This window comes from Oryza glaberrima, chromosome 5 (genome assembly GCF_000147395.1).
Source record: "Oryza glaberrima chromosome 5, OglaRS2, whole genome shotgun sequence".
Lineage (NCBI taxonomy): Eukaryota > Viridiplantae > Streptophyta > Magnoliopsida > Poales > Poaceae > Oryza > Oryza glaberrima.
The window spans coordinates 11,617,740-11,688,939 of record NC_068330.1 but is presented as its reverse complement, the minus strand read 5'-3'; the positions used below and the strand labels follow the sequence as shown (position 1 = coordinate 11,688,939).

The following is a 71,200-nucleotide window of genomic DNA, read 5'->3' as shown; positions in this document are numbered from 1 at the left end:
AAGCCGGAACGGCAACTAGGCCTCAGTGTACCCCACTAAGATCTTTTCACCACTGCGTGTCTGCGTTGACACCCTCGGCGTCTCTGCCTGCGTCTACCCAAAGATAAGAATGGTATTGAAAAAAAAAGATTCAAATACAAAGTTGTCAAAGCAAAAATATGTGTTTCAGGGGTTTAACGTAAACTTTTGGTAAGAAAAGAGGGTTCAATCTAAAATTCATGCTTGGAGAAAAAAAATAGTTGCTCCTCTGCTTTACCTCTTACAAAATGCACAAGTTTTAGTGCAGCTACATGCAGCTTGATAGCGCGCTCCAACATATGTAGGGCCGACACGTTACAAACCTACATGGCTACATGTTATTTATGGGTTATCGTTTATCAGTGGGATTATATGGGTTTTGAACTTTTGATGCCATGTGAAATAAGCTACAAAATATAGTCATTTTAAAAATATTTTAAACTTAGTGCCCTGCTCGTTCGGTCAAAACTGTAGAACTTTAACTTCAATTACAATAAATTTATAAAATTTAATAGGGTTACGATAGTAAAAGTAAGCATTAACAAATTATTGGTAGTCAAAATATGAAAGTTCAAACTTATTGAAAAGAGGAATAAGAGAGCTGAGATGTGGAAGCAATGGGTATTTTTAACCTCTCACATCATTTTTCTCTCCTATCTAACTAGAAATAAATATTTTAATGTGTGCAATGTAAAGTAGCAAATTTTCACAAACTTTAAAACTGTTTTCTGAAAAAAAAGTTAACTTTTATCGTGTTCAGGACTAAAACCATAATATCTTGTAGTAAAATTTGCGTTTCTTTTCAACTTATCTAGACACTAGCTAGAGCTAGCTGTACAGTTGCTTGGCTTCCTATAAATACCGTGTGAGCACACATCAACACGTCGATCCAAGAAGAAATCACGAGAGACAACAGAGAGAGCTAGTCTCTGTGTGCTCGTGTTACCCTCACTCACGACGGGAACTATGGCGATTGGCAAGAAGCACAAGGAGGCTGCTGCACTGTCGTCATCATCATCGCCTCTTCTCCCTGCAGATCGGAAGGCTTTGCTCTTGCTGCTGCTGCTGCTCATCGTCTTGCTAGCTCGCCCTGCTGCATCCTCCGGTGAGTTAACCAATCGATCCATGGGAGGAATTAATCCTGCTCATTTTGGCACCCGACTTTATGGATTTCGCCTGACAGAAAAGGAAAACAAATTTGCTGTTTTGCAGATGGAGTGCGCTATGATTACAGAGCTTACACTGAGGTACGCAACGCATCGTCTAGATCTCTTCCTCTCTACCTCATCTCGTATGCTGATCGATTTACCAGCCTCGTCGTTTCGCCTATACTTATACTTACACATTTGTAAAAAAAAGAATTATGTGTAAAATTTTTATAAACGAACTTCACGATTAAAAATCAAATGTTATATGACGAAAATTTATTTTAGCTTATAAGTATAAGCATAAACAAAACTATGGGGCTGTATGCGTCTGAGCTCTGAACCGCCGCCTTCTTCTTCAGTGCAAATCGCATCCTGAACCTGCACTGTACAACGGTGGCATCCTGCGCTGGGCGAACAAAGTGACGGACTTCAGAACAGAGGACGATGGCAACTATTCGCCGGCATTTGTGCTGTATAATATGTCCGCGGCAACAGTATACAGCTTCTCCTGTGAGTATATATATCACACTTCATTTTTTGTTCGTCACTTCTGTTTTTGTTCCTCTGTCTTCTAATTTGTGCTCGTGTTTTCAAAACTAGTGAAACTGATTTTCTTCTCTCTCTTTTTTTTCAAAGAATGAGTATTTGACTAGTTGATCTGAAAATTTTACATGGAGCTGGTGCAACTTTGCAGTATTTGACTAGTTTTTTTTTTATCTGATTTTCTTGCTTATCTTGTACTCCCTCTAGTAGGAAGTATTTGATGTTTAGAAAAAAAGATATGATCAAACCCTTTAAATTTGACTAGTAGTTTCTAAAATGCTTAGTTAAAAAACTATACATTTATTTACCTTGAAAAATACTATCACAAATTTATTAGATTTATTTATAATTTTATTTCAGTACAACAATTGATAGTCTTAAACATTAAATATTAATTACCAAATGGATTATCTTGAAAACAAATTCTAGAGATAACGAATTGAATTGAATGAGTACGTAGTAATTTTATGTTGAAGTGAATGACGGCAAAGGGTATCTTGGCGAACAATTGCCTGAACCATATTATAGGAGATTGTGAAGCATAAACTCTGTATGAAAGAGGTATCAACACCCTAAAATAAAATGATAAAAAAAAGGCAAAATTGGTTATATAGCATCGAAAGTTCACGTTTTTGGTTTTATAGCACCGAAAAATACCGGTTCACTTTAATAGCACCCAAAGTTTACCCTGTTTCCATTTTTAGCACTTCCGTCAATTTTTCCGTCCGTCTTGATCGTTATTGACCTAGCTACGCACACAATATGACGTTTCTACCCCTCATTGACATACATTCTACTTGTACTTGTGAGGGGTAGAAACGTCATATCGTGTGTGTGGCTGGATCACGACGGACGGAAAACGATCGAGAATTGATGGAAGTGCTAAAAATGGGAACATGGTGAACTTTGGGTGCTATTAAAGTGAATCGGTATCTTTCGGTGCTATAAAATCAAAAACGTGAACTTTCGATGTTATATAACCAATTTTTCCAAAAAATAACTATGGGACTCAAAAAAGAAGATATTTGTCAAACTTCAAGCATTAGTAACTCGACAAAAACTTGTTCTAATAATTTTGAGGGTTGTTGGCTTTTTGATATGGCTAGTGTTGTGCATGCATGCAACACTTATGTTATAATATGGAGAGAATTATTATATACCATCGAGTTTACTATGACTTGCCATTAATGTTTTTCTCTCTCTATAATATGCTACTAACTTTGTCAACTTTTTCTACGGTGTGATTGAATGGATATTTTTCAAAAAAAGTCTAAAATACCCTTCAAGTCCTAAGAGGTTATAACTGATTGATCCACTAGAAGTTTCGAAAAAATATAAAAGTTTTTGTGTTGTCTTTTATATAATATAGAAGTTTTTGTGTATATTTTGTGATTTCCTTTTTTTTTTTTGGAAAACTACTTTTATATAGCATATGAAAGCGGACTCACATACACAAAAGGTATCCGGATAAAAAATATTTTATATCATATGAAAGATAATTTACATAAAAGAACATCAATAAAAAGAGTATTCTATTAGCATATAAAATATATTTATATTCTCAAAACAGTTAATACATGTAAATTCAAAATCTTGAAATATACATACACTTCTATATTTTGGAAGGAGGCTACATGAAAAATTATATTTTTTCGAAACTTGTAGTGGGGTCAATCAATTTGTTAACCCCTTGTGTAACTGGAATTGTATTTTAGGTATTTTTAAAAGTACTCCATCCTAATGATATATTGTAGAAAAAAATAGTAAAGTTAGTGGCATATTAAAGAGAGCCAAAGTCAATGGTAAGTCATTTAACTATAGTAAATTCATTTACATAGAATAGATTCTCTATGTAATATGACACGAATGAGGACAAGTTCACTGAATATTCACATGTGCATGCTCCAAAATATTTTTGGTGCCTTAGGCATTCATTTGCGCACACAATGCTCTTTATGTCTGATGCACCCATCATGTAATGTAATATTTTTTTTGATCGAAAATATTTATTACTAATTGTTACGTTCCGTCCCCCACCAACACAAAACATAATAGTATATAGCTAGCAGCGGGCTATAAAAAGTCCAGCTCAGCAAAAATTAATCTCTTACAATCTCTATTCTCTCTCATTGAGGCCATTGGGAAGCGTGTAATTAGTGGAAAAATCTTGCAGCTGAAGCATGCATGGATGACCGATTGGTCGTGCTGTTTTTTTAATGGCTAGCCTGGCGATAGATTAAGGGCCGGCTACTCTCTTTCTGATGTTTTCTCACTCTTCCATGTAGGATTTACTTTTAGATGAACAGTTCTACCGTCTACTGACTGTACCCTATTATACCTGCTCTAAGCATGGTATGTTTCGAGCCGTTATCCTTTTCTTTTTGTTTGTTTGTACTAGCTCTCTCAGAGACCGCCATTTAATTCTAAAGTATAAAAGCTAGTAATTGCTAATTTAACTGTAGAAAAGGCTAAAATTTCTCCGGCCACTCGTTCGATCATATTGTACGCGTAAAAGAAAAAAAAAGATAAAGCATGCATGCTTGCATTGTTATCGAACTATGCATTAGCCTGCAGGCTAGCCTAAATGGAATCCCCTAATACATGTCAGAGACGACGAGTTCCATGATAAATATTTGACCTCTCTAAATTTCTTTTGAAAACGTAAAAAATATATAAAAATGAAGAAAACAAATACATACACGTTCACATCTAGGGGGATGTATCCGGCGAAAACCATCAAATAAGTAAAAACCCGTGAAAACCATATCTAAAAGTTTTGTAAATTTATGAAAAAATTACTAGAGATAGGTATATGCATGAAATATATTCATACCAAATCTCGAGTCCAAAATCAACTCCATTTGGAAGAAAAAAAAAAGCTATGTATTTTATGCATATACCTATCTCTAGTATTTTTTTTCATAAATTTACAAAAATTTTAGATATGGTTTTCACGGGTTTTTACTTATTTGATGGTTTTCACCGGATATTTCCCCCACATCTAGATAGGTTAAATATAAAGGAGCAAGCTAGAACTTAATGGGATTCTGTAGTAGCGTATATAGCTATGATATATAACATCCTATGGACAAATTCTTCGACTAAAACTACACTCTTTTAAAATGGAGGAGTAGGTTCCAGTTGATTAGCTTTGGCAAAATATAACTGATCCTAAGTGGGCTGATTGTTTTTAATGGCTCAGGAAAAAGTGTCAAGTCACTTGGTGACATATGCAAACAGCCATGGATTGTAATCCAACCGATGTGCGCAAATATTAGGAAATGACCAAATATCAAATAATTAGAAGGGGTAAGACTTCGAATCTAAGTCGTTTAGCCAACCACCTTGTGGAGCTATTCGGAAATTCCCTAGGCGTTTATCAAAAAAGACGCAAAATATTGGGAAGGACCTAATATCAAATAATTAGAATTGATGATGTTTCGAATCCAGGTCATCTAGTACACCACCTAGCTTGTGGAGCTAACCATAAGACCCCTAGGCGTACGCCACAATTCTAGCAAAACCGAAAAATAATTTAAAAATATTGAGAGAATATTTACTTTTTTTTACCACCCCATCCACCCTGCCCTCCAATCAAACAACTCATATAATCGGACGGCCATCTCCCATCCAGTCACATCCACCCAATCAAACACACCCTAACATTTGGAACCAAAAGCACTATGGCTGCAGTAGGGGTCCCTGACCCAATGTATCCCAGCCAGAAATGAGCAAAAAGAAACCACGTGAGCGTGAGCAGGCCCCCACCATAGAAGAGAACAAGCCAAGAAGAGCTACAAGACACACGGAGGAAACTAGGGAGAATGATGATGAGATGGGCACGCCGCACGCATATAGCCGGATCTCGCCGGCATCGCATCGTCCTCTCTCAAGTCTCAACCCTGGCCGCGCATGCGCATATGCATATGTTGGGCGCGGGGCGGCCAAAGATTCGTGCAGATTGCCCGCGTACAAACGAAAGAAAACGGGGAGTCCCAAACATCGTATCGTGCATATATATGCTGCCATATTGAACCAGCGATGCGAATTTTCCTGCCCTGTTTTCTACTGTTTGGCACGCACATTTTCATGCATGCTTCCCTGCTTTTTTGGCATGGTACTGATTTTATGACTTTACTATTTGGTACTGGTCTGTTGAGCATTTTCTTGAAAGTTTTCTTCAAGCAATCGTTATTTTTTAGGTGAATTGAAAATTATTGGACTAGCAAATATTCAAGTGAAATAGATAATTGTTTCCCTTTTCATTTAATTTGATTTTGTTATTGGTATTCAGATTTCTGATGGACCTGCAATTCTACTGGCTTAATTTTGTCATTTCCTGGGAGTAAAATTAACCTTGTGGAATTGCTTGCTTGATTTTCTCTAGGCTGGGTGAAAATCGATCGGCCAACAACTGCTCATGTGAAAGCCAAGATATTGACGCTAGCAAACGCTGCATCTCAATGCCTTGGCACGGCTCTGGTGCGAAACGACTGTTGGTCCTTCCTCAAGGGTGGTTTCACCCTCAACTCCGCTTCAGAAACCTCCGTCCTCTATTTCCAGGTGATATACTTAATTTAATTCCTCACGGTTAAGTCACAGAGAGCACAGTAATATATTGGCATACAAATTTAGCTGAACCTAGTTTAGATCTTGACTTGGTGAATTAATTAATCATCATGCAGTTTGCAATTTATTCTCTGCAGACTGCAAGCCCAAATGCTTCAACGATCTCGATCAGAAGTGCCTCTTTGCAACCATTTTCACCTGAACAATGGAATCAGCACAGGGAGGACCGTATTCAGCTGGTAATAAAATGTACTTATACTGTTTCGTCGACTCTTAGGCTGTGTAACTCTTTTGGGTATAGAGACCGGTTTAATCCATTATAAAAAAACTGTCACACGATGGATAATTTTAAAAAAATCCAACTTAATCGTGAGGAAGTGTGGAGCAACTGATGATGCCAGCATGTAATTCTTTTTCACGAACAGAACCGGAAGCGCTTTGTCAATGTCCACGTGGCGGACAGCAACGGGAGTCGCGTGGTTGGTGCCAAGGTCGCGGTGCATCAGATCACCAGGGATTTCCCATTCGGCTCTGCCATCAGCAGGACAATCCTTGGGAACAAACTTTATCAGGTTATTGTTTTCATGATTCTTTCCTTAATTTTTTTCTGAGATATATGACGAACTTTAGCATTGATTTATGAAATGAAACCGTGTGTTAAGCAACAAAACAAATAGTGGACAGTAGGTTCGTAGCGGATTGCAGGTGTCTATGTAGCGAACCACGGATAACTGAAGCTAAGTTCCAATAACGAAATTTAATAATCACACATAAATTTGAGTATGTGTATCATTAATAATGATTTTATAATACATTAACAAAGAAACTGAGAAACAAATTAGTGATATTTCGATACATAATATAGATTAAAGAGTTTATAATGTGTTGATTCGTAATTCGTGGAGCAAGCGTCGGAGTTGGCACCATCGACGCCTTTAGTTGTTATATCATACAGTGACTGCTACCACGGATCGCTAACTCAGCTCATATAGTGGCTGCTAGGTTACAGCTCGCTATATCCAATCGGTAGTGATAGAGAGTCTCTACCACAAAAGCGGCCGCTACATTAAATGTTATTTAGTTGTTTTGGTGTTAAGATATATAATATATGACAATTTAGTAATAATAATGCACTTAATTAATGAATTTGTAGGAATGGTTCAACAAGAGGTTCAATGCGGCGGTGTTCGAGAACGAGCTCAAGTGGTATGCAACGGAGCCATACCCGGGGAAGGAGGACTATACGGTGGCGGACCAGCTGTTGCAGTTTGTGCAGGCCAACGACGCAGTGGCGCGCGGGCATAATATCTTCTGGGAGGACCCAAAGTACACGCCAGCATGGGTGAAGAATCTGACGGGGTCACAGCTACGTGCTGCCGTCTCTGGCCGCATCGAGAGCCTCCTCTCCCGGTACAAGGGCGACTTTGTGCATTGGGACGTCAGCAACGAGATGCTGCACTTCGACTTCTACGAGAACCGCCTTGGCGGCAACGCCACCGTCGACTTCTTCGACACAGCCAAGCGCGCCGACCCGCTAGCCACGCTCTTCCTCAACGACTTCAACGTCGTCGAGGTCTGCGATGACCTCAGCTCCAGTGCCGACTCCTACGTCTCCCGCCTCCGCCAACTCGCCGACGGCGGCGTCACCTTCGAAGGCATCGGCCTTGAGGGACACTTCGGCAAGCCCAACATCCCCTACGTCCGCGCCGTGCTCGATAAGCTCGGCACCCTGCGTCTCCCCATTTGGCTTACCGAGATCGACATCAGTAGCTCCTTCGACCCCAAAACGCAGGTACGTAGTTACATACTCACAAATATATATCTAGTAGATGTAAAACTCGAGTGACAGACCATAAGAAATACTTTCTCCATCTCAAAACGTAGCTATCTAGTACCGGATTTAACACTACCTAAAACTACTAATCTGGACATGTGTAGATAGTGTCAAATCCAATACTAGGTAGCTACATGAGAAGGAGGTAGTATATAACCTATATATCTCATTGTTAATGTACTATACGATGATATGATGTTGCAGGCTGCATACTTGGAAGAGGTGCTCCGAGAAGGGTTTGCCCATCCATCCGTGGATGGCATAATGCTGTGGACGGCAATGGACACCAACGCTAGCTGCTACCAGATGTGCCTGACCAACCAGAACTTCACCAACCTTCCTGCGGGAGATGTGGTGGACAAGCTGCTGGGGGAGTGGCAAACCAAGGAGACCCTGGGAACCACCAATGACCGCGGCTCCTTCAACTTTTCTGCCTTCTTGGGAGAATACAAGCTCTCGGTCACCTATCTCAACCTCACTGCCGAGGGAACCTTCTCGCTGGCCCATAGCGATGACACCAAGCATATCAACATCCGTCTATCACCATCACGTTGAAATTGAATTGATTCTTGTGTTATATAGAAGGATGTGATGATGAAAACTTGGTAGTGTACCTTAATTAGAGGGAGACTCCATACGTTTGTGTTGATACAATGGATTCACAATGTGTGTTCGTACAAGGCATATATATGTTGTATCTATATCAGGATTGAGGATTTCTATCATATCTTTCAAGTATGGTTTTGTTTGTGTTTTCTATACAGTACATTTTGCCTATATTGTTAGGCTACATCGATCATTAGGATATTAGTAACAACTAGCCCACAACATGTGCACATTTGGGTATATAAGGTATATAAGCTAGCGATTGTAAACACTAGAACATAGGGCGTAGCATGGCACCGCGCCCACAGCTAAACAACTATAGTGAACTGGAGACATTGAAAAATACAACTTCTAGAAAAAAAAACTCATTTGTGGAAAAGAGTTTACACAATGGGAGACCATAGAAATGAGATATTGCGCAATGGGATGCCATAGGAAAAGCACTACATCTAATAATCGGAAAATTTACACAATGGAATGCCATAGGGATGAGATATTGCGCCAAAAAAAAAAACAAGTGTCCTGCGCTCTTCTCTGCCCACACAATTCTTCACCGTTTTCCATGCGCCGCCTGTTCTGTTGCTTCCTTCGACACCTGCCCTGTTGTTTCCTCATCGCCGGTGAGTGTCCTACTGCTCCTCCTCTAGCCTGGGGTCGTAGTGAGGGAGGACGGAGAGCACCATAGTCGTCACGCCGGGGGAGGATGGGGAGTATCATCGCCATCTTGAAACCCCAAGATCCTAGCCACTGGAAATGGAGTTCATAAACACTAACAGAAAATTAAGGATATGAAAATTACCATACTTTGGTTCATGTACCAAACAGATCACGTGCTTCACAAAAAAAATTGGTCCTTATATGCTATAATTGCTGATAGCATATTAGTGTGCCTAACAAATTTGAAAACCTTGGATGGAATGTGGCACTATAAAATATGTAATATAGCAGCTCCAACTTCCAAGAGAAAAACAGTCTTTACAACATTTTGTTAGAGAAAATATTGTATGCAATCAGATAAAAGCATGCCAATATAAGAACTCCTAGAGGTCTCTGAGGAAAAGAGAACCAAATCAAAGGTATCAAAATTTGAAAATCTTACTCATATAAAACATTCCAAACATGTTGTTTTAGCGGTTCAACTCAAACTAAGATTCTAGCAATCAAAACATAGGATAAATTGCCATGCAAAATCTAATATCAAGAGCTCCATGAAAAGCTTGCAAAAAAAGAAAACAATAGTGTAATGTCCCTAAGGACATATAGAGGTTTACCTTGTTCCTTGCATACCAAATCCATTAGTCTAGCATGAACATGTAGAGAAGAAAACCTATATCCAGTCTCATTTAGGTGGCTTGTTATATGCCATTTAGGTGGCTTGTTATATAAATGGCATAGAACCACATATGGTAGTTATTTCTTTATGTTATTTTACCTATGCATTGTAAACCGAAAGTAAAAAAGCACATAATGCTTCTAAAAAATTAAACACACAACAAATTTTCAAGCACTAATAATAGTTCTGATTATTTTTCCCTATGGATCTCAGTTAGTTCAAACTTTAACTAATTAAGCGTGGTGTAAGCTAGATAACCAACATGCTTCTTACGGCTTGAGAGTTCCATCACACAAAAAAGACATAAGGGTTAGTTTTTTTTTGTTAGGGCTTGACAAATCCAAAGCAAAAGAGCAATTTCAGCGACAAACTGATACGCTCACAACTCCGATTGGCTTGATCATCCGGTGAGTTAGATAACTACGATATTGGAGAGAATAATTAGTTCAAAAGAGCAAATATATATCTACAAATATTACCCATTTGTTTCTATTTTAGGTGGGTATGGATTAATTTTCTTTGGTTTGCGATGGGCAGTCTGTGTTTGATGCGCGTCCAAGGTTTAGCGGTATGTGTGACCAAAGCGGCCATGGGGCAAAGTGTACCGATTGAAGCAATGCTTGATCAATGCTGAGATTGCAAAAATCGTCGAAGTGCACACGAAACATAGGGTGAAAACAATAGCCCTTTTAGCAAATCACACTAAACGAAAATAATGCCAAAGTAATACCAAATCAAACAAAGCACCTGGCAATGACTAAGACTAAGCTTTAGTGATAGGAGAAAGGCGAATGTTCAAGAAACGAAGAAGCCTCCAAACACATCAAAGAGCATAAAACATAGCAAAATGTCAAAGAGCTATTGGGAGCTTACATGGGCAACGTAGTTAAGTGTTGATGGTCGTGAAGTACCGATTTTGGCCGTCAACTATCATATGCTAGTATTAAATAATGTAATTCCACTTGTCTTGATGAATCAGTGTACATGCAGAGATTACACAATAAGGTGAAAAAGAAATGAGCTGGCATGCAAAGAAACACACCTCCGACGAATCACGTGTGAGTAAACGGATCGATAGGCCCACAAGTCAGTCTAAACTAACCTAAAGTGGGGCCACACCATCCTCAATTGCCATAGGGGCCCACCTAGCACCCTTTGGTGAAAGGCGGTGGAGAGGTGGGGCCCAGGGATTGTCCGAACACTTGGATCGACCGAACCACTATGGTCACCCGTCATCTCCACCTTCCAAGTGGCAACATCTCAACCCTCCCTAATGATGGTTAGAAGTGCACCGACCTCAGTAACCGCCATACAACCTTCATTGGGAGGTTATAAAAGGAGAATAGCTTCTCACTTCACAACACACACACTTCAAGGAGCAATTCTTTCATTCCATAAATTGTTTTCTCTCTAGTAGTAGTGGAGTTAGGCTTAGAACAATTTTAGGTCCTATAGTCTTCTCGGAGATTCTGATATGTCTTTAGTACTATACTCTTCTTGTAACACTATAGTTGCAATAAAGGAGTTATCTTTACTTATTAGTGTTCATAGTTCATATACTAGTTTACTAGTTGTGTGTTCAATGAGTAGATTGTACTTTATTTATATGCTTCACTTGATTAAGCTAGTCAATTTATTCTACGGTAATGGACCAATGATCTTAACGGATTGCACTAGTTCTAACTTGTCCATCCGAAGGGTGGGAATCCCAGGGGAATTGGTGACATTATTTATTGACATAAGTATGGTGCTTAGCTTAGTTAAATACCATTGGATGCGGGTAAGCCCCATGGAAAGTGAGGTAGGTGGCAAGTGGTGACAGCCATGTCGGTCCTTTGAATTCCTTCACATCCGGGTATGAAGTAAGAGTTCGTAATTAAAATACCATAGCCACGCTGGCAAACCAACAGGGAGTGGTCTATGTAAGCATGTATGTGTTAAGTGTAAACTAAACATTAGTAATATAGAAGTATATATGAACCTAAGCTTTCTATAGTTCTTCTTGCCTAGTATATATCTATTAGAGACGAATCTCCTGTGTGTCACACTACTCCATTATCATTTATCAATTAGCCCATATTTAGACTATGGTAAAATAATTATAGCTTGAATAAAAATGTATGAACTCTATCTTTACACTATCGTCGTCTCTGTGAAAATATAAATGCAATAACCTTGGAATACTCCTGGGTGAAATGCTATAGTGGTATCCGTGTGCTTGCGGATTTTTCTTTGACTATAAGAAATACCAGCATTAAGCAAATGCCATAAAGAATCAGACATCATGTACTGAAGAATGATCACAAGTATATTACATTGTCATTAGAAGGGCAGCTAGCCCGGTGAAACTAGAGTCCATGTCTCTAGATGAACTAGAATCTGAAATTATAATACAGCTCCTAGAGTGACTAGGAGTACTAAAGCTAGTATAGAAGTCACGTCCATTGAGCTATCTTCATGTCACTAATGTCAAAGAAGCAAAAAGGATGGTAAAATGAATGCTAATTATTAGCGCTCAGCTATCACCACTTAGTGATCAAACATTTTGAAGTTGCACCGGAATACAACTATGTCTTCCTAGCGCAAGCAATAGTCGTGGTCGAAGTACTCCAGGCTTCGACCAGGGTTCCTCCACAACTGCTCCACCATGGACCGAACATAATAGTTTTGCCTGTTGAGGTAGCTTGAGTAGGGCCTACAAAGTCGGTGTAATGATGTTCTAGGAACAACATCTTATAGTTAATAGGCTCCCTTACTACCATGTTAACTTTGAAATTCCTAAAGCTTTCAATGCCATTAAGAAATGGTCAATCGCAAATTATTTTTTCTAGCTTGTGAAGTATTGCTAAATAAATGATACAACTTATGAATGTTTCATTATTGAATTATCAAACAAACAATAATGTTTTTATTATTGTCCATACAAAGGTAGATGGAAACACAAGGTAAACCACTGGAATCACGCACAAATTATTTTTTATTAATCTTGAGTAAAGTATAAGGTAAACTATACAACATCATTGGATAAACATAGCTAAGATGCATCCTCCTTTGATTTGTTGTTTATTTAGTAATTCTTGATATTGTTGCTTGATTTGGAGAAATTACCATCATGAATATCGTTGCCATTGTTGTATTCCTCTTCCATATTCTAAATAAATGGAGGAAATTATTTCTCATGAAGAAATAGGTCCTCATCCTTCTGGCTTCCCTCCAAAGACTCATTGGACATGTCCTCTTCAGCAACATCTTGATAGATGTTTTTCTCCTCTTGATGTAGCTTCTTGACATTGATATTAGTAGGAGGGCTAAAACTCTGAACATGTCCCGTAGGCATGGGAACAACATAGTTATCTTCTAGGGAAGGACATGCATTCTGGGATGAGAATGGGTGTGTAGTTTCCCCTTGCTGGACAACAATAGCAGCATCACTACTACTACCACCACCAATACTAGTAGCTCCATCAAAGTTGTTTATGCTCATCTTGTTGGTGCATACCATCACTTCATTAACTAGGGATTTTTCTCTTTTCATGTTGAGAAGAGATTCTCCTTGCATCATGAAAGCGAATGGAGACAGCGTGTGTTGAGTTCCCATTTGACCTATAGGAGGATATATAGGAACATGGGGTGGATACCCAGCTAAACGTGAGGCCTGCATTTCTTGGGTAGAATGGTAGAGTGAGGTCATTTGGTCTAGCTTAATATGCTTCCTAGCAGAAGTATCTATGTCAGGAGCAGTACTTCCTAATGCTTTGTGGCTACGAAGTACATTACCAAGAAAGTGATAGGATTCAGTGGTGGTGATTGCCTCAGCAATGTCTGTGCCTAATATGATGTCACGATTGTGAGAGTTGGCACATACCCATGCACGGAGGGTGAGCTCCTGCACGAAGAGCTCACAAAGTTTTGTCACAAAAGTTGGTGTATCAGCAGATAGCATCATAGCATCATCCTTTGGTCGAATGACATTCTTCACGCAGTCAATTGGTAGTATATGCTCATGGTTGCCTGCAGATGCCTCGATTTGTTCTTGGCTCCTCCTCCAGAATTCCTCCATGGCACGCCGTTGTTGTGCAAGCAATTGCAACCTTGAAAATGTATTGTCCTCCTCATTGTGCTCCACCTCCTCCTTTGTTGGAATCGCCATTCCTTTACTCCTACATTTTTAAGTAATGCATGAACAATAACTCAATTAAGTACTTGCTTGAAACAACAACTTATTTCATCTTCCCAGAAAAAATATGTAAATTGAATAGAAACTACATTGCTTCTCGTTGGAAGTATAGCCACTGACACAATTTACACTAACACTCAAGAATTAGTAGCAGTACATAATAATGATATAATAAACAACCTTTCTTATATCAAGATGTTGAAGCAGGTGACCAATTTATGGTGTGGTCGATGAGAGAATGGGAACCAAGCAAAGTAGTTTATATAGGAGTACAAAGTAGTAAAGGATATTGTGGATGCCAACTGGAGACACGATGATTCATGAAAAAGCATCGAGGTTAGGTGTCTCTAATTGTTCTCTTGTGGGTTTGATGCGGGGTTCTGTTAGCCTTTCTTGCTTCTTTCCTTTTGCACCACTGCATGTCCATACACTTGTGAATTGATGTACAAGCGATCCACTAATTTTATGCATCATTCCATACTTGGTGGTCTAAGCCTCCACGCCATCCTTGGATGATTCTTCTAGCTCAATGCTTATCAATGTACAGGTACATGCTAAGCGATGGATTTTGCCGCATGCTAGAAAGAGCCTTCTGGAAGGCTTGAGAAATTGATATTCAGCTGTAAGTAAGCATGGGAGGGGATTGTTTGTGTTGTTTTGTGTAACAACATAACTAATAAAGTTGTTTGCTGCAATCCAAACGTGGTATGTCGTATGTTGAGCCCTTTTCCTACTTTACATGTGTTATGGTGCATATTGTTTTTCACTAAATCATTGTTTTTATGGGCCGAAGTGCTGAGAATAAAGCCCATCTAAATGAGGCTTAAATTATCTTACCTTGTATTGTAATCCTGCATTACTATACAATTACCTCCCACCATGTAGCATTAAATATTCTCTTTCATACTAGCTTTCCACGTTGTCATCAATGCATGACTATCTGATTAAATTTTAAGCGAAGCACGACTGTGGAATACACATTTCCTGATTTTGGTCACCCTAGATCAATCCATCATCCATCTAATGGCTCAAATCAAATTAGGCATTAATATTGTGTGTTGTTCAACTGGCAATGTTGGTCAGTAACATATGCCGATTCAAGGGGTGAATCAGTAGTGATATTGGTTTCCAAAAAAAAAACAATTATACTACAAATTTTTATCTCAAAACCAATTTACTAGAGATGCACTTGATAGTGCAGTGGCAAGGGATGTATGGTTTCAACTTGAGGTCCCGTGTTCAATCCCCAACATGCTTATAATTTCTTCTTAAAAAATTTTTGGATGGACGTCTCTCCCTCAAAATCTCATTTTTTATCTAAAAAAACCAATTCACTACATTTTACATGGAAAAAACAAATACATATCGATTGAAATTAACAAGAACTAGATAAAGGCACGTGTGTTGTAACGGATGTTTTAAGAGATAAAAGCAAAATTGTAGACCATGTTTGGTCACCTTAGATCAATCCATCATCCATCTAATAGTTCAAATCAAATTAGTCATTAATAATCACCCATGTTTGGAAGCCTTGCTTCATCATACAAGCAAATCCGATTATGATTTATTATAATACATTGTCCAGCGAAATTTGCAGGTCAATACATAATATACAGCTTAAAGACTGCAGATGCTTCCGAATAATCACATCCGTTGTTTACTATTTTCGTAATCATGGTCTATCCTGTTTCCGTTGTCAAGACTATGTCCAAACTAAATACTCTAGGTGCTTCCAAATAATCATAATTTTGATATATGCCAGTTCCCTTTCAGTCTAACAAAACTTTTGTGTACCCTATCATACAATCAAATTAATATTCACATATTGTCTTACTTTAGAATCCTTTTACTTCCAATACAAACTATTCTTCTAATTTTTTTCTACAATGTTCCGTAGCAACGCCGCAGGGTACCTTCTAGTTTAGTAAAATAGCACGGACACATTGTAGTACCAAGATCTTCCCATTTATTTTGTATAGTCTAGGTATAAACTGTTCTTACCATTTTTTTTCTTAATGCAGGGATTGAGTGAGAATTGGGGGAGGGGGGAAAGGGTCCATATGTTGTTACCGTTTTCCCTCAAAAAATAGTTTTGTCACCATTGGATGCAAGAACATAGGAACAATTGTATTAAGACATTCCATGGGAATTTGAGGGATCTCAACTTGGAGGGTATGTTATAAAACATGCTCTCAGAGGCTGGACTACCAATCATGGCAGAAGATATTTCATCTGATAATGATGCACCGACTATTGCTTACATACCAAGCCCTCCAAATGTAATTCCATCAAAAGAAAAACAAATGAAGACAATTATGTAATTAACAATATAAATGGAAATGACAATATTGTAAATATTATTGTATGGCTGACACTTTTGCACTAATTAATGCATCACATATATGTGTATTGTATCCTTATTACATATTTGTTAGCTGCTAGATGTTATTATTATATTAAAAGAATATTAAATAGAATATTGTCTAAAAGTAGAGTTAATAAGTTCTTACAAAACATTCGTAGTTTGACGGGCACTTCCATGTAATGGTTTATCTATTTGTATTTCTCCTACATATATAATCAGACAATTAATTAATATTTGACCATCAATATGAGCCGGATGATAAGAATATTATGTTTGCATCCACTCCTGAGTTTGGTTGACAGTTGCTCCGACTCTGTTCACCACTTGGCATAGCGAGCGTTGTGGACGAATGCGTCATTGTCTGAAGTGGTGCTGCGCATTTGGCAAAACAGAACCCAATTATATTTCCTAAATACCATGCACATACACGTCAAACTTTGAGCATGCACACATAAATTAATCAGTATAGCATCTTACTGTGCTTGTTATTATATCGATATAGTGTATCTGCATATACCCTCATTCACAAACGCATGGCCTAGCTTGTCGATCACAAACGGATACCAGAGATAGAAAATAAAGAATGTAATTTTTATTTTTCTGTCACGTTATTTTGTTTGTTAAGCCAAGTTAAATTGCCAATCAGTTACACATTAGCTCACATTAGTATTTCAAACACCAAAAATGTTAGTGATTCAAATAATTTATATATATATATATATATATATATATATATATATATATATATATATATAAGTATTTGGCATTATTAAATAGATTGAGACAAAAATAGATGCATTATCCTTACATTCCGAATCTTTTGCTTTCTTCGAGGGTTGGGTTGTAATCATATCAGCATAAATGGCGTCTTGATTGACCTGAGTACCACATAAAATTAAGCAAGGATCTATATTGTACAGGGAAATTATATAACACTGAAAAGATATAGTTAATGCACTTAGTGATTAAATTTGGGGAAATTCAGGAATTTATTACAATAAATTGTGTCTCAAATCTGCTAACTGTTATAGAATTATTACGCAAAATCCAGCTATGGTGTTTCAGAACTATGAAGCACGTAAATCAGTTCGGTGTTACTACTTCTGTTTAAGGCAAACCTTTGTTTTCAAAAACCAATAGATACTTATGTTGGGTCAATCATGAGCAAAAGATTGCAAGTCTAAGCAGTTGACAAAGACACACACAAGAGCCTCTTGCATCGCATGCATGCTTTGAAAAGAAGATTGATCAAATAGCTAGTTTAATCTACAATACCATGTATTAATCTACAGTACCAAACATTAATCTACAGTACCATGCATTAACCTTAGCTAGCTAATGTACTGCCTGCAATAAGTAGTACAAATTGCAAGATAGCATAGAGCCTTAGATGTCATGGACTCATTGAGCTAGGTGCTTAACTTCATTACCAAAGGATTGATCTCTGTGATGACAGTGTTGCTTCTATCTATGAAGGCGGTGGCCGCGCCGAAGATGACAGTTGGGGCGGTGGTAGCGGCGACGGCAATGGCAGGGACGGCGGAGTCAGTGACGGCAACAGTGGCGGTGGAGTCCGCGGCAGTGACAGTGAAAGCGGAATTGAGGGCGATGCATACATCGTTTGGTGGCCACGTAGATTGGTTTCGGTGAATTTGGCGTCAGCGTCGGCGTTGTTTATGGGCCTTGGTATTCGACGAGTTCTGCAATGGATGGAAAGTGATTCTTGATCGGCTAATCTTATATTGGACCTAATCTTGATAGGCCTTATCACGTGGCCTGGGTAGGCAGGAGGCGAGGATGTTTCACGCTCCTTCTTTTCCTTTGATTATTTTTTATGTGAATCTCCGGAAAATGAATAAATTTGATGTCATAGTGTTGACGAAAAATCTGCGCATGGCCGATGGTGTCGGGTATGTGTTGGCGCGAATTAAGTCGACGAACACAACAGCCTGGGAGATCTGCTTAGCTCCAGTGCAGGTCCAAAGATTGATGAGATGCGGGCGTGCCAGTTAGTTTGATTCTACAACTCACAAAATATGCAAATAGTAGATCAATGAGTCGATCGGCTGACAAGCCAATAGAGTAATTCCAGTCGATGCCGATATTAGCCGATAGCGATAGAGTTTTGAGCTATTAGCTATATGGTTGATGTAGAATCTGACACTTGATGTAAATAAAGACAATCAACTAATGATAATGTAACGAAACAACAATAAAATCTAGTAGAAACCAATCGGCTAACAATATGATAGAATAAGCACTGATCCAAAGGTTAAAGCATATATCGGCTGGAGGTCCGATGTCATTAAATCCGCAAGATTAGATAAACAGTATAACCTTTGTTGCGATCGGCTAAATCCAACTTGTATGTACTCCTTATAAATCGATGCAACGTCCAGATATCTCATCAGCTGAAACCCCGATGAAATCCTTATTGGCAATAAAAAAGCAGGCTAGAGATTATGGTTCTAAACACGACATAGTAGGTCGAATGTACTGATACAACACTAAGTATGAAAACAAACACAATATCTAGATAATCAAGCCGGCAAGCCCTTGACTGATTTTTAGGGTGGTAGATACCTTAGCTAATCTAATCTAGCAAAGCGATTTAGCCAATACCGGCATAAACCCTAAAGTGAATCTCAGCCGATACAAGTAAATCAAGCTACCAAACTAGATTAACTAAGATATATGATAAATAGGTAGGCCAAAATATCAACCGAACCAGAGCGATCCAAGAGACCAAAGCGATGCAGCCTTGAACAACACCAATGTAGCCGATACAATTGCCAAGGCCGGCGGAACGTAGGACTTACCCCTTCGCCGAAGATCGAAAGCCGATGCAACCCCGCGTCAAGTGCCAAGTTCCGCCGGATGATAAGTAAAATCTCGGTAAAGAGGGTGGCGATGCACCGAGAGTAGTTGTATTGATCTGTGAGATCATTTACAATTACTCCGGGTGTATATATTTATACCCATGAGTAGAGACTAGCCTTATTGGACAAGAAAAAAACTTTCATAAAGATAAAAGGAAAACATGAAGTCCTTATTGGACACTAAACACACTTTCCTAAAGATAAAAGGAAACTAACAAACTCTTCATAATTAATACATAAACCACCATGCCGCATCCTTCTTGAAGTCGGTCTCTTCTGGATAGACTTCCTTAACCGAATCCTCCAAGAATCCGACTCCTGGCGACTTGAGAACTCCCATCGGCCAATTCCAAAACTCTGAAGCCGATATTTATTTTAGGCCGACGGTTACCTCGGGGCTTACCAAATTTCACTATTGTATGATCAAAATTATAAACCACGTCGGTTGGAAACTATAAAATAGGAAAAACGAGCTGCATAAGGAACGGAAAAGTGGGGTCATGTACGGAGGAGTCGCGTGATGGTGGTGCGGAGGAGGAGTGCGTCGCTTTGCAGCGTCCGATTTTCTGATCCACGGTTAATAGATCACGTGTCTATGTTAGCTTCACCATCACCACTACGGATTTTTTAAGTAATCGATAATTGAACCACCTCTAGTCCTCCTTTTTACTTGTCCATTTAGATGCTCTTGTTGTTGGCTTTCTACCCCTCTCTTCTTAGACACATCACACATCTACCCAATCTCCTTTTCCTTTCTGATAAAGTTTAGGATTTTTTATTGTGCTAAAGCATAACATATTAGCTGTGACAAACCAAAGAACCAATCTCCCTAAAAGACTAGTCCAATAGGGAAAGGGTGGCTCTCCCTTTTAAGTCTGATACCAAATGATCGCTCCGGCCCAGGTAGGGTTGGCCGAGGCCCAATAAAATTAAGGTTGCCTTTTAAGTCTGATACCAAATGATCGCTCCGTCCCAGGTAGGGTTGGCTGAGGCCCAATAAAATTAAGGTTGCCCGAACCCCAACAGTTGCACACCCACTCGGGGAAAGGCCTAATCTCTCCCTGAAAGACTAGTCCAATAGGGGAAGGGTGGCTCTTCCTTTTAAGGTGGCTTTCTCCTCCCAAGCTAAGCAAGGTGGGATTATTCAGAGACTCACACGGTCGCCGCCCGACTACAACTGGACCACTTGGCCCTTTGTTGCATCTTTACCAGCGGTTAATAGTGGAGGATGTCCTCGTCACAATGTCCATGGACTTGTTTTGGTACACAACCTAGACATATTTGGAGGGCTTAAACTCTTCAAAATGGGCTAGAGCCAAGCAAACAGACAGAAGTTTGTGGGTTTTTGTGCACAGAAAGTTGTTGAATTCGAAATACAAAGAGACAAACCAAACCCAAAAGAAGTAAAAACACAAAACATGCCAAAAGGCCCGTTATCAGCCCATACTTGACTACTGACCCATCAACAAACCATGTTGGCAAAGGTGGTTTGCGCACGCATACAAGCGCATGTGAGGTTCCCTGGCCCAAATCCTTTAGATGGTCGACACATGTCTTTTTTGACAAATCGTATTATTCATTTGAAGGATACATAGAAATTCAATTGAAATATATACCAATATTACAAATCAATTACATTATATGAATGAATTGTTGCAAATGAAATTCGCCCAATGGGGCACATACTTGATTACAACACTAGAAGAGATTACCAAAATACCCTTCACATATATATCCCTTGCAATCTAGCATGACTATGCATTGCTTAAAAACAAGAAGGTTGAACTGCGCAGAATAGGCTTTCGTCTTGTGGAGTGTTGATAGAATAATCATGTACAAATTATGAATCGGAGCATGGACATATTTTGCAACTTGACATCACAAACTATGAAGGAGAGGTGAGCAATTCATAGGTCCATATCCATAGGTGTTTCCTTTTCATTCCATTTTTTATCATTTAGATTCTCAATGTTGTTGGATTTTTCTCTCATAAGCATTCATCCCGATCTCATCCGCACGCAGACAAACACGCATGAGGTTCCTGGGCCCAAACCATTCAAATGGTTTGAGACGTGTGCTAATGGAGGTTCATTGCGCATGCATACAAACGCAGATGAGGTTCCTAGACCCAACCATTCGGATAGTTGACACGTGTTCATTCTGACAAAATGTGTGATTCGAATTTTGGTTTAAACCATCAAATGATACAATGAGACTCAATTGGTACAGATACCGACATTACGAATCAATTACATGTATTTTTTTTTACTAAATCACGGGGGGGGGGGGGGGGGGGGGGGATTCCCCACCTGAATTTGTCATTGCAATTAGAAGTAAGAAGTTCATTACAAAAGATTGATAGATTGTAAGGGGGAGGAGAAGATTTGTTTCCAAACAGAGATTACAAATCGATCATCTTCCGTTAAGTTCTCTGCCCAGAGAGTTGCCTCGGTGATGCATCGTTGTAGGCAGGCTCTTAGTGAGGGGCTTTTCCCCCGGAAAACAACATCGTGTCGATGATTCCAAATAGCCCATATGCAAAGCTGGAAGAAGACCTGCCAGTGTAGCGCCGGCACTTGCGAAGTTGGACCCGAACGATGGAACTGCGTGACGTCTTGAGCTTGCGGTCGAACGTTGATCTGCGTCCAGAAAGCCTGAGCGAACGGACATGAGAAACACATATGATTAGCTGTTTCATCTTCCTGATTGCAGATGTCACAGATTGCCTCCTGAACAATGGTTTTCTTCAGCAAATTTTCTTTTGTGGACAGGCGATTACGGACCAGTAGCCATGCGAAGAGTTTAACTTTTAGAGGTGCTCTGCACTTCCAAATAAGATCCCAGTTCGGAGATGGCATGCCTGGGGGTAATCTTGCCTCATAGAATTTCTTAGTTGTCAACTTTCCTAGCTTTGCACTGAGGCGGAAATCCATCTCCTCGCTCGGAGAGAAGTTCTGCAGCAATTCCTGTAAGCAGCACAGCTCTGCCGATGCAGTTTCAGATAAACGTGGAACAAGATTTTCAGAAATTCCTATGTGAAGAGCTTCCTTTACTTAGATTTGTCTGTCACACACATGGGAGAAGAGATTGCTGAACTGACTTGAAAAGCTTTCAGTCGAAAACCATTTGTCGTACCAAAAGGAGGTTCGCTCACCATTTCCTACCACGACTTCCGTCAAAGATCGCAGTTCTGGCAACAACTTTTGAAAGGATGCCCAGTGATGCCCTAGACGAGTTGAGCACAGTAACGAGGAATCTGAAATTTCGTCCCAGACCCATCGAGTCCAGGAGGTCTTCAAGTTGTAAAGAGCAAGGAGTCGTTTGAGAAGAAGTGCCTCGTTCTGAATCTTTAAGTTCTTAATACCAAGTCCCCCATGTTCTTTTGGCTTGCAAACTGATTCCCAAGAAACCAGACATTTTGCTCCCGAGCAGACATCATCCCCTGTCCAGAGAAAAGCCCTTCTTCGTCTATCAATTTCTTCTATAATTTTTGGTGGAAGTTTGAAGGCACACATTGCATACACCGGTAGGCTGCTCAGGACTACGTTTATCAGAACAAGACGCTCCGCCTGCAATAGGAGAGATGCTTCCCAACCAGATAAGAAACCATCAACCTTGTTAACCAGAGGCTACAAGTCAGCTGCGGACAGTTTGTGAATTGATAAGGGAAGTCCAAGATAAGACATCGGAAATTTCTCCAGCTTGCACTGTAGCAATCCGACAAAACTAGTTCCTTGCTTTGATCGACATTTAGAGTAATCATAGTGCTTTTAGCAAAATTGATTTGCAGTCCAGTTGCCTTGGAGAACTGCAGCAGAGTCTCCTTTAGAGCAAGAACATCAGCCTCCTCCGCACAACAGATAATCAATGTATCATCCGCATACTGGATGGTGGTACACAGCCTGTCTTGGTAGATTGCATGTCTGATTTCAGTATTTCTTTCAAGCAATCTTTGTAGCACATCAGCAACTAAGACAAACAAATATGGAGATAGGGGGTCGCCTTGTCGAAGGCCCTTCTTGCAGCAAATCCATCTTCCAGGGACTCCATTAAGAAGCACTGTAGACTTGGAGGAGGAAAGCAACCCCTTAATCCAGCTAATCCAGTTTTCTGGGAAACATCTGACAGCAAGAATCTTGAAAAGGCTTGACCAAATGACGGAATCAAACGCCTTCGCGAAATCAAGCTTTACAATAATAGTTTGGCACTTCCTTCTGTAGCATGCTTGAATCAATTCCGTCGCATATATAAGATTCTCATAGATGCATCTCCCTTTGAGGAAACCCGTTTGGTCTAAATGTATCATCATCGGGAGTACCCTTTGCAGCCGTGTTGCAAGCACTTTTGAAAGAATCTTTACTGAGCAGTTCTGAAGAGAGATCGGCCTATATCCATCGACCGTGTTTTCTTTACCGGGCTTTTGGATTAGAACAATAATTACATGTATTGAATTCTGCATCACAGTTTGCTCATCAATTCTCCAATCCAAACCAACCAATCAATCTCAATTTCACATCCCCAACACCAAAACTCTCAAACGAAAAGAAAGAAAAAGAAAAGCAGAGAACTTTACATTCCACACGCGTCGAGTCGAGTCGGATAGATGAAGTATAAGAGAAGAAGGATGATGAATCGTGTCAGATGGAGACGCTGTTGGGTATCCCTCTCCCGGTGATCCCCTTCTCCTTGCCGGCGACGTCGCCGGCGTCCGGGTAGAGCAGCGTGTACGGCACCCTCACGGGGCCCCTCCGGTTGACGAGCCTGGGGTCCTTGTTCCTCTCCTCCACCCTCTTTTCCACCCGCCGGAGCTCGTCGCGGAACCTGTCCAGCAGCAGCAGCACCTCGCCGTCGTCCGTCCACGTCGACGTCGCGCGCTGCCCGAGGTACACCTCGTCGGAGGTGTGGTTGGACAGCACCTCGATCAGCGCGATCCCCAGCGTCGCCGTGAACCGGTCGGGCACCGTCTCCAGGAAGAACCGGCCCGGGTCGGCCTCCAGCTGCGCCATCTCCGGCGACCCCGGGAGCGGCACGAACCGCCGGCACCGCGTCGGCCGGTTCGGCGGGTACCCGGCGTAGCCGTACTGGCCGAAGTTGACGGCGGCGTGCAGCGCCGACGCGGTCCAGATGAGCGTCGACAGCGTCTCGACGAGGCCCGCGACGGTGTCGAGGTCCAGCCAGCACGCGGCGTCGCCCTGCCGGTCGCCGTGGCCCACGCGGCGGACGTCGTCCCACCACGCCTGCAGCTCGGCGTCGCCGGCCACCGCCGCGTCGGCGTGGTAGAAGTGGTCGCAGTAGCTGCGCACCCAGCCCTCGATGGCGAGCCACACGTCGATGCCGTCGACGGCGTACGGGTAGTCCTCGATGTGGAGGGACACGCCGCCGCGCGCCTTGGGGTCCCTGGACGCCATCCCCCTGGTTGGAAATGTTTTAGTTAACAATAAATTCTCAAATCAATTCTACTCTCTCTAGTCAAAATTATTTTACGTTTAAAACAACAATATATTCGAACTTTTAACATTCCCAGAATTTATGTAAGATTTTTTATTAATATACAGTTGATTCATGGAATTTTTAAAATTTTATTTGAATCTTGTTGTCAAATATTTGGCTATCATAAAATGCACCAAATGATACCAAGTGTGTTGCTACGGGACATTAATGTGTACGCCGCAATTGTAAAATTGAAGTAGCTAGGCGGATCGAAAGCCGTTGATCTCACCGAGAAGTAACTAAAAATTCAGACATGCAGTAAATTAAGAATTTGTGGTTCTATTCATTGGCAATGTAGGAATTGGGATGATGAATTGATTGTATTTTGTACCTCTTGATGAGATCATTAGGCAGGGACTGCTCGGTGAACCTCCAATGGGCATAGATATCGGAGGACATCTCCATGGAGTACTTCCCCGGGTACATGATCTTCTCCAGGAGGCCACCGGCGTTGAGCAGTATGCTCCTGGCCAAGGTGTTGATCTGCATGTTGTCCTTGAAGTGCGGGTCCAGGAGCTTGTGGATCGGGTGCATCGCGCTCAGCTGCCTCCTCGTCGCGATGATGAACGGCTCCACTGTCGCGTGCGTGAACAGCCTGTTCCATTCATGGATTAAGACGGTGCATATTTTTATGGTCAAGTCAAATATTTTGTTTTCAGAACAAGAAGAATTTCATGTCAGCAAGCATTCAGAGAATTGTCTTGTTTCAGAACAAGAAGAATTTCATATCAGATTCAGAGAAATGCCTTGCTTCAGAACAAGAAGAATTTCATGTCAGAATTCAGACAAATGACTCGTCTCAGAACAAGAATAATTCCATATCAGCATTCAGAGAAATGTCTTGTTACAGAATAAGAATTGCAGATGAGCAATTTCTTGTTTCGGAACAAGTATTTGAGATGAGAATTCGGAGTTTCAGTCTTTCAGAAACAATGAAGGGTGTGTTTAGTTCACGCCAAAATTGAAAGTTTGGTCGAAATTGGAACGATGTGATAGGAAAAGTTGGAAGTTTGTGTGTGTAGGAAAGTTTTAATATGATGAAAAAGTTAGAAATTTAAAAAAAAAGTTTGGAAGTAAACTCGGCCGAAATCTTGGACCGAGCACTGCAAAACTTGATCACAAAAGGGGATGTTTGGACAGAAGCACTCAAAAACTCATAAAATGGTTTAAAACCAAATAAACCATGGAAATAAATCCCCTGATTTCGTACAATTTATAGTTTTGCCACTAACACGTGGGTCATTGTAAAGTGGGGCCCACATGTTAGTGGCACAACTGCAAACTGTATAAAGTCGAGGGAGTCTATATAACATAGCAAATTTGCAAATGAAATTTTAAGACATAAGGTTGCAAGGATTTCACCCCGACAGTACTGAAAACTGATTGATCGAGGCGTGTGCCCTACTCACCAGTGGCTGATGAGCTGATGGTACCCAGAATCGTTGACGGCGACATGAGTCTTGGCGAGGTGCCAAAGGTGCGCATCGGTGCCCTGGCTCGCCGGGAGGAACACCCTGCTGATCTCGCCGCCGCCGACGCCGCCGTCGGGCAAGCTGAGCTCGATGGCGACGGGCCGGAGGGCGCCGTCGTCCCTGAGGAAGAGCAGCGTGCGCGACGCGTACACGCACACCCCCTCCGTGTTTATCCGCCGGAGGTATGGCATCAGGTAGTCGTGGTGGTCCAGGATGTACATCCGTTTCTGCTCCATCGCCTGCCAAATGAAAATAGATGAAACCAAACATATTAGAGAACATAATATAAGAGAAATTTGACGGTATCACAGTACATACTTGACAGAAAGTATCTCGAGGAATATAATTTTACACTAATAAAAATAACTACTACTTAAGAAGTTAAGATACTAAGTTTTAGGGGAAGCACTAGTGGTGTGGTGGTAGAGTCGTGGGTGTATGACTCTACCAGGGTTCAAATCCTGATGCCCACAAATATTACGTACATACTAGTGGTGTGGTGGTATACTCGTGGGTGTATGACTCTACCAGGGTTCAAATCCTGATGCCCACGAATATTACGTACATGTAGGTGTGCTTTCATTTGCGGAGATGTGAGTGTGGCATTGCGTGTGTGTGCGCGTGTCTACGGTGTAATCTTAGAAAAGGTACCAAGAACGGTCTATAGATGATTTTGGAACGGTAGATCTTCGGTTCATCTAGAATCGTGGATGCACATACCTGTTGAATGGTCAGACCTCCAATCTGGGTCATGATATCGTCCGTGGTTATCTTGCTCTTGTTTGGAGGAAACACCTTGTGAAAGTCGAAGAGTTAGACACGAACCCATATTTAATACTATGAAAAAATGATTAAAAACATATATCCACTTGTAAAGCACGAATCACACATCAACATAGCTCATCAAACATGTCAAAACATTTTCAGCTGTTCTTACCTCCAGCCGCTTGATCACCACCGGGTTGAGCCCTGCCAGCATCTCCCTCGCGAACTCCTCGTCGCTCCTCCACGCCTCAGTGTCATCTGCAAAATTCCCCAAAAAAAAAAAATTCAATCGCGCGAGATCATCAAGAAGCTGCAATGCCATGGCGTACTGGCACAGACGCAGTACGTACAGTGGATGACTTGAGGGGTGGGGAACTTGGCGGGGTTGTCCTTGACAATCCTGGAAACCTGCTTGTACGTCTTGTGCGACGGCACGGAGGACTTGAGCTCGTCCATGACCCTGGCGTCCGCCGCCGGCTGCGGCGGCTTGCCGTAGAGGTCGGCGCGCAGCTGCTCCGTGGACTTGAAGTTGACGACGTCGCCGTGGAAGATGGAGCGGGCCTCCGGGATGACGAAGTGGGTCACCGCCTGCACCCCCATCGCCAGCACCTCCGCCAGCTTCCCCGGGCTGAACCGCTCGTCCGGCGGGATGTAGTAGTCCAGGTTTATCAGCTTGTGCTTCCGCGTCTCCGTCACCCCGTCTTCCACAAAATATTTTCATATGCTCAATTAGTTGACTACCTTTTATGATACTCTCTACTGATATGGTACTCTCTACTGATAGTATTCTACTACTCATCAACATTATCATCGGCGGGTACTATTTATTAGCTAAGAAAGAAATTTTGGAGACTTGGAGATGAGTTTTGTGTGGAAGTACCGGTCTTGCTGAGGGGGCGGCCGGTGCGGCAGCGGCGAGGGTAGGGGTGGGTCTTGGTGCCACCGAGGACGGGGCGGACATGGTCATCGTTGTCAGGGTTGCCGAGGTCGTTATAGTAGTCGAAGTCATAGATGCGCTCCCAGTCCTTCCTCTCCCCGCGCCCATTCCCTCTCAGGCTTCTGAGCTCCTCCTCCCGTAACAGCCGCAGCGCCTCTGGCGTCTTATCTGGCAGGTAGCTCTGCAGAATGACAGGTCAGTTCAACTTAAACTCGTTATATCATAAAAGAAAAACATTTCGATCATTATCAGTTCAGTGCAAAAAAAAAATCAATTTAGCTGTACGCGACATCTCATTGTATTTTTTGAAACCAGAAGGGCATGAGTTTTGCCGTATATCTTATAGGGAATAAAATCGGTCAAACAACTTAGACTCTGTCATCGTAGTATACTTGCTCCATTTGATATTATAAGTTATTTTATTTTTTACCTAATTAAACTTTTTAAGTTTAACAAAACTTATAGAAAACTTAGTAACATCTAAAACACCAAATTAATTTATTAAATTTAGCATTGAAATATTTTGACAATATATTTGTTATGTTGAAATTACTATTATATTTTTCTATAAACTTAATCAAATTTAAATAAGTTTGATTATAGAAAAAATCAAAACAAATTATAATATAAAACGGATGGAGTATTACGGTTTGCAGGGAATTAGTTGTGTTTACCGTGTTGATGAAGAAGACGCGGTCGGAGGTGGTCTTCTTATAGGGGTAGACCCAGGAGTTGCAGTCGAAGTGGATGCTCCGGTCCTCGGCGAGGTCCAGCCGGACGTGCCGGAGGAAGAACTGGTCGTTCCGGTTCCCGTTCTTGACGGCCACGGCGCCCGGCGTCCCGAACTCGCCGTCGACGAAGAACGTCACCTGGTACGTCGTCGTGCTCGCCTTCCCGTGCCTCGTCTTCTTCCCTCCCCTCAACGCCGCCTCCGCGCTCAGCCTCCCCTTCCTCGTCTCTGCAATTCTTTTCAGACTTTCAGCGCTGATCGGATTCAGAGTTTCAGACATTAGTTGCATACGCCACTTACTCACCGTGATCGACCTCCGTGCCGCTGAAGAGGCGGAGGGTGGTGGACTTGCCGGGAGCCGAGAGGCCGAAGTGGTTGGCGACGACCACCGTGCCATTGATGACCACGCTCCCCGGCTGCGCCGGCGCCGGCGCCGCCGAGCTCCAGAGCTTCGGGCAGAAGGGCATTTGCATCGATCAGTAATAGCACAGTACAGAAATAATCACTGACTTAATAGCCAGTATCAATTATTCAGATGGATCCCCTGATTCAAACAAGGGATTAGCCCCTCATGAGGTTTATATACTACATCACTGGAGAGGATTCTTGGAGTGTGTGTAGAAGCTAGCCAGGAGGTCATCAGAGCATCACCATTTGGAATGTTGGAGAAGGAAGCTAGAAGAAAGAAAGCAGAGAGGAAAAAAAAAGGGGAGAGAAGAGAATGTGTGCCAGCCTTTGGTGTCACCCCTTGCATCTGATGCTGCTTACTTTGAGAGGGAAGGACAGAAGAGCAAACCAAAGGGGGGGATAAATTAAGCACAGAGAAAAGATCATCTCATCTCATCTCAGGTCAAGTCTCCCCCTTTACACTGCAGATATGCTACCTGCTGCTGCTGCTGCTGCTGCTTTCATCTGGGCTAGCTTTGTGTAGTGAGCAATGATCCAGCTGTCACTGACAATAGTTATCTTCGCAGAGGCGTCAGGCTCGGCCCGATGACGCGCATCGGCTTATTACGCTTATGCCCCTAACGCTGAACGCGTATGCGTGTGTGTACCAAATTGAAAGGAATGAGGTTGTTTCCATGGCTCAAATGGCGCCGGTGGTCAGATCTGGTGCAACCAGCACTGCTCAAATTCATCTGTTGTCGTCACTGGCACAGTTATGAGGCCTGAAAGTGAACAGTAGTGCTTCGCTTAGGATAAACGGCATGTTTGTGTTTGACACTTGGTAGTACAATGCTTTAAGATGTGATTTTAATTAGGCAGCACACTGCACATGCCCCACCTGCTCCTCTGCAGCTTATGTTGCTGGCTGAAACAAGATGACTCTGTAATATTAAAAATTATTTGGTAAAAGGTGAACACCAATTCCGTTCTTTCTTTACCTTTTACCTAGTTTTTTAATCCTAGTTTATCTTTGTTAATTTGCGCCTAGATCGTTCATCTTTTTTACGAGAGTGTGACATCCTTTATATGTTTATCTCGTAAACTTTTTAATTCGTTCATTTTGCGGGTGTAATTCGTTCATTTTGTAGGTGTATACCCTCAAATCGATCTAAATCAACTTAGAGTCCGGTTTTAATCAATAAATCGGCTCCGCTAGCCAGTTTTGGTGATTCCCTATCATCTAGATCACCTTAAATCTTTAGGTGACTTTTTGTTGGCTGAAAAAGACGCCAACACAAATGAACAATGTTCCCTCCTGATTCATCTTATAGGTCTAGTGTAGCATACGTTGTGTTTTACCCAGTTATGTATCATGAGAGATAAAACATGGTAAGTTACATACTTGAGTAGTATAGTGATGCATGTCGGTTCTGGTATCCATCCATCTCACTCGGTGACCACTACATGTATGCTAAGAAATAAGGTTCGGAATTGACAAAAAAAAAACTATATTGGAACAGAATCCCCGGCCTCATGTATACAAGATGGTGACTGGAGAATATTCTGAAACACAGCCGAGAAAATACAAAATTGAAGAATGGAATAAGTTGTAGTGTAGATATGACCCTCTCACATCGAATGTTTGAACACTAATTAGAAGTATTAAACGTAGACTAATGATAAAACCCATTCATAACTCTGGACTAATTTGCGAGATGGATCTATTGAGCCTAATCAATCCATGATTAGCCTATGTGATGCTACAGTAAACATGTACTAATTATGGATTAATTAGACTTAAAAATTTATTTCGTGAATTATCTCTCATTTATGCAATTAGTTTTATTATTAGTCTACGTTTAATACTTCTAATTAGTGTCCAAACATCCGATGTAATAGGGACTAAAATTTAGTCCCTGGATCCAAACACCACATGTATGTCTGTGTGTGTGTGTGTGTGTTTTCTGTCCTGATGGTTCAGCTATCTTTCTCATTTGTGCAGACAGTAGTAGTTACCTAGCTTGCTTTTAGGTTGTCTTTCTAGCGGAGTGGTTAGGCTTGAATGTGATCTCGAGGATAGTGGCATTGGCAACATGCTTACTTTCAGGTGAGGAAATAACTGCCTGTGTATTGCTGCAGTGAGTCACTCAAGTGGTCTGGCATTTTCCTAAAGACTCTCCATGCCAGTCAAGGTCCACTGCATAGACTCCATGTGCATTTATGTACTCTGCAGATTATGTTCTTTCTTAAGACTACAAATAAGATCAATGTGATGTTGGAAAATTCTGGAAAATAATTTCAGTCTACTTTTTTTCAATAATAGAGATTATTTTAGCCTCTACATCAAGAGGTGCAGTATTCAGGCAGAGATGACTTTTCTCCTCAAGAGAATGTCCCCTCATTTCTTGTATATCATTCAAATAACATATGATTTTTTTAGAAAAATAATAAGATATAAAAATATATCACTTCACAAACTTGTAACTTTAATTTCAACCTCTACAAGTTGTAAAAAGACGAATTAAACTATAACTGGTACGTGTATGTTCAGTCTTATTTTTTAAAGCAACTTGTAGTGATTGAATTTGAAATTACATGTTTATGGAGTAATATATCATATATTAATATTTTTTTTAAATAAAAAAGATGAAATGCATATGGGACATCCCCTCGAGAAGAAAAAGACTTTCCTGTTAAATCAGCCTACAAGTTTAGTCTACCTGAACTCTGAATGTTTGAGAATGAGTCTGACAGCTATTGTCGAGATAGTTTTGGTTTGTGTTCTCTAAAAAAAAAAAGATAATTGCAGACCTTAGTCATGCATGTTCATCAGTTCCTAACACATTTTCAGACCGGTGATGAATGTTCTGAAGAGAAGTAATAAATCTTGGATTCATTCATTTTTGTAAGATTACGTATGCGAGGACTCCTTTTGTGGTGCCACTCTGTCAAGACCAAAATCTTATCAATTTTTATTTGTTAAGATCAAAAATCTTGTTGACCAGGAGAAAAACGAAAATGACTAGAGCTAAATAAAAGTTACTATTAATGGCAATTCTATAGAGAACATCGAGATTAAGAATTACTTGGCATGACCAAACTCAAGCTTAACTTAATCACATCTAGTAATGTACAAGTGGGAGTGAAAGCAAGCCCAATCGTAAGCACTCAAGTCCCATTTCAGGCCTTACTCAAGGCCAATCATGCAAGAACTTTGCTTGACACATGTGGGGACCGTGGGATCTATTCTTTGGAAACCCAGGGGCCTAGATGCAAAAAGACATGTTGCCGCAGATTTAAAATCTGGAAAATTCGAGGAAAATTATTAAACCATTATTTGTTCAACTGAAAAGAGAATAAACTTCAAAAATATGCGGAAAATAGGAGAAAGCTATGGATCAGTAGACCGACGGAGAAGATTTTATCGGCCGCTAGCTCCAACCTAACAATAAGCTATCGTCTTGCTTTATTCATTCCATTTACAATCTTTAAAATATATTTTCTCTTAAATTAGTTATCCCATTACAATCCGATTATACGATTATGTTCATTATAATTAAATTTTTATAACAAGATAACAAATGGTTATGTTCTGATGAAAAGAAACATATGTTCCAAACTGTTAAAACTCATTATTTCATAAGCTATAGTGATATGTTTTAGCGTGTGTTTTCAATGTGTTTCACAAAACTAACGAACTAAAACTATTTGCATTCTCTACTCCATTCATACATGCAATTAGCATATAGCAATCTTCTCTTCTAAACTATTATCCGATCTACGATCCAATCACACCGTCGTATCTATTGTAATTAAAAATATATCGCATGACTATAATCCCATGAAAGAAATACATTTGTTTCAAAGTGTTAAAACTCATTGTTTCATATGTGATAACAGTACGTTTCAACATGTGTTTTCACTGTGTTCCACAAATTTTTTCAAATGTTTCAATTAGATTTTTTTTGTTTCACATTGTATAACTTAATGTTTCGCTCGATGGTTAACGGAAACATTTGACCGCCCGATACTTTTTTTAGGGAATTGGGCACCCGATTTGTAGTTCCCTCCAGAAAATTCATATTAAATCCATCTAACGTGTGCCATATTTCAGTAGATTTACATGCAACTTTCTGCACAGAAAATGGTACTATTTTTTTTAGTATTAAGATATTACCATAATGAACTGCATAAGCTGTAAAATTCATAGAATTTCAATCCTGTCTTGAAATGGGTGAGCCAAACATGAAGTACGATAAATCATTTCAAAATTTTATGTAGCAACGTAATATGGATCATAACTTGTAATATATGTAGGAAATTCACATAAGTACCAAAAACTATGAACGCAGTTTTAATGGACAAAGAAAATTACCCCCTTCATTACTAGAAACTAAAATTTGGCACCTTATGTGCAGAAAACACATTTGAAATTCTGTATTGCATATCATTCACTTGATGTACACTACGATTTGTACAATGCATAAGAAATTCGTATAAGCCTAAAAGATTATGAGACCAGTTGGGTTGATCTTAGAAAACTATGCTCTTTAGTGCTATAGAGTATAATTTGACAAAACTATCTCTTAAAAGTATTGCAAACGACTACCTAAGGAATAAATGGTACTTTCTAGAATAGAAATTTTAAAATTCATATCTCCTAAAATAATAGTGACAAAGTAAAAATTATTTCACCTAAATTAACCTAGGCTTTGCTTGGCCAGCCTATTAGTATGGCATCTCTTCTCAGACATAGGAAAGCTCAATGTCTTAAAGACAACATTGAAAGAGTGAATAATTAGCATGAGATACAAGTCTCCTAGTAAATTCGATTAGACGGCCGCTTCGCCATGTACAAAAGAGGAAGCCCAATAACTTATCCAACGATTTCAGAATACGGCCGCCATTGACTTTCTTATTGCTAGGTATGGTATATTGACTTTCTTATTGCTAGGTATGGTATTGGCTCGAGTCAACTGCACAACATAAATCTCTCTTTGGTAACAAACGATACAACACAAGTTGCTAGTATTGAGTTTGTATACCTATCAACTCACTCTCCTACTCTTGTCAACGAACTCATTGAACTACTCCTTTTCTCACTCCACACTCTGAAATGGTCCACTCACTATACTTCCTTGTTTGTTGGAAACAAACAAATTTCTTTACTAGCTGTCAGATCTCCTACTGTTGGAAATTAACTCATTGATCAAACCAACATCAATGCTTTTCACTCACTACAATACAACAGTACAATCTGATACAGCAATTTACTGTTAAAATAGAAAATTGAAAACATACCTAAATACCCTGCTAATACTTATGTGTAACTTGCCAACAGGCCGTAGCCCCGCGTGATGCCGCTGTTGGCCGGCCGATAGGGATGCAAGCGGGTTATTTTAGCCCACTTATCTCACTTCTAATTCTTTTTTTTTCTAAATTTTGTACTACCATGTGGGAAATGAACTAGCAAGCAGGTAGCAGGACTACCCACTTGCATCCCTACCGGCCGACGCACCCGCGTGCCGCCGCTGCTGCGCTCCCATACACGCACAGGGAGGGGAGAGTCGTGTTTGCCGGATGCGCCATTGGCCCATTGCAGAAAATGAGCGAACGGACGGCTGCCTGGGAGGGCACGGATGCTACGATCCTCTCTGATCGATCGCATCGCGCCGCTGTCATGCGAGGTAGGTAATCGGGAGGTGGAGTCGCAGAAAACGGGAGAAGCGGATTTGGATTCTGAAGGATTAATTAATTCCTATAAGTATTATTCTGTTTGTAGGAATGTAAGTATAGGAAAACCAAAGGAAAAAAACTTCTTTTCTACAAGTTGTAAACGTAGGAAATTTTTCATCCCCTCAAACTTCTTGAAAAATTCCTATGAGTTAAAGTGTGCATGTATTTCTATTTCTTCATTTTTCCTATTCCTATGCGTTAAAATTCCTTCAAAACTGAGTAAGCCTCAAATAATTTATCAAAAATAATCCCGAGATTTGATTCCCATTTACATTTATAATTAAGACTCATCAAATTGTTTTAGGTATATATATTGGGGCAATTGCATCCGTGCCCTCACTTTCGAAGCCAATTGCTGTTTTACCCCCACTTTTTAGGGTTTGCACTTTTACCCCCACTTTTTGAATCTGAAGCAGCCATGTACCCCCATTCCTAACAGCCACAACTAACGGTGTTAGTTGTAGAGAAAAGGACATATATACCCTTGGTGGTTATTGCAATTTTGCCCCCATTTTGTTCAGCTTTGTGTGATTTTGCCTCCCATTTTTTTCAGCTTGTGTGAGTGTTATAATGTGAGGCTTTGAACGGCCTAAGCACGTGCATTCACTCTGAACCCCTAAACTACAGGTCAACACCACATTTAGTTGTACATGGATAATACAACAGGGTTGTGAATTGTTCCAAAAAAAAAATGCAACAGCAGCTCTATGTCCAGTTCATTGCATAGAGCAACAAATGAGCAGTCCATGGTAAAAAAAATTAAAAATCACAAATATGAGGCAGTTACAAAATTTGAATAAAATTTCGACAGCATTTCGATAGAATTTTGACACAATTAGCACAAGTCACATATATAGCAAGCATTACATAGTGTCCCATAGAAATAAGCCACGATACATATAAGTCATCAACCACAAACATTACTTAGTGTCCACAAACATAATTGCACACATCACATGTCCACAACATAGAATACACATTACCACATATTACAGTCCACAACATAGAAGGCACATTACCACATATTACAGTCCATATATGCACAAAAGTGCACAACAAATAGATGTCCAAAATTATGCAAACCATGAAGCCTCTTCCTCCCCTTCCCCTTCCCCCTTTCCATTTGCACTTGATAGTTAAGAAAGAAATTAGCAATAACAAAAATAAGCAAAATATGAATATAAATAGAAGAAAATAGCAATATATTACTCACTTTGATATGGCTACAGCACTTGGGTCGTTGCTACAAAATCATGCAAACCATGAAGCTAGCCTCCCTCCTCTTCCTCCCCCTCCCCTTCCCCTTCCCCTTCCCCTTCCACTCCCCCTTGCACTTGCACTTGCACTTGCACTTCATAGTTACATAAAGAAATCAGCAATAACGAAATAAGCAAATTCTGAAGATAAATAGAAGGAAATAGCAATGCATGACTCACTTGGAAGTGGCTGCAGCACTTGTGTCGTTGTTCCCATCTCCTGTCCCAATTTCTGAAGATGAGTGCATCCTCTTTTGACTTGCCGTGGGACCTCCTTGGCAAGTCTTGGCCGTGTGGCCTAGCTCATTATATTTAGTGCATTTCTTTCTCTTACTAGTGCCAGCCTCATCACTTGCCTTCATCCTAGCCACTCGTGGCCTCCCAGGTTTCCTTCTCGATCTAGGCTTCTTGATTTTGTAGCCTAGATCAACATGTGCCCATCTATCCTTCGATGTCATTGGATTGAAAGTCCTTGCATATGCCTTCTTGAACTTCTCAACGGAGAAGCAATCATCCACAAAATCATCCATATGGACATCCGTGCTAAGCTTTGCAATGAATGCTAAAGCATGACTGCGAGGCATTCCAGTCACTTGCCAAACCCTACAAGAACATGTTTGTTGCTCCAAATGTACGGCATGCCTAATGGTGCCCACAGTTACTTCAGCTGTCCCAGCTCCACATATCAATACCTCATGGTCCTTGATATTCTTGCTTTGAGCATTCAAAGACTTTGTAATAGCTGGAATGATTCTTCCCTCCATCTTACCAGCAAAGTTGTTTCTTGCAACAAACTTGGTTATGATCATCTGTCTTATTGCATCATGCATGTCCACAATCCGTCGATCCTTGGTTCTTGAGACCCAACTATTGAAGCATTCAGAAAGATTATTATTGATGTAATCTACCTTGCACTCATTAGAAAACTTGCTTCTACTCCAAATGTATGGATGATTGTCTTCCAACCAAGAAAGTGCTTCAGGACACTTCTCCTCTATCTTGCCTATGTGGTATGTGAACTTCGCATTTGTGAAGCTTTTGGCAGCCGCCCACATATTTTGGGCAAATATAGGGCCATGGAACTTCTTCTCCATGTTCTTCCACAGGTGCCTCATACATTCTCTATGTTCCACTCCTGGATAAACATCATCTACAGCACTTTCTATTCCTTTGCCTGCATCCGTACTAATGACCAAACCTACAGTACGAGTATAGTAGGTGGTTAGTCAAATATGAATTGAAATGATGGAGGATGCAAGAAACAACTTTAAGAATAGACATACCTTTTGGAGTACCAATAGCTTTCTTCACATTCTGAACAAACCAAGTCCAGCTTTCCTTAGATTCTGTCTCAATCACCCCATATGCCACTGGAAATAGCCTGTTATGACCATCAATTGCAACAGCCGAAGCCAACTGGCCTCTGGACCTACCAGTCAAGTGAGTGGAGTCCATAGCAATGTAAGGCCTACATCCTTCCAAAAAACCCATCGATACAGGGTTTAAGAGCAACAAAGAACCTCCTAAAGCAGACATCACCATTGCACTCTTTAGTGTCCAGCTCAACTACACTGCCTAGCACTGATCTCAATAGCTCTTCACGATAGGTAGGCAGCAGATCGTAGCTGTCATCCCACTTTCCATTTATAATGTCAAGTGCTCTCTCTCTACCTCTAAAGACCTTGAAATATGGGATATCAATCTGATGCTTCCTATTCAACTCCTCCTGCAAATCCTTTGCTCCCCTTGAGGAGTTATCCCGCAACAAGTCCACCACTCGATCAGCTACCCACTTAGTGGTGACCATTGTTTCACCACACTTATTGAAAGATCCACAAGTGTGCTTTGGTCCACTTGTCTTGACCTACAAGCAAAGAATTAATAGCTCATGTTTCAGCTTGAACAAAAATTCCAAACAGAATAACCATTCATAAATACACATATAAAAGTACCTTGCATCCAATGTACTTAGGGCTTGTTGATGCAAAAAAAATACCACTTGCAACCCTCTTCTGCTCTTTTGCAAATGGCTCTAAACCTTTTCTTGTCTTTCTTGACAGTTTCAAAAGCATGATCATTCAAGATAGCATGATGGGTAACTGCTAACTTGCATTGATCCACATCTGGGAACACTACACCAACATCAATACAAGGATCCTGAACATTATATGCAAAGACAGGTACATCATCATCATCACCCTCATCAATAATTTCTTGATCAGGATCAAACTCAGGGTCAGAACAATCAGAGCCGGAAGATTCGGACAAATCAGAATCATAGCTGCTATCACTATGTGCCACAAGTAATTCATTGTCAGAGTATATGCCCTCATCATCAATGCCTACTGCATCCTCATCATTTGACCCCTTTTTTTTTGGAATTCTTGGCTCTCTTTTTTTTGGCTCCCTCATTAGTGGCTCTCTCATTTGTGGCTCTCTTTTTTTTTTGGCTCCCTCATTAGTAGCTCCCTCATTTGTGGCTCTCTTTTTTTTTTTTTGGCTCCCTCATTTGTGGCAATCTCACTTATGCATGCTCTAGACCTTACTGAAGAATGAAACCTACGCTTTGTGGGTGAAAATTGCAATGGACCATTGAAATCATTGATTTTGGCATCAATGCACACAACCCCCTTATCTATATTGAGCTGAAACCACTCCCGCAAATGTTCATCGGATTTTATCTCAACAAAACCATCATTTTATCTCAACAAAACCATCATCCAAAGAACGCCACAAACTCACATATTGCTTAGATCCCCACGTGTAGTGTTCAGCAATGAAATTAACAACTTGCAGCAGATCATACTTATGCATGTCAATATTTTGGGTTGGCAAGGTTTTACCCTAGAGGTATTGCTTTGGACCTCCATCCGGCAAACTTAAAAAAGACTCAACTCTAACAACTAATTGCAAATCGCTGTGAGTAGGCCTACAAATCACAACACAAGTGGCACATTTAGGTAAATCGTCCTAAATAGCAAAGTTATATAGAGAGACGAAAAAGCAACCGTACTGAATGCAGCCCCAAGATTAAAATGCATACTAGCTGGTAGTTCAAGTATATCTAAGTATATCTGAGTATCTAACTCTAAGTTTCATCTAGATTTAGCTAGCTCTAAGTTTTCATGTCCATTTTCATAAGATAGCAAGACAAGAATCAAATTATCTGTTGAACTCTTCCATCAAAATTAGCTCCATTGATATGATTTCCTCCATTGCCAACAACTTCCCCTTTTCTGCCTTGTCTTGCCCTCGGCTGTGAGAGGCCGCCTCCATGTGGAAGAGAACTGGCCACCGGCTGTAGACCTCCTGCGAGCGGGCGCCGGCACACGCCCTCGGCCGCGGCCTCGCGCACCCGCGGCGGCCGCCGCCGCCGCCTCCTCACACAGCCGCCGACGCCGCCTAGCGCACGCGCCTCGGCCGCCGCCTCCCCACCGCGCGAGCTCCCTCGCGCGCGTGCCTCGGCCGCCGCCTCCCCGCCGCTGCCTCGCACGCCTCGGCCGCCGCCTCCGCGCCGCGCGGGCTCCCTCGCCACCGCCTCCCAGCCGCGCGCGCTCCCCGCCGCGCGCCGCCGCTGCTGCGCTAGCTAGCTAGGGTTTTGAGTTGACTCGACTCAGGGAGTCCCAACGCACGGGAAGAGAAGAATCCTGTCCATTCACTTTCCCTCAGGGGTAGAAGTGTCATTACATAATTCCTAAAACCTTTTTTTATTTCTTTTTGTATTTCTTTAACACATAATGTGGGACCCACCAAACGGCTGTCATAAATGGGGGTAGACGGCTGCTTTAAATTCAAAAGGTGGGGGTAAAAATGCAAACCCTAAAAAGTGGGGGCAAAACAGCAATTGGCTTTTAAAGTGGGGACATGGATGCAATTGCCCCATATATATTCCATGACTTGCTGGGAACAAATTTGCAAAGTAGTATGTAATTATACCTGCGATGTAACTTACTAAAACACACATCTAACCCCGAGCAATTGATTTTCATGGTATTTAGCAATAATTGAACTAGCTCGTGTGATCATCTAATGGCTGGACGAGGGAGTGGGCTGGCTGCAAACAAAACCAGGAAGAAGTTAAAAGGTTGTTGTAACTTGGAATACAATTGCGGTTGTTGTGTTATTATTTTCTATCCCTATGCTATCCTTTGGTAACTCAACCATTACTATTTTCTATCCCTAAGTTACTTTATCATATTCTCGTGTTACTATTTTCTATTCCTAAATTACCTTTTATCCTATTCTCGTGTTACTATTTTCTATTCCTAAGTTATCTTTTATCCTATTTTCGTGTTACTATTTTCTATTTTCTATTCCTAAGTTACCTTTTTGGCAACTCAACCGTTGATAAGTGATACCAGGCACTGTAAAGTCCTCATTGGTTAGATAGTGGCATAATTTTGCCCTATGATTTACAGTAAACATATAGTGTTGCCGCGTGTGTTTATGTGCAATCGCTTTTCATAGGTAGCCTCTAATTTACCTTTTTTCTGATGTGGCATGCCACCTCATACCGCCAGCGTGGATTTGCTGTGTAAAAGTTTTCGTTTTACCACTGATTGCCCCCAGAAATCCAGGAAAGGGAGAGAGAGGGGATCGACTGCTGCCTCATCGCCATCAACTCGCCCCTATGCTCGCTGTCGCTGCCGTCGCAGAAGGTGGAGAGAGGAGAGAGCGGCGAGGTCCGGCGCTGTGATCTTCTTGCCCGAGACGCCCTCGCCAGAGTCGTGGTTCTTGGTCTGGATGTTGAAGTGATATGGAGGTGTCAGGTGTGTTTTTTAGCATGGATGCGTGCTCTTTGATGGCCTCCAGGCATTTGATCAGATCCATCGATGTCGTCAATGTCCTGTGAGACTAAAGCGGCCATCGTCAGAGAGAAAACAAAAACTTCTTCCTTTTTTTTTCTTTCTTTTTTTTTTTTTTGCGTATATAGCGCCATATATGACTGCCGTGCAGCGCCGGAGTCGACTAGCCCCGGCGCATCGGCCGGACAATGCATCACCGAATGAGAGGATGCCACGAAAAGGCTGCTCCGTGCGGCGGTGGCCGAGCACTTCCTCGATGCGGCCAAGCTGAACCCCAACGACGGCGTCCTCTTCCGCTTCCTAGGCCACTATTACGCGTCGGCGGTGCGCAGTGAGCGGCAACGAACGGATCCCCAGGCACCCGACCTCACCGCGCTCTCCTCCCTCCACCTGCTGCGACGGCGGCGAGCACAGGAGCGAATCGACGACGATGAGACGGCAGTTGAACCTCTCTCTCTCCTTTTCCCCTTTCCCCGATTTGTAGGGCCCATCAGGGGTAAAACGGAAAATTTACACAGCAAAACCACGCTGGCAGTATGAGGTGGCATGCCACATCAGCAAAAGTGGCAAATTATTAAAAACGTCTCTCCGATGACAATTGTGTAAGAACAACCATAAGGATAGCATTTGAAGAGTTGCCATTCGTAAAAGTGGCAAATAGTTTAAATTTCCCGGTCCATGCAAGCGGACAATGGGCCTTCAAATTTCATCGGTAACCAACCAAACGGTGAGAATGTATCCCAGGTAGAACCGGAAGAACAAATAGAAACGTCAAACACATTTAAATTTGTCCTGAAGTTTTGGTTAATCCAACCAGGAATAAGATATTCTGGGTAGGTTAAGCAGTTAAATTATAATTTTCATTCGCATGACTCGGTAAAATCTACTCATGCTACCCTACCGGCTGATACCGGAGGCAGGCACACCCAACTGAAACCTGAAAATGCAAGGTAAAGAACACAACACTGCAGAAGTAGATATGCAAAATTATCCAGCAGTTATGATACATCAGTCACAAAACGCCCGACCGTCATTGTGTAGTGTGTACACTGTTTACACCATTGCATTACTGAAGTATCAAATTAAACCACCATCATTTCAGTCATCTTGGCCAACAGTTCTGCATATTACTGCTAGCAACAAGCCATATTGGCCAGAACACTCGGTATAACCTGGAGTTTGAATAACTATACCAGTCACTCGTTACGATCTGTCCTGCGGTACCCACCAAGAAAAAGCATATCTTTGTGAAATGATTGAGCTTTGGTTGTGAAATCTAATATTCTTCAGCGGCACTGGCAGCACTCAAATCAACACTGAGATCAACAGCCTGCAATAGTGCAATGAGAAAAGAATTAGGAAAAGGGTAGAATACATAATTGTAAAACAAACAATAGCCAACAGAATGGATTTGGATTTAGAATTTAAGGTGACACAAAAGTCAAGCTATTACAACATATGTGGTACTCTAGTCCTCTCTATAGCCTCCCGGCTAATTTTCATCCTTTCCAAAAAAAGGTGTTTCAAACAAAATATAGAAGCATTACATGTATTAAAGATTAAAAAAAATGAAAGGAGGAAGCACATCTACCTTTCCGGTGATCAATGTATACATGTTAAGAACATCTGTCACCGTTGTCTCAAAATGTGTGGTGGCATCATAGCTCTGCAGGGAGTGTGGACCAGAAATATGTTACAGTCTAGACAATCAAACTTAATGCTCATTTCAAAAATCAGATATTGCAAAACTTACAGTTGAGACAAAACAATTATCAAGAGATGGTTCATTCACAGGTTCGTATCTATCATAGATATCAAAAAATAGCTCATCTACTTGACCAAGTAGATCAATTCCAGGCTTTAGCTCGGACTGTGGATTGTCAGTTTCGGCTTCTGTAGATACAAATGCAATAAACTTCCCCTTTGGAGCGACATTGTGTGTGTATGAGCAACAGAACACATACCTAACAGGAGAATACCAACAAAAATGTTACAAAATGGGAATAAATAAACTTTGTTAAAAGCAATGGGCAAGCAAATGTAATAATTCATAAGGTGAGCAGTATTTGTTTGTGATTGAGAAAGGCCTCACATGTCTGACTTGCGTCCAAGTTGTTTCTGTGGCAAAATAATCTGGACTGAGTGAGAGTCATTTGTGCTTGCAATTGGGTGGCTCATTATAGCAATTGCTCGTGCAACTTTCCCTATCTTCCTAACCTGTTAATAAATGTATACAGAACATCAAATGTGGTTGTAGTTAATAAAACTTCTCAACAAATGGAAGGGAAGAAGAAAAAATAGTAAATTTGCTGTGAATGTGTTAAGATGGAAGTACATCATCTAGGAATCCTAAATGAACATACTGAAAGAAAATTCATGTGGTAAATAAATTGAATACAGGAAAGAAAATTAACCTTGTTAGGTAAGTATGAAGGATCACAAACAACTTTCTTGCATTTTGCAGTTTCACCTTCTGAAGTAACGCCACAGACTTTCCCTTCCATATCAAATTCAACCTAAGATCATGTATGGCATGACAAAATGTTTTATTAGGTTGTCTGGTCATCCAGAGATGCAAGTAATGACAGGGTTGATGGTAATCACACCTTGCAGTCCGGCTTATTTAACATGTAAGTGCCACCATAAACAGCACTTAAACGAGCAAAACCCTGTGGAATAAGAAATATTTGAATAAGAAAGCGTTATATATGACCATCTTAAAAACATGCACATGCAGTATGACAGGTATTTACTTAACATTAAAATTTCACTAACCTGTGGCAGCTCACCCAGCCCATAGAGTGGATAAATATAAGGTGAGCCTCCTTGAAAACGTGCAAGGGACTCTGCATATAGCTACAAGTAGATAAAGCACTAAAATGTAATTGAACTTCATAAAGCATGAATATTCAGAGAACAGCAGGATATCCGTAGCAGAAGACTACGAACAATCTACAGGAGCTTTGATCAATACTTACTTTCATCCTTTTTACAGTATCAATTGCTGGTTCATTAAGGTAGCGATCATCTCTATGAAGAGCAAGTGCATGACCGATGAAATCCACGGTATCGTCACTTAAACCATATTTTCTGGAAAAGAAAGGGCAAATGGAAACAGAGTTATTTATATGCAGAAAAGGTAAAAGAAGCATAGATATATCCTTTTGCATCATGTGAAAGACTGAAGGTAAATTGATGATATATTCTGTGGCGGCAATTATTTGTACTACTTTTTTGTCAGAACACAACTACTAGAAGACGACAAGAATATCCATCAGGATGTAAGTCTTCTTACAAGTTACAATAGAAGCTAATCTATATTTAAGTGGGTCCACATTAGTCAAGACACAACAAATTAAAAATAACGCAAATTAAAATTTTGCAGTGAGAATCTCATTGATGTGACACACTAGATACCCAACCCATGCTCTGATGCCTCTGCTTTCATACTTTATTTTCCTTAAAAGGGATATCAAGGTTTCTACATTTCATGAGCAGCACAAAGTAGGCTTGTAATGCAGTACCACAGCATGCAGCATATAACATAAATGTGTTGCTTGGTTCAATAATGTAACTGCATCCGTATCTTAAGTACTCCCGTGTCAGATCGAAAAGATAAATTTAAGTACGCTGGTTTCTAATACCAAGGTAATTTTATCCAGAGAAATCTTTCAGTCATATCAACAGTTATCCTAAATTTAGCAATCATTAGTGACCAGTAAGTTTTAGGGTGTTGCTACGCATGTAAAGACTGCCATGTGCCACATATGGATTCCATGCAAAAGTCTGTCTATCGTACCCTTTCTAAAGTTCTACACAATGGACAGATGATACAATGGATGTTCTCTTTGCTATGAAGTGCACATTTTCTTTTTTTCATATTACGTGGTTTCATGTATGCGCCGGTGCCCGCACACTGTCGTTATGTTTGACATTTCACGTATGCATTAGGGCATGTATAAGTCTACAACAATATATCCCATATAAATATAGTATATATGCCCCAAATCTATTGTTTCATTTAGAAAAGGAAGCCATGCACTACTGAGAAAGGGTTGAATACAGTGCAAGAAACACTAGTGTACTCACGCTATCAGTTCTCTAGTTGTCATTGTAGTAAGATCCAACCCTTGATGTGTTTTTGGATCAGCTTCATTGTAATCTTGGATGTAAATGAAGAAGTTCCTTGCTCTGCGCTTCTCAAAAAGACCCATCAAAGGGGACTTCAGAGCCTCCATGTCAGTAGCAGGTACCTTGTGAATCTGGTTGACAGCAAAAATAGAAAAGTGCATGTTACACTGCTAGCATAGGAATAAGATCAGAATATAGATCCAACAACCACTTAGATAAAAGTATAAAACACTAGAGGAAATGTGATGCTAATGAAAACAGAGGAAATGAGCTGAAGATGTTACCTTCCCTTTGCTGAAGACATAGCTTCCATCGACAGCTTTGAATGACAAATACTTTGTCACATCAGTGTGAATGAGGGTCCTAACCAGTGTCCCATTTGCCATCATAAACTGCCGAGATAAACAAAAAGAGAGAACTTTAGATAATCATGCAACAACAATACACTACTCAAGGAACCATAGTGGTATCGCTTGTAATAAACCATCCAACTAATTGACAATCAACAAAAATCAGGACAATCATTACTTTTCAGACCTTTTTTTCCATTTGAGTATTATACACATGAGATTACATAGTTTTCTAAACCAGTGAATAACCACATTTGTAACATAAAAGGATCTAAATGTTCTCATCAAGATGAACTTATGCACCATCACGGGATTTCTGTTTTTGAGGTTCCCCACCTATATGGTACCTCACTGCCACGTACGTTAGCTGCTAATACTAAATATAGAAGCAAGATAGATTATGATGGGGGAAAGTGACAGTTGCACCTTTGGGACCATATCTACATTGTAATCTTTGCTTGAGCCCAGATGAGCCGGGGGTTTGTCTTCCCCTCTAAACCTCTTCCACAGCTATTCCAAAAAGCGAAGTGGAAAACAATGTCAGTGAACAAGGACAAAAAATTAAAAGAAATAATGTACTCTGTAATAACATAAGCATTCCTTGACATGATATGACGACAAGATATAGACCCTGTACTGGTCAAATTAAGTTCATTGCAGTTTGCTTACCTGGTTAAGGTTGAGCGAGGTGGAATCTCCTCCATAGTAGTCATTCCTATCCATGTGCAAGACCTGCAAAAACATTGAAAAGTGCATCCGATCTGTTTAGTTAGATCTTGTTGTGAAATCCCCCAAAATCGCTATGCCGCTACTCTTTTAAATGGGATAAGGGAAGTCGTAAGCTCAGGCACGCACTGACGATCCCTCCCCCAAACGCAAAGCAACCACCACAACCATGGCGCCACCACCTACCCAGCCACGATGTACGGACAAATTACCATCCCGCTACGCTCGCATAGCTAAGTAAATCAGCGATCAAAATGGCAGCAGCTCATCCGAGTGCGGCAGCGTCAAGCCCGGATGAGATGAAGTGGGGGGCGATCTACGGATCGACGACGATGGGGAGCACCGATCCGAGCACGGGAGGCGGCGGATGGATTGGGTAGGAGAGAGGTACCTTGAGGCCGTCGACGGAGAGGAGGCCGCTGAGGATGCACTCCTTGAGGCCCGTCCCCAGCACGATCACGTCGTACTCCTCATCCATGGCGGCGAGCGGCGGCGGGGAAGGAGAAGTGGGGGGTTGACGAAAGGCAGCAGCAGCGTCGTCTGGGAGTCGAGAAGCGTGGATGGGATGGTGAGATGAGATGGAGGAAGAGGAAGAGGAAGATGCGTTGGCCGCCCAAAGACGATTCGAGAGAGAGGATCTGGGGAGGGGAGCGGAGGGGACGTCCCTTTGGCGTACAGGTCCTTAGGAACTGGAGTATTTGCGCACGATCACGTCATATGCACGCAGCAAATTTTCTGTTTGGTACTCGGGCATCTTCAGGCAGTTCCAAAAACTTTTTCAAAAAAACATCGAATCTTTCAACACATGTATGGAGCATTAAAAATATAGATAAATTAAAAAACTAATTGTACAGTTAGAGAAGAAATCGCGAGACGAATCTTTTGAGCCTAATTAGTCCATGATTAGCCATAAAGTGCTACAGTAACCCATATGTGCTAATAACGGATTAATTAGGCTCAAAAGATTCGTCTCGCGGTTTCCAGGCGAGTCATGAAATTAGTTTTTTCATTCATATAAAAAAAATTCCTTCCGACATCCGGTCAAACGTCCGATATGACACCCAAAAATTTTCTTTTCGCGAACTAAACAGGCCATCAATGTTTAAGGTCACTAAGCAATAACATAGGACCCATAGCCTCATGTTTATTTATATAATCCCTCCCTTTTAAAATATTTGATACCGTTGACTTTTTAGCACATGTTTGACCGTTGTCTTATTCAAAAACTTTTGTGAAATATGTAAAACTAAATGTATACATATAAGTATATTTAACGATGAATCAAATGATAGGAAAAGAATTAATAATTACTTAAATTTTTAGAATAAGACGAACGATCAAACATATTTAAAAAAAATTAACGGCATCAAATATTTAGAAACAGAGGGAGTATAACACATACTACAGTGTATATGGCCTTTTCTTAATCTTAAGTTGGGACTCGCTCATAAAAAAAAACTCTATTCAACATTAATGAAAGAGCACCATGACATACTACTGCTCATCATGCTATAGGAGTGAAAAAGGATGATGGATTTTTATAGAACAAGATTTATGTGGCAGATCAGGGGATTAGAAAGTATTATTCGGTGCAATGGCCAGTGACTTGTAGACCAAAAGACCAGGGTGGGCTTGGGATTCTTGATCCAGAGACAATGAATATGTCTCTCCTAGGAAAATGGCTATGGAAGTTGGAGAATGATGAGGGGTTTTGGCGAGAAAAGCTACATGAAAAAACAAACCTTATTTGCTCGATGAACTACTACTATATTTTCAGCATCAGCAGAGTAATGGCTTCAGTGGTGTCGCGTTGTAAAACTAAACCGAGAGGCTTCTCGGTTTAGATTTTATGAATTACTATCTCCAATCAACATAAGCAATTAGCAAACAGCTACAGATGTCTGGCCGATTGCGTGGGAGTTGGGGCCGGCAGCGGATGACCTCGAACTGGAGGCGGGGGTGCTCGGGTGATCTGTGAAGCCATTTCAGTCAGCTGCACGGAAAATAGGGATATCGGCGGTCCAACTCAATGCATCGACAGCGCAAAATCAAAACCGAGAAGCCTCTCGGTTTAGTTTTACAGCGCGACACTACTGAAACCATTACTCTACTGAAAATAGTTCATCAAGCAAATAGGAACCACCTATGCTTCAAATAAAATTCTCTTAAACTACTCATCCGATTTACGATCCGATTACACAGCGATCGGTAGCTGTCTAGTCACATCCATAGTAATTGCTACTAGTTTGCTACTGATGTTTGCTGATACATGTCGTTGTTTGATGATCCGCATGATGATTACTTTGGCTGAAGGCCTGAAGCTGCTCCTTGCATCCTAATGCTGCTAAATGTTGTTGCTAATGTCAATGAGGGGAGGAAAAATAGATCTGTCGCGTGGAGGGGCGAGCAACATCGTCGCCGGCCGACCGGGATTCGGAATCACATCGGTCTGGGAGAGAAAAAAAAAAATTTTGTTGGTAGTTTTAAACGGGGAACTTTTAAATTTTAGGAAGTTAATTTTAGGCTATCACTAGGAGAGATCAATGTATTCAGACCTCAAATTCTGTTTAATAATCCCAAAATCTAAATTTTGGGGATGAAATTTTGAGTCTCTCGGTGATGCTCTTAGGCCCTGTTTAGTTCCCAAAACAAAATTTTTCACGCTGTCGAATGTTTGAATATATGCATGGAGTATTAAATGTAGGAAAAAAACAATTACACAGATTGCATGTAAATTGCGAGATGAATCTTTTAAGCCTAATTGCACCATGATTTGATAATGTTGTGCTACAGTAAACATTTGCTAATGACAGATTAATTATGCTTAATAAATTCATCTCGCAGTTTTCTGGCGGAATTTGTAATTTGTTTTTGTTATTAACTACGTTTAGGATCTGTTTGGCACAGCTCTAGCTCCCAGTTCCAACTTACCTGCAACTAGTAGGAAATCGTCCATCTATGACGTTTTGCTCATGACGTTGTATAATTTCGTCATTGACTCTGACGAAAATTCATGTTTCGTCACGGATCATTCATGTGCAGGGTAGACATCGAAACTCCATGACGAAATTTAAAATAGCGTCAAAAAACAATAGATAATTTCGTCACAAATGTTGCGCACCATTCATGTAACTCACTTATGACGCTCCTTTATTAATAGAATTTATGCTGAAATATATTTCATCAGATGTAAGTCAATATCTATTCTCCTATTGGTCCCACCTTGTATATGTGGCACTATCCAGATTTTCCCTGGACCCCACATTGTATATGTGGCTATCTAGATTGACCCCACATTGTATATGTGGCTAACCAGGTTGTTACTGGACCCACATATAATTGAGGTACAGTGGGTCCCAACATTCGTTTTAGTTATTTGGCCCACGGATGCAGCCCAGGTGTGTTTTCGGGCCAGGAGATGGCAAATGCTGTCTACTTGCAGCCCATATGAAATACCTTTTTCTAAAAAAATATGCTGCAGCTAGGATCGAATACTTTTAGTTTTCCTTTCACAATTCTTGAACGCATGAATGATTGAATGTTTTATGCGGACGACCTAGGAGCTAGGACCTGCATCACCTGCTTGTGGGGTTCATCATAAAGTGTGGTTTATCTTTTTAATCTTTGGCTAAAACTTGTAGGTAGTCTTTCTCTCTCATACTAACTTCAAATTTGATTATTCTTTTTTCTAAATTTTTCTAAGTTCATGATCTATCAATTTATTGTGTTATTACAACTATTATTTTTGGCATACTTTCATGTGACTTTGTTTTATCAATTGAAGATTTAAATTTCAAAAAGTGGCAACTTCAAATGACATTTTGAAGCAGTAAACGATTTCAGCTGAAAAATTCATGAACACAAAAGTTGTAGAGCTGATCGAGATCTACAAATTTTATTTTGATCATTTATTCATTCGACAAAGTGATAGTAACGTTGTTCTAAAATTTTACATATCTCTCTTATAACTTATGAAACCATACGGGGGATATGTAAAATTTGTGAATAATGTTACTATCACTTTGTCGGATGAATAAATGACTAAAATAAAAATTATAGATCTCGATGGATTATACAACTTTGTTGTTGATGACTTTTTCAGTTGAAGTCGTTCACTAATAAAAAATTCTATTTGAAGGTCCCAAACTTTGAATTTCAAATTTCAAATTGTTCAAATAGAGTCAGATGGAGAAATGACCAAAATAAAAATTTTGAATCTCTATGAGTTCTACAACTTTGATTTTGGTGACTTTTTCATTTTACATCATTTATTTACCCCAATTTTTTTTAAGTTGTCAAATTTTGAAAATTCAAAATTTGAATTGTTCAAATGAACTTATTTGTAAAAATACCAATACAATAGTTGTAGATATTGATGAGTTCTACAATTTTGTTGTTTATGATTTTTGCATTTAAAACACACACAAATTGGCCTAAAATTAAATTTAAAGTTCTCATAAATTGAAATTAAAAAAATACCACATATATTAGTAGGCCTAAACCCAGAAATCGGCCCGTTACTGTACTCGGCCCATAAATTTCTGGCCATTGATTCTTGATCGAATGGCTATCATTGCACCAATGAAGTATAAAATAGGGTTGCAAACCCTAACCCTCATCCACTCTCATTTCTTTCCCTCTGCATTCCCCACACCACCGCCGCGGCGGCGGCGGCGGCATCTCGCTTCCGCGGCCGGTAGCCCTGATCGGCGTCGGCACCTCTCTAGGCGTCGGCGGCAGGCTTCCCCACCCCGAAAGCAGCCGCGACGGTACTCCCGCACCACCTCCCGCCTTTCTGCTGCCTCGCATCGCCTCCCGCCGCCGCTACATCCTCCGTCCACTCGCTGCTTCATCTGATGTTGCCTCCCATAATCCACAGCAGCGCTCCATATGGTGGTGCAGCGCTTGATCCGGAGCAGCTCCGATGTCGGACACGATGGCCAGGAGCAACTCAGCCCATTTCGACATTTTCCCCAATTCTCCTCCCCATCTAACCCTAATCACCTAATACCCAAACCCTAGACACGGGAGCCGAGCAAGAGGAGGCGTACGGGTGCGGCGGCGGCGAGCCGCCGAGCCGGCGACTGCGGCGCTGGCGCGGCCGCACGACTCGTCGGCGCAGGGCTGCAGGGTCCCCCAGGAGCAGGTCCGCGGTTGGGCCGGAGAGCGTGGCTGCGTGGCGTTTGACGGCGACGGCCCATACACGGGCGAGTCGGACGGGAGGGTGCTCAAGTGGATTCCCCTGGAGTGCCGATGGGTCGAGCACTCATCCGCCAGCCACAACAGTAAGCTTCAATCTCTATCTATCTGTCTTTGTTGAATGTTGGTTGATCCTGCGATTCATCCGGTAGCACTGTTCCCTCGATCTGCAAGTTCTGCATGCATTTACCTGCGTATGATGCTACTCAGATCTAAGTACAGAGTACATTTGCAACTCCTCTCAGCAATGATAATTCTTGGCATGTTTACTTAAGTCTATTATTCCCCTGTCCTACAGAAAGGAAATCAATTTATGTAGCAGAGCTACCGTATCCACTTATTGGCAATGGCGTTCGGCACACTACCATTACATTGCATGATTCTTCTACACTACCATTGCATTGCATGATTCTTCTTCAATTCTTCCATGAGAATCCAGAGGCATTAATCCCATTTCCATATTGTTGGATTTTTGGGTCTAAAATATGAAGAGAAAAAATGGTCTTGCTCTTGAACAATTGTTCATGAATTTTAAATCCTCAATTCATGAGTCCCCCTGCCTCAAACATTGCACAATTTTCAATCCTCTATATATTTCACATATTGCCACTCTTATATGTTGAACAATTGTCAAATACTAGTTGAGTACTTTCTATTTGTTGAACAATTGGCAGTTAGTAGTTAAATCAGTTATATAAATATATGAAATTATACCCAATTATGTTATACAATTCAGAGGACATTATGGCAATTTTCAAGTTAAAGCACTAGGGGATTTCCATTTGCACGTGTGAGCACTAGGGTAGATTACTATGCACTTAGTACTGTATCCTGTAACTATGCTAGTCTGTAATCTATGAGTGCCATTGAATGGTTAGTTTGCAGTCTGCTGCTTGAAAAAAAAAGGGTATATGGTACTACTAAATTAATTCCATTGTCTGATGATGTCACTAGCCGTTTGCCTGTCATAAAAAAACAGCATCACTACAGTAGCTAGGATGCTGAAACAGCTCTATCATTTGGGATTATCCTACACCAAAAGTGAAATAATACTATACTCTAACAATCTAGCATCACTCTAGCAGGAGTGAATAGAAATCAATACTCCTAGATGACCCATGATTTCAGGCCTTGCTTGCATTATTAAAAATTGAGATTTAGTTTTCCATTGAGATTAAAATGTATATTGTAGAATTGGTACTCATCTGTTATAATACCTTTTGATTTAGTATTTACTCTGTTTACCAAAATAACGACAAATTTTCGTCTTCTGATGCCACTGGTGCAGCGCGCTGTGTGTTCCACTCTAGTGTTATAGTACTTAGTGATGTTGCTGCTACATTGTTCTACTGGTGATATAAATTTTGGAACCGTTGTATGCATGTACTTTGTAGAAATGAAGCATGTTTAAATGGTGTCCATAACTTTACACCACACTTTACGGTCATGCTATATGCCTATAGTCTGTAGAAATGAAGCATGTATAGGAAGTTACTCGTATCATAACTTTAGTGTCTAAATTTTAGTGCTAAACTCCTATGCATTCTAGTTCGGTTGCTTGTTTGCTTGGCCAATGAAATGAGGTGGGTTGGGGATGGGGATATTGAGATATGTTAGTGCAATATATTATGGGGACATCAGATTGGTGTTGCAAAGTAGCCCTATCATTAAAAAACTAATGTCGTATCTATAGATTGTTTCTTGTTGTTTATCTAGCGCATAAAAAAAATAATCTAACATATGGTTATGTACTATCAGGTTGCTAGGCTCCTCCCCATCACCCTCAGGCAGGTCAGAAAAACAATTGATCCTGAATTATTATTCAGCTGAATCTGATTTGGAGAATCAGAAATTTGGTGTTGGTATAATCTGAAACTTGGTTTCGTTTGATTATCAGGTGTTTCAGAGGATCGATGTTGTTAGCAAGGACTTCGGCAACATCGTCGATGTCGAGCTCGGCGGGCCATGGCTGCTGCTGCCAGTGGAGGTGATGGCAACACTGGCTCACAAGTTTGGGATCATCGGTGAAGTTGGTTTCTGTGTTCAATGTTATGTTGGGGCTATTTGTAATGAAGTTGGTATCTGTGTTCAATGTTGATGTTGGGCCTATTTGTAATGTGTGCAAAGTTCTAATTGTTGCTCCAAATGGGCCAATGCTAAAAATTTTCTAGAACTAATAGTGGACTGGGCCACAACTAGATGTAAAATGTGTGGCCAAATGGGTTGGGCCAGAACAAATGAGCGGACCTGAATCCTTAATGTGTTTGACACGTCATCAAAACATATTAACACGTGGCTGTATCAGGTAAGGACACCTGTCATAAAGACACGTGGCGCCTCAAAATGAGAACACGTGCCATTGCCACCTTTGGCCACGTGGCGTTGCACGCTAACGCCATGTGGACATATGAAATGCCAACACGTGGGGTTAAATACGACTGCCATGTGGCTCTAGCATACCGGCGTACACGTCATCCGCCATGTGGAGTACACGTCATCTGCCACGTCACATCCAACGTGGATTCCACGTATGGCAGCCACGTGGCATGGATGATGCTTGTCACTAGCCAGCTGGATAGCAATTATGTGACGAGCACCTTCGTCATGGATAGAAGAATGTCTATGACGAAATCTACCATTACGTTATAGAGAAACAAATGTGACGCGACTTCTACGACGAATCCTATTTCGTCATAAGTTCGTCATAGATGTTACTTTATGACGATTATCGCATCTTCCATGACAAAAGTAAATCATCATAGATGTGCTGATCTCTACTAGTTAATTAAGCTGGAGTTGAAGTTGTGCCAAACGGTTCAGATCCTATGTTTTCTGGAGTGGAGTTTGCAGAATTGCTCCTAAAAAATGAACTAAGGGGGTGGAGTTGGATTTTTGCTACTCCACAACTCCACTCCACCTAAAAAGACCCACTGTCCTTTAATTATTTGATGTATTTACGCGAAACTGCCACCTCCTCACCTCCCTCCCGTAACCCTCCCACCTATCAACATCCATCGAGCCAGGCGGCGGTGGCGGGCGAACAGGCGGCGGCTCGGCGCACGCGGCTAGCAGGCCGACGGCGGCGCACAGCTGGCAGCTAGGGCTGCGACTGCGAGGAGCTAATCCCCTCATCGACCCTTTTTTTCATTTTTTTTCCAAATTCAAATCTGGACCAAAGGAACAATAGCGTGATTTTGCATGTATGTTGTGGGTGATTCCTTTTTTATATGAACTATTTAGTTGTGAAAAATTATCATGTGTTTATACACTTTGAAGTGAGAACAAAATGGTAGACTATACAAATTTCAGATCTAAACCAAGAAAACACTATGTGCTTTCACTAATTATGTAAATTATTTTGTTTATTAATTTTTAATCTTGTAATTATAATGCAGCCATTCTAAAGAAAAATAAATAAGAGTAAATTGCACTTATGGTACTTGCGTGGTGGGTGTAAATAAGTACAACAACTTGCAAATTGCTCATTTCGATACAACAACTTGCCAAGTCCGTGCGAACCTAGGCCAAAACAATCTCTGCAAGCAAAATTGATCTAATATGGTACATATTAATGAGTAATTTTTATTACACATCAATTTTTGGATTGATAAAATGTGTAACTATTATTCACTTGATATTTTCAATGTTTAGATTGACGAAAGTGAAACAATTATCAATGTCCAACCATGGAAATAAACTTTTAAAATAAGTTTTCGGTGAAATAGAGTGTATGAGAATGAGAAATAAAATGAATTTTCCAGAAGGCTCATGGACGAAATTTTCCTGGTCCGACATTATACGACTTATATACAGGACAATTTTTTTCCAAGACATGAAATAAATTCTTTTCTATGCATCAAAAATGTAATTTTACACATCTAATTTCTCTTTTTCTTTGGATTTTAAATAAGTATCCAAAACATGGTCATACATGTAAGCTATCATGCCACATCTGTTTGTGATGTTTTACAACAATTTGGTTTGCATTGACAATTTTGGCCCAATTCACACGGACTAGTCAAGTTACTACACCGAGATGAGCAATTTACAAGTTATTATACCTATTTGCACCCACCATACAAATTTTTGTACCACGAGCGTAATTTACTCAATAAACAATTATCAGTTATACATCACGAAAACAGAAAAAACCACAAGGATACTATTGTCAACCTCCCCCATATCCTTTTGTAGTTCTGGAGCAGACCAAGCTTGCCAAACACTTTTCACATGACCTCCAGCTCCCACTGGAGTGGGAGTTTGGAGCTAAGAGTTGGAGTTTGGAGTCCTACCAAACGAGGTCTTAATACTTCAAATGTATCTCCATATATCCGATGTGACAATTAAACCTAAAAGTTTTCCCCAACTAAACAAGACCTTAGTCAAACATCACGAAAATAAGGCCATCAAGATTGGTAGCAACTGGAAGCATCGAAAAGTTCGTCGGACGATGTAGAAGGATTGATAATGGTGCTGCTTCACCTGGTGGCTTTCTTGCTACACCGTTCCATTTATATACTGTGTACAGATTTTATACAAATTAACCCTTGAATGTACCCTGGATCCAATGGACGGCCCGAACATGTTTTCACGCAGTAAAAATGATTTTTAGTATCCGAGTCATTTTAGCATTTTCCATATTCATATTAATGTTAATAAATCCACGCACACACATATATATATTAATGTTAATAAATCCACACACACATATATATATATATAACGTCAATATGAATATAGAATATTCTAGAATGAAACGGAAGAAGTAAAATCCCTCCCCTTTCCACAAGTTCTATCCGCATAAAGCAAGGTTAGTTGAGCCGGAACATGGACTGATGGACATATCGCTGCTTGACAGCCATATCAAAAAACAGAGCACGTAGGGTTAGGGCTCTCACAGTAAAATCATTTAACATGAGAAAACGATAGACAGTCATTTACAACTGGTAACTACCTTACAACATTAAACTAAGCATCGAAATCAAGCAGAGTAGAGTGAAAAAGCAACACCTTACGCTAGCAATCCTGATAAATCCCAGCATCAGAAATCTGCCACCCGACATTCTTGTCCTATTCCCATGATATCTGATATGCGCTTTCACATCCACAATGTCTTGTAGCCATGAAAATAATAATCCACATCCAGCACATCCACTGTCATATGTAGCCAAGAAATTAATGTTCATCCAAGTTCAAGTTTTCTGTCCATGGAATTCGATTGTGATACTTGGTAAACATTCCTTGAATAAATATCACCTCAATTCGTTATTAGCAGGGTCGCTCAGTATGTGGTGCAAAACCATTATTGGCACAGCATCCCTGCAACCAAGCAACACCTTCACAAATCTATTCTGGTGGGGCTCCTCCATCAGCAGGTGGTGCAAAAACATTTACCAATGCAAAGCATCTCTCATATCATGCAAAGATTCCAGCTATACAGTTGTACCAGGCAAGCATCAAATGCACATGGAATCTCCTTGTAATCTCTTGTTTGTAGGGCTCCTACACAGTATGTTATGCAGTATCACTCTTAAAACAGAGCACCTTTGAATTCATGCAAACTTCGAATTGCATCAGGCTTTCAGCTCCCTCTGCATCTGCATGGGCGTATAAGCAATGTACGAAATCACCACCTGGGGAAGTGAGGTACATGCATATATTCAAGGTTCATAATCACCACTTGGGGAAAGTGATAATGGTATTTACTTCACAAAAAGAACATTTCTGGCACCAAGCTGAATAGTAGCACAGCAATTGCACCGGCTACAATAACAAAGAACATATGGCCCATGTTTGGATGAACTTAATTCAGTGTGAAATCCAGTTCAGAATGTGATGAGCTATACTGCCTTGCAAGTTGCAACTCATTATGAAGAACCAAGCAGCTATGCATACAGTCAGCATTGAACCTCCCAGCAAAAACAGCAAAATTAAATGGCATCCCTCCCTGGTGATCAGCAACAGCAACCCACTGGACTCATGATAAAGCATTTTACTAGATATAAGGTGCTATCCAAGGGAATTTCATTCGTGCATCCTCATGGTGATACTCCATTGACTTAATCAATCAACTATACATTTGACATCTGCAGTTAACCGTCTTCCAATTCCCCCATGAAATAATCCTGCCAGAGATGCACTTCAAACTCAAACTCACATATATCTATGAATTTTCCTCATTTTATTTCGTTCAAGTAAGAGTGGGTGCAGTATTCTGGCAAAAGAAGTTATCAGTGCCTTGGTAAGCCTCATAATACCTGCCATTTCATAAAATTTGTGCAACAACAAAGTTGTGAGTTGTGACACGGCTCATTCAACTTGGTGATTCTCTCCGCTTGGCTTGGATCTGACGAACACATTCAGCAACCAACAAACTAAAATTTGGAGAGACCTTGCCTGTGGGTGATGGGTTAACTCCAAACTTCTTATAACCTTGTGTAATTAACTTCTGACATTTTTGAAAATGAGAATTGCAGAGGGAGGGAACTGAAGCTTTAAGGATGGGTCTGCCGCAAGTAATTTGAACTTGTGGGCCACTGAAACATTATGATGAATCTTGTTAGAACGCAAACTATGAAGCTCTGTTAATAATCAATAAAACAAATGTAAAGTAACAAAAAGTTAAATCTGAACTGAAGTTTTCCTCGGGACATACAAGCAGCAAATGTAATTCACAGAGAAATAGCACCAGATGTCTAACATCAAACAAGTTAAACAACCTATTCCAAAAACTTAGTCCAAATTCAACAGTATTATTCAAATATAATAGGATAAAGAATGAAAGCGTAAACTTTAACAGGTATACCAAGTACAGGATGATAACCCAGATGAGTTTATACCAGGATGATATTAGATCATATGAAATAAATAAGAAATTTGTGTTAGATAAATTTAACCATATTGGAGGGATCCATATATTACATCTCCACTAAAAAGTTTGATATATCGATGGATCTACCTACAGCAAACCATAAACTTCCAACAGAAATTTTGCTTATTCACATTTTCATTATCACATAAGCATACAATTACATACTATTAAACTAGACTATAGAAGCAAGACATCTTCCGCATCCCTATTTTTCATGAGACCATTCTTAATGAAGGAGCTATTTTGTTTCTTTGGATCTACATGCCAGGTTTTATCTTACTCCCTATGTGGTTAAGGAAGATGCAACCCAAGATACACATCTATCCTATATATTATACCATATAGTTTAACCACCATATACAGATCAATTGTCACTAAGAATAACAATTGCAACTATTTCACGAACAGCACATTACTCCTCTCATCGTATTTCACAAACAACACATAGTCATACTCACATATATATAATCACAAAATGAAGGCAATGAAACAAATTAGATCATCTATCCATATTGTAACTAAGTGATGAAATATCAAATTTGTTGCATCTTCAAGCATTGAGTGGTCAACAACAATGCGCTTTGAGTCACATGGTTGTTGTATACCCACAGTCCACACTCAAAGATTTTGTGCAGAAACATGTAATTAATGTCATAGATTTAAGAATTTAAGAAATCTGCACGACATAAGTCCATGTATCGCGGTCAGCGCAAACGGAGGCAATGCCAGATTTCTCCGGTACCAATATAGCCTAATACGAGACGAAGGCGTGCGTCTCTCAACCCTAGGTTATTATTAGATCCAGACAATGAGTTGCCCAAGATCCAAAAGGCTTTATCGCTGAATCGAGGAGAAGAGGAGGGGTTATCAGCGACTTGCCTCTTGCTGATATAGGCGCAGCCCTTGTAGAGCACTTGGTTGGGGTCGGAGAGGATGTGGGAGTGGCAGAACCTGGCCATCGCCATGGTCCGCACCTTGCAGCCGGCGAAGCCGCACTTCTTCCGCCTCGGCACCGTGGCGGACACCGGCCTGACCACCACCAGGTCCCCGCCGGGGCCGGGCGCGGCGGAGGTCGGCGGCGGCGGCGGCGGCTGCTCGGCCTCGAGCGGGCTCCGGCCGAGCTCCCAGACGTACTGCCGGTGCCGCGCCCGCAGCTCCTCCCCGAGCGTCCAGTAGAGACGCCGGTAGACGTCGACGAGGCGCTTGGCGCGGCGCCTCCGCCGGCGCAGAACCTCCTCCCGGGTGAGCGCCTCGGCGGTGGCCTCCATCTCCGGCGAGGGGGGGTCGCGGGGGATGATAGGGTTTCGCGGCGGCGGCGCCGCCTCCCCTTCCGCCTCCGCCGCCGCCGCCGCAGCGAAGGGATCGATGGGGTTCGGGTGGGACGGAGGAGATGGCGGCCCGCGGGAGGAGGACATGGCGGCGCGGCGCGGCGGCGGGATTCGTACCGGCGGGCGCGGGATTTGGGGGAAGAGAGAGAGAGAGAGAGAGAGAGAGAGAGAGAGAGAGGAGGACTGGCTTGGTCGAGGGGTCAAACAATCTCAAACTTCTCAGGGAACGCGACGCGAGCGTTTCAAGTTCGCGTTCGCGTCCGAAGTGTTTGTTTCTTTATCAGCCGTTTATGCAACGGGATAACGTTACTAGTATCTTTCTTCTCCTTCTTCTAGTCACTATGCTAGTGTACTGGAGAATCTCTGTCCCAATACATAATAACTTTTGAGTGAATGATGGAACATATCTTATCTAAAAATTGCTATATTTTAGAACAGAGAAAATAACTGATTTATGTAAAATTGACTTTAAGCATCCAAAGTTTATATTTTTTAACTTTCTAAAAGTTACCAGTTTTTTTTTTGAAGAATAAAAGTTATCGGTTCAGTTAAATAATATCTAAAAGTTTTTTTATTTCTATTTTTAGTACTTCTGTTATTTTTTAACTCATCATCATCAAAGAGTACAGTCGAACCCATCACTTCGGAGTCTAGACCGAGTAGCCCGACCTCTCTCGCTGTTATTGTGCTGTAGCGAGCTCGCCCTATGCGCTGATAATTAATGTCAATCCTCAACTCCTTCCTCCGTGCCAACCCCATCGCTTGGCTCGCCAGTCGCCATTGCTCATACGGCACGACATTAGCTTGTTTTTGGCGACGGCGACAAAGCTTGGTCGGCATCAAGCTTTGGGCTAATCAAGCTTACACCCGCTTATTGCATCAATCTTTTGGCTAATAGCTGATACGAATGGATAAATTCAATGATTGGATCTTGTATTGTTGTCGGTATGTTCGTTGCCAATCACGGAGGTCACCAGATGCCACCTTAGTTACCGCCATTGGAGAAATTCCAGCTTGTTGTTAGTGAGACGGAGCTCCAGCCCGTTGATGTACTGGAACATGAGCCTTCGTAGTTCACATATGGAAGCAACATGATGAGGCGTAGGGATGGGTGTCCAAACATCGAAGATTGAGACTGTTGGTCAAGTGGCCACGACAGATGTCGCGGAACAATTCTTCCAGCATTTGCCATGGCTCCATGATGACGCCACTGGCGAGAGGTTAGACTGCTTGATTTGAAGAGATGTTGTCTTTGACACAGCAGGGGCAGGCCTACAACAATTCAAGGGTATTCAAATTCAAGGGTATTCAAATGAATACCCAAGAATTTTGGCAAAAAAAAATAATATATATACTATGTATTCAAAAAATTAAAGAAAAGACATCAAACAACCCATCAAGCAAAAAAAACCATCCTTTTTGGGCCGTGTCCTCTCCCTTCTTTGTTGGTACATTAGCATAAGTGATTCTATATATATGAACAAATTCAACTTAGACACGGAAACACGTATGATTTGTCATGGATCTAACCATATATGGGAACATTAATGATTTACCAACTGGGCAACCGATCAAATTCACTATTTTTTTTATAGAATCCATCATGGTTGAGCATGAGATAAAACAAAGTTGAAAAAAAACCATCTTACTGCGAGAACAACTACATTATCAACCACCTCTGTGGCAACGTTCTCATGGATATTCTCTCGTTTCTTTCTGTTGCTTCATTCATGACTTCAACAAGCAATAGAAATTTGATTGGTTATCACCTTTGTCAATAATATTGTTGTCAGGTATGCCGCCAAATCAAATGAACATCGAGGATCTAACTTAGTCAAGGGAGTCAACCAATCTAAAACATCGTGGGCATGACCGCATGAGCAAGATAAGCAAGAGCATCTACCGTGTTCACTTCAAAGGTGTTTGTTTCTTTTTTAACTATTTGTGTTACATGATAATACGTAAATGAGGAGATCAAAGAGTTATATATGCGCTTCGGAAACAACATAAATTTAGATTTACTTCTGAGTCGTAACTAAATTTTTACCTACTTAAAAAGTGTTTTCATTTGTTATCCGTTTTATGTCCATTGCAAAGTTTTTCATGCAGCCTCTCATTTGGTCGTGAAGAAAACAGCGTGAAAGAAATTGGCTTCGAAATATAAATGTCTATGATTATGATTGCTTGTGTAACTATAAAATGGATTTATTGATTTAGCAACTAGGCAACTGAGTTTGTTGCTTTTTCATGGAGTCCACCATTGTTAAGCATGAGGCATAACAATGGCGACGAAATCCATGAAATCACAACAACGACAATTAAATAACCAGCCACATCCATGATGTGCATTCTCGTGAACATCCTCGACTTCTTGCCTACAGTGAGTTGACCGATGTGGGGAGCGCATGCGCGGTCTCGTGGCGGCGGCATCATCTGGGGGCACTCCGCATGTCTCCCTTTCTTGCCCTTCATTTGCCTTATGCCTCAATGGTGACTTCAATGAGCAATACAATTTTGAGCAGTCATCACCTTTGTCAAGAATGTCCTTGTTAGGTTTGACATCCAATAAGATAAACATTGAAGAGTTGACGATCCCACATGAATTCCGCCATAGCCATTGCACGGCTAACAATAAATATTGTCATTGTTTGTTGACGTTGCTAAGTTGATGCATGGTTTGTATGGCATGTAAAATTTATCGAAATATTTTGCCTTGAAACTTAAATCTCTCATTGAGGTTAAACAATCACCATCACTTTGACAGACTGTAAGAACGATATGGTTTTGAATAAGCTTCCCGGCTCCACAAGATCGAGAGACCATGATGTCATCATTAAGCAATGAATGTCCCCGGCTTCCCTACACCATGGCATTCGATGCGCTCATGATTTTTTCTCTCGAGAACATGTGGCTTGAGATGACAACAGCACCTCATCGGTCATCATCACTGGTGTGTTATCCATATATTGATATATGTGGAAGTTGCATCTGCATAAATAATAATCATGGTCTTGATGCGAGCAGGAGGAGCAAGAGCAGCCACGATCGCATTGAAGGTGTTTGTTTCTTTATTAGCTGTTTACATGACGTGATAATCTGTATGTTTCTTCTTTTAGTCCAACTAATACGAGGATCTAATTAGGAGATTGAAGAGTTATGCCTATCAAACAATAATAGAGAAAATATTGATTCACATTTGGGTCTCAGCTAAATCTTTATATATAACTACATACAAATAAAAAAAAAATTCTTCTGTTGCCGTCTTCTTTTTCCATCCGTTGCTAGATCATGTTTCCGCTTTTTATGTACTATGTTATCCATTTGTGAAGGAAATGTTGTGAACAAATCTGACTAACATGTATTCCTCATGCTTGCAACTGTGTATATAGAAAGCATTTAGCAAATAGTCAATCAAATTTGTTTTCATGGAGTTCACCATGATTGATCATAAGGTAATACAAAGACGGGAAATCCATTTGACCATGGCAGTGGTGATGACCTGATCAACCCCTGCAACAACGTTCTTGTGCACGTCCTTGGCTTCCTGTCCATCCCGAGTTGACCGACATGGTGAACATATGTGCGGTCTCACGGCGATAGCATCATCATCGAGGGACACATCTCCCTTTCCTCCATTTTATCTGCCTCGATCATGACTTCGACTAGCAATAGAAATTTGATTGCCAGGCATACTGCCTAATTAGATGGCTGTTGACGAGCTAAAGATCCTTCTTAAGTTGTTTCATAGCCACTGCACGGCTAGTGGCAAATGTGTCATGCTATCTATCCACGTTGCTCAAGTCGATGCATGTATTTTGTATGTTATGCAAAATGTGTCTAAATCTTATGCGTTGAAACTTATTCTCCTGTTGAGGTTAGACCACCGGCCACCAGCACTTTGACAACCATGGAAATTAGAACTATCATGGTCAACCAATACGATGAAGATGCGCTCAAACAAGCCATGCTCATTAAACTACGCAATCCAACGTATTTCTTAAAATAAATTGAGATAGCACTACTAATATAAATGGTGTATATTAAAACCGAGCAATGAACAATGTTGTGTGTTCCTTTCAAGAGCAGCCCAAATAGTTTCTTCGGAGCAAAACACTGGTTTCATGTTGTTTTTTTCCTAATTACGTACGGCCTCCGTCTCCTTTTTAAGTGTATTTGTAGGACGCAAAGAACAAACTAGTGGGAAAGGAGTATAACTTAAATACCTTTTATAAAATGGAAGAGGTTATGAGTGAGAAGGTAGTTGAGGGGTAGAATGGTGGGAGAGAAAAGTAACACTACACAAATATACTTATTTTGGAGCAATATACAAATACAGTTATTTTAGGACAGAAGCTTGGATTATAGTGTCACTTATTATGGGACGGAGGGAGTACATCTAGGGGTGGACAGGAAGCTCGTGACTCGTTAGTTCGCTCGGCTCGTGACGAGCTCGGCTCAGGTCGGCTCGTTTAAATTTCGTAACGAGCCGAGCTAGCTTTAAAGCTCGTTAGAGATAACGAGCTAGCTCGCGAGCCTTAACAAGCCAACACTCAAAGGCCCAAGCCCAACAGACAAGACAACACAAGTTACACAAACGGCCCAAGCCCAACTGAGAGGAAAAACTCTAGACTACTTCCGGTCTCCCCATCGGCCGTCTCCCTTATCCTGCGCTGCATGCACGCATCCCCGTTCACTTGATCCGCCGCGCCGATCCCCTTTCACACCGCCGCGCGCCGCCGCCGCCGTGCGACGCGCCGCGCCGCAGCCGCCAGCCCACCACAGTACCACACACCAAGCTAGCTGGCTGGGCGCCGCTCGGTTCTCGCACCATGCTGTCCGAGCATGTCGTCGAGCAGGACGTGGCCATGCTCCCAGCTGCCGTGGACGGCGAGCGCGAGGACAGGCCGAGCGACCGATACGTCGTCGCGGCACGCCGTGACGGTGAGGAGGACGGGCTGCGGCTCGCGGTCCCGGCAGGCGCGCTCGTGCCCCGGGTCACGTTCCGTGTCTCCGGGTGGGTCGCCGTGCAGGTGCAGGGCGGCGGTGACTGTGACGGCGACGGCGAGCGGAGCCACGTGGTGCGTGTCAGCCTCTGCTTGGACGATTGCGGCGTCGAAGGCGAGTGTCGCCGGATCGACTGCGGCGCGGTTTGCACCGGAGTGGCCGGCGGCTGGGTGGAGATTAATGGCACGTTCCGGCTCAATGAGACCCCGCGCGGCACGACGGCGGTGCACGTCCACGGGGCGCCCGCCGGGGTCGACGTGAAGGTGATGGACCTCCGCGTGTTCGCCGAGGACCGCAAGGCGCGGTTCAGGCAGCTCAAGGACAAGACCGACAAGGTGAGATATCGTATCGATCGAGCGACGCACACAGCATCACTCGCTTTGCATGACCACATTCTGCTCCTATTTTCTAGGCAATTTGCCAATTCCGTAGGTAAATTGTCAAGCTATTTGGCCATTTTTGTCTGGGACTGCATGCATGCCTTCACTAGCGTGAACTGAAGTCCGCGGACCATTTTTTTTTTCTGCCACGACCATACTTGTCACGAGCGGATATGTAGATCGCGGCCACGACATTGACCTCGTTTGACCATTTCAGGTTCGCAAGCGGGACGTCGTCCTCAAGTTCGGCGTCGGAGCCGGAGTGGCGGCGAGCATCGTCGCCGGCGCGGCCGTCCGCGTGGTGCAGATGGACAACGTCTTCCCGCTTGGCACCTGCATCAACGGCTCAGTGATCCAGGACGAGGATGGATTCTAATCTCTCGGGTGGACGTCCACCCGTTTCTTGCATGTCATCTAAATGGTTATAAAAAAATTTCAAAAAAATTCACAAGATATGTTAATATGTAATATATCACTTCACAAACATGCAAGTTCAAATTCGACTTCTACAAATTGTAACAAAAATAACAAATCTTTGTAGAAGTCGAATTTGAACTTGCATGTTTGTGAAGTGATATATTACATATTAACCTATCTTGTGAATTTTTTTGAATTTTTTTCATAACCATTTAGATGACATGTAAGAAACGGGTGGACGTCCACCCGAGTGTTTAAAACAGTTTCCCGATCCAGGACCCCAACTTCGTGGACTTCTTCACCAACAACTTCGACTGGGCCGTCTTTGAGAACGAGCTCAAGTGGTACTGGACGGAGGCGCAGCGCGGCCAGCTCAACTACCGCGACGCCGACGCGCTGCTCGACTTCTGCGACCGACACGGCAAGCCGGCTCGCGGCCACTGCATCTTCTGGGCCGTCGACGGAGACGTGCAGCAGTGGATCAAGGACCTCGGCCGCGATGACCTCGCCGCCGCGGTGCAGGATCGCCTGAACGGCCTCCTGTCCCGCTACGCCGGCCGCTTCCCGCACTACGACGTCAACAACGAGATGCTGCACGGCCGCTTCTACCGCGACCGGCTCGGCACGACGCCGCAGCGCTCATGTTCCGCGAGGCCGCGCGGCTGGACCCGGGCGCGCAGCTCTTTGTCAACGACTACAACGTCGAGTGCGCCAACGACCCCAACGCGACGCCCGAGAAGTACGTCGAGCTGGTCGACGCGCTACGGCGCGGCGGCGCGGCGGTGGGCGGCATCGGCATCCAGGGGCACGTCTCCAACCCATCCGGCGAGGTCATCTGCGACGCGCTCGACAAGCTCGCCACGACGGGGCTTCCCGTCTGGATCACCGAGCTGGACGTGGGCGAGCCCGACGTGTCCCTCCGCGCCGACGACCTGGAGGTGGTGCTCCGCGAGGCGTACGCGCACCCGGCCGTGCCCGGCGTCGTGCTCTGGGGTTTCATGCAGGGCCGCATGTGGCGCCAGGACGCGTCCCTCGTCGACGCCGACGGCACCATCAACGAGGCCGGCCAGAGGCTGGTTGATCTCCGGAGGGAGTGGACGTCGGACGCGCGCGGGACCGTCGACGGCGACGGCAATTTCAGGTTCAGGGGCTACCACGGCACGTACGTCGTGCAGGTGACGACGGCGGCGGGGAAGACTCTCAAGACGTTCACCGTGGACAAAGGAGACACATCCCTCGTGGTGGATATGGCAAATTAATTCAAGTGATCAGAGGGCATGAAGGATTCTGCAACAACACAGACGATGTTTACCCCTACATCTACTGATCTAGTACACTATTTGCTATTATCGGGTATTTGTATGAATAAAAGTAAACAAGCCGTCCCAGGCTAAGCGAATGAATATCATATCATCAAACGTGCACAACTAAATCAGAACTATTGGCATGTCAAACATTTCATCTATTTATTTAATGAGTAAAATACGTGGTCTATCCTTAAATTTGTAGTGTGGTGTCACTTAGATCCGTGAACTTAAAAAATGCACGTTTACGTCCATAAACCTAGTTTAATGCACCTCTGGCAGTTCAATTGGCCCTTGCCGTGGCTTACCGCCAACATGGCATGCCATCGTAGATAGCATTTTTGCGCCCGTCCCCTATACATCACAACGTTTCGCACTATTACATATTCCCCGGACCTTTGTATCACTGTAGCAGCCCAAATCCCCAATAATCCCCAAATCAGCTAGGGATTGGACGTTAGGCGACGAAGTGCGGTGAGGCACACGATGGAAGGGTACCAAGTGATGAGGACATAACTAGCTCGGATATAATTCATAACTATCTTATGCATTAATCAACCAAAGGTGCATATATTCTATATTAGATTTACTTTTTATATATTTGAACAAATGTTGCTACACAATGAGTTTCGTGTGTTTTCGTTTGCAGAGGTAAGATATGCATAAGGTATGCATATCTTACCTCACTACGTCACTTTTGATCGATAAAAGAAAAGAAAAGAGACCGAGCGTAAGGTATGCATGGATGATTAAAGAAGTTGATTGGGGACCAAACCAAGACTTTTCTCCAAGTCTAGTTCTACCTCACTACGTCACTTTTGATCCATAAAAGACAATAGAGAAAGTTCTACACGTTTTGGATTCGGATTCAGGCATCCTGACAGCATCAACATACTTGTTAGAAAGCTTATGGAGTCTACTTACAGATGGTTTTGGTCCCACGTAAAAATTCCTACCGAGCTGTCTGGAATCTGCAAAACAATTCACGTATCTCATCCAGTCCGAATCTGATTTGTGTTTTGGGCCTTGTAGTTGTGTCGTGGGCTTAGCCTAAGGGGGTGTGCGCCCTAGGGCAACCCTAGGACGTCCCTAATCATACTTAATCAGTAGCCGTCATCGTTTAGAATCGGGTTCTGCTTAGATCAATATGTTAAGAACAGTTTCGCCGCTAGATCGGTTTGTGGAACCCCAAATTCGAGTGCTTAATCATTCATATGCAATTGTGTTGCAATCTATCTTGTTCTTGCTTCTGTTCTTTGATTCGCATGCAGGGATTAGCCTTCTCGGTGAGGTCAACCGGGTTTCGGCACAGTTGATAACCAGACGAGATGTGGTGCTGCGATTGCGGAGCTCAGTAGCGTGTTTGTTCAGAAGCCGGATCGAGTTGTTTCGAGACTCCGCCCGAATCGACTATTTATCAATACCTATTGGAAGATCGGGACCTAACATTCCTCATCACCAAGTGCAGTGGCGAGGTCGCGGAGGGAGGTAGCCAAGTGCAAGTCATGGTCCTGTTGATGTGAAAAACACACACTGGCCTGGGAGATCTGCTTAGCTCTAGTGTAGGTCCTAAATCTTACTTTCGGGCTTAAAGGCGTACCAGTTGATTTGATCCTGCAATCAACAAGAAGGAAAACAAGAAAACAAAGTTAAATCCATAAACGATAGCCGATCGGCTAAGGGCCGATGACATATCGTTAATCATTAAGCCGATGGTATTTACATTAGATCGGCAATGTGGTGTGAAGCGTGACAAAATAAGGTCTACTCGATCAGCTGTAGACATCAATGATATATAATCTATTTCAAAAAATATCCTTAAACCAAGTGATTCGGATAGATCGGACAGTAAGCCGAGACAGTATAAATCACTTTTGTTCAAAGATACGTTAAGACAAAGATTATATATATTCATAGCATAGCCGATGAAGTAAATCTAATATGTATCGGCTAGTACTCCGATACTACTCTATATTAAGATATTAAAACAAGCAAGATATACCAAACAATAAGCTTAATATAGAGGGCAGATTTAGGATATAAAGTAATGTATAGAGAACAATGCACTAAGATCTTAATATAGATGGCCGATTTAGCATATAAAGTAATTTATAGAGAACGAGATAACGGCACTTTTGCTAATTGGCGCGTACGCGTTGCCGGCGCACACTCTTCCGACAAGCCCATATGACTACGTAAGGCCTATGCAACTAGCGGGACGTGTTTTGACTCTTTTTCCATGGATTTCTCAATCACACGCGTATGATTTTTTTTTTCACAATTTTTTTCTCAGCGTGAATTTTTTTAATCACGTGCACACGAACGTAGAGTAACTAATCCATCAAGATAATAATGATAATTAAGATAAGATTTGTTTTTTTCAAGATTTTTTTAAGTAGTAGATTGAAAATAAATTTATATGTGAAGTCAAATTCTGAAAAATTTCAACCTAGATTTGAAAACTTTCAACTCGAAATTTGAATTTTTTTGAAGTCAAAATTTGAAAACTTTCAACTTATTATCTCGGACTTGAAAATTTTCAACTTGGATTTGAAAACTCTCAACTTGAGATTTGAAAACTTTCAACTCGGATTTGAAAACTTTCAACTCGTATTTGAAAACTTTCTACTCGATTTTGAAAACTTTCTACTCAAATTTGAAAAACATTCAACTCACAATTCAAAATTTTCATATCAAAACTGAAAACTTTCATATCAAATTTCAAAACTTTCAACTCAAAATTGAAAATTTTCATCTCAAATTGGAAAATTTCATATCAAAATTCAAAATTTTCAACTTGAATTTTGAATTGGAAACTTTTTACTCAAGTTTCGAAATCCTTCCACTACAAATTTAGAAGTTTCAACCATTTTAAAAGTTGTAACTAAACTATTTTAAAAGTTGTAACTAAATTATGTATATATGGTTTTTCTTTAAAATAGTGCTAATGATGGCAATTAATGCTAATTACTTAATTCGTGGGTGTGCCTGAGCACTGGGGAGTCGAGACGGAAAAAGTGTGCGCTACTTCTCCTCCTTGCACGTCTGCACGAACTAGGCGCCCCCAGATAACTAAACCAGGTAAGATCGGCTGAAACTCCGATGCTATCTCTATCGATAATCACAAAACAAGCTAGATATTATAGTTCTAGATATTACTTAATAGATCGAACTCAACTGATGCAGCATTAAGCATAAAGAGAAACATAAGATCTAAGCAAATTGATGAAAACCTCTATGAGATGGTAAATATACTATATAATCTAGATCAACGTTGATATTTAGCCCTATCGGCTATCCTCCAATGATAGATGTTGACCGATCTAAGGTTAGATAGAAATATTGATAAAGATTATATAGCACATACGATAACTCGACGATTCACATAAACAAGATTAGAGTGTCATAAAGATGTAAGCACTAATCCTGAGAACACAAGCCGTCATGACAAGTTTTACCTCTTGTCGGAGATCGAATTAACCCGATGCAGCCCAACACGAAAGCAAGAACTCGTCCAAACAATGAAAGTAGAAAAAGGTGGCGATGCGCCGAAAGTGTTATTGAATTGTTGGTATCATTTACATGGTCTTGGGTCATATTTATACCCAAAATACATAATGTATCCTTGCCGGACACGACTCTAAATCTGTTACAACCGTTAAGATACGAACAAGTCTTTTAGGCAAACTCTTGCCGATAAATATCTCTAAGGAAACTATTCAAAATATCCTAATTAATAGATACAATTGCCTATCCTTGAGCTTATTCAAAATATGCTAATTAATAGATACAATTGCCTATCCTTGAGCTTATCCTAATCATGGCAATACTTATGCAGCACGTTGATCAATCTCGAAGATGATTTTAGAACCACCTTAGCGAAATCGGCTACATCGGCTATTTTCTATCCAATCCAATATCAGCCGATGTAATCGCTAGCCGATGCCTTCCGTAGCCGATGCGTACTCTGTTTCCTCCACCAAATCCACTTTGATCTCAGCTTCGAATTTGATGCATGATCTACCAAATTTGGTCTTCAACAGGTCCCCATAGCTTCTCCAAGTGCAGGTGCGGAGGATAACATGCATACTATTTTGTGCAGAATTCGTCAGAAGTAGAAAACTTCAATTATTTTATGCAGAAAGTTTCACAGTGAGTAGAAAATGATTCAATTTCGAGTCAAATTAATGTATGTTCCTCTGTATCTTCTTACACTCCCCTTGTTCGTTTCCCCTTGTTCCCAATTCCTCTTTCTCGTTTTTCATGCGCACGCTTTTCAAACTGCTATTTTGGTGCGTTTTTTGCAAAAAGTTTCTATACGAAAGTTGTTTAAAAAATCATATTGTTCCATTTTTGAAAAAAATGAGCTAATACTTAATTAATCACGTGCTAATGGATTGCTTCGTTTTCCGTGCGGAGGAGTTTGGTTCCAAGCCATCC

General features: G+C 41.4%; 6 protein-coding genes, 1 long non-coding RNA gene and 1 pseudogene across 8 annotated transcripts; 3 read left to right on the top strand and 5 right to left on the bottom strand.

Annotated features, from left to right (window-relative positions):
* The first annotated feature begins 917 nt into the window (after window positions 1–917).
* On the top strand, window positions 918–8,856 carry LOC127772690 (endo-1,4-beta-xylanase 5-like). Its single transcript, XM_052298644.1, has 8 exons — window positions 918–1,123; window positions 1,231–1,265; window positions 1,526–1,676; window positions 6,097–6,272; window positions 6,416–6,517; window positions 6,704–6,850; window positions 7,432–8,070; window positions 8,317–8,856. The coding sequence occupies exons 1-8, from the start codon at window positions 985–987 to the stop codon at window positions 8,665–8,667; spliced, it is 1,740 nt and encodes a 579-aa protein (XP_052154604.1). The 5' UTR covers window positions 918–984; the 3' UTR covers window positions 8,668–8,856.
* A 4,364-nt stretch (window positions 8,857–13,220) lies between these two features.
* On the bottom strand, window positions 13,221–14,201 carry LOC127772953 (uncharacterized). Its single transcript, XM_052298955.1, has one exon. The coding sequence runs from the start codon at window positions 14,199–14,201 to the stop codon at window positions 13,221–13,223; it is 981 nt and encodes a 326-aa protein (XP_052154915.1).
* A 9,635-nt stretch (window positions 14,202–23,836) lies between these two features.
* LOC127774878 (linoleate 9S-lipoxygenase 6-like) lies at window positions 23,837–29,774 on the bottom strand. The gene is made up of 9 exons (XM_052301171.1): window positions 29,171–29,774; window positions 28,811–29,094; window positions 28,080–28,317; window positions 27,550–27,900; window positions 27,372–27,457; window positions 27,155–27,229; window positions 26,372–26,673; window positions 25,294–25,557; window positions 23,837–24,884 (listed from the first exon to the last, which is right to left on the bottom strand). The coding sequence occupies exons 1-9, from the start codon at window positions 29,337–29,339 to the stop codon at window positions 24,110–24,112; spliced, it is 2,544 nt and encodes an 847-aa protein (XP_052157131.1). The 5' UTR covers window positions 29,340–29,774; the 3' UTR covers window positions 23,837–24,109.
* Window positions 29,775–36,421: 6,647 nt separating this feature from the next.
* LOC127774165 (uncharacterized) lies at window positions 36,422–37,360 on the bottom strand. Its single transcript, XM_052300446.1, has one exon. It carries the CDS (start codon window positions 37,358–37,360, stop codon window positions 36,422–36,424), a length of 939 nt encoding a protein of 312 aa, XP_052156406.1.
* A 4,641-nt stretch (window positions 37,361–42,001) lies between these two features.
* LOC127774435 (guanosine nucleotide diphosphate dissociation inhibitor 1) lies at window positions 42,002–46,913 on the bottom strand. The gene is made up of 13 exons (XM_052300677.1): window positions 46,649–46,913; window positions 46,201–46,263; window positions 45,958–46,041; window positions 45,466–45,573; window positions 45,140–45,312; window positions 44,029–44,140; window positions 43,826–43,906; window positions 43,657–43,719; window positions 43,465–43,566; window positions 43,143–43,267; window positions 42,804–43,014; window positions 42,642–42,716; window positions 42,002–42,380 (listed from the first exon to the last, which is right to left on the bottom strand). The coding sequence occupies exons 1-13, from the start codon at window positions 46,733–46,735 to the stop codon at window positions 42,327–42,329; spliced, it is 1,338 nt and encodes a 445-aa protein (XP_052156637.1). The 5' UTR covers window positions 46,736–46,913; the 3' UTR covers window positions 42,002–42,326.
* Window positions 46,914–50,882: 3,969 nt separating this feature from the next.
* Window positions 50,883–53,739, top strand: LOC127775106 (uncharacterized). The gene is made up of 3 exons (XR_008017880.1): window positions 50,883–51,542; window positions 53,215–53,247; window positions 53,354–53,739. It is a non-coding gene; the product is annotated as an uncharacterized LOC127775106 (long non-coding RNA).
* A 1,703-nt stretch (window positions 53,740–55,442) lies between these two features.
* Window positions 55,443–59,935, bottom strand: LOC127775066 (uncharacterized). Of its 2 annotated transcripts, XR_008017863.1 has the most exons (3): window positions 59,207–59,935; window positions 57,714–57,992; window positions 55,443–57,581 (listed from the first exon to the last, which is right to left on the bottom strand). XR_008017863.1 is itself a non-coding variant. In XM_052301381.1 (2 exons), the coding sequence occupies exons 1-2, from the start codon at window positions 59,740–59,742 to the stop codon at window positions 57,770–57,772; spliced, it is 759 nt and encodes a 252-aa protein (XP_052157341.1). In that variant the 5' UTR covers window positions 59,743–59,935; the 3' UTR covers window positions 55,445–57,769. The 2 variants fall into 2 exon arrangements, 1 of the variants encoding a protein (XP_052157341.1); XM_052301381.1 differs by having other exon boundaries at window positions 55,445–57,992.
* A 4,473-nt stretch (window positions 59,936–64,408) lies between these two features.
* On the top strand, window positions 64,409–66,856 carry LOC127774576 (endo-1,4-beta-xylanase 3-like; annotated as a pseudogene).
* The last annotated feature ends 4,344 nt before the right edge of the window (window positions 66,857–71,200 follow it).

What these genes read in the sequence shown, in the direction of transcription:
- LOC127772690 (XM_052298644.1), top strand. Translation starts at nt 985, where the DNA reads ATGGCGATTGGCAAGAAGCACAAGGAGGCTGCTGCACTGTCGTCATCA. An exon ending in ATTACAGAGCTTACACTGAG is followed by an intron (nt 1,266 to 1,525) that starts GTACGCAACGCA and finishes CTTCTTCTTCAG; the next exon opens with TGCAAATCGCATCCTGAACC. An exon ending in AACAGTATACAGCTTCTCCT is followed by an intron (nt 1,677 to 6,096) that starts GTGAGTATATAT and finishes GATTTTCTCTAG; the next exon opens with GCTGGGTGAAAATCGATCGG.
- LOC127772953 (XM_052298955.1), bottom strand. Translation starts at nt 14,201, where the DNA reads ATGGCGATTCCAACAAAGGAGGAGGTGGAGCACAATGAGGAGGACAAT.
- LOC127774878 (XM_052301171.1), bottom strand. Translation starts at nt 29,339, where the DNA reads ATGCAAATGCCCTTCTGCCCGAAGCTCTGGAGCTCGGCGGCGCCGGCG. An exon ending in CCGCCCCCTCAGCAAGACCG is followed by an intron (nt 27,901 to 28,079) that starts GTACTTCCACAC and finishes ATTTTGTGGAAG; the next exon opens with ACGGGGTGACGGAGACGCGG. An exon ending in TGGTGATCAAGCGGCTGGAG is followed by an intron (nt 27,230 to 27,371) that starts GTAAGAACAGCT and finishes GACTTTCACAAG; the next exon opens with GTGTTTCCTCCAAACAAGAG.
- LOC127774165 (XM_052300446.1), bottom strand. Translation starts at nt 37,360, where the DNA reads ATGAGGCACCTGTGGAAGAACATGGAGAAGAAGTTCCATGGCCCTATA.
- LOC127774435 (XM_052300677.1), bottom strand. Translation starts at nt 46,735, where the DNA reads ATGGATGAGGAGTACGACGTGATCGTGCTGGGGACGGGCCTCAAGGAG. An exon ending in TCTCCGTCGACGGCCTCAAG is followed by an intron (nt 46,264 to 46,648) that starts GTACCTCTCTCC and finishes ATGTTTTTGCAG; the next exon opens with GTCTTGCACATGGATAGGAA. An exon ending in CTTGGACGCAAGTCAGACAT is followed by an intron (nt 43,015 to 43,142) that starts GTGAGGCCTTTC and finishes TTCTCCTGTTAG; the next exon opens with GTATGTGTTCTGTTGCTCAT.
- LOC127775066 (XM_052301381.1), bottom strand. Translation starts at nt 59,742, where the DNA reads ATGTCCTCCTCCCGCGGGCCGCCATCTCCTCCGTCCCACCCGAACCCC. An exon ending in TGCGCCTATATCAGCAAGAG is followed by an intron (nt 57,993 to 59,206) that starts GCAAGTCGCTGA and finishes ATAATGTTTCAG; the next exon opens with TGGCCCACAAGTTCAAATTA.